Consider the following 70618-nt stretch of genomic DNA (forward strand, 5'->3'; position numbering starts at 1 on the left):
GGGTTACCATATTCCAGTCTCCAACCCGCTGCACGAGCCTGCATGGATGTGCAGCCAATAGGCACAAGCCAGTGTGTGGTGTGCATGAGGCAGACTGTGCCTCCCACACTATTTTTGGCTCAATAAGGAATGAGTGGCAGTGTAATATAACCCATACATTTCTCATGTGTGATGGGTTCACAGCCTGTCTGGGGACATACAGGTGCCAGAATGGCAGCTTCAAAACATAGGTTATATTTGTACTGAGAATAAACTCCCACACAGGAGTGCAAAGTGCAATAAAACAGCTAACTTTCTCCTCTTTCTCCTTCCACACAGTGTAAGGGCAGTAGCCACACATTGCAGCAGAACACATAGCCTGCACACAGCCCTCTAACAGCTTACAGGCAACCTCCCGTTTTCCTTATCCCATCAGATGCTTGCTGCCTATGCACACAGGGAAGCATGTTGTTACAATTGTCAGCCTGGTTTTATGCAGATTTAATTTAGATTTCTGGGATCCATCCGTTCCATCACTTACAATACATAGAAAGCAGCAAGTACTATTCCATGATATGCTGAGTCTTCTTTATCATATCGGCAGATAAACCCAAAAACAGAAAATTCAACTAGAAAAAGAATTAAATTATGTGCAAGCAAAACTAATACACTTGGTGGTATTTGTTATTGTTGTTTGTTGGTGGTTTTTTTATTGTGTTAGGTTTTTCCACCCCAGCCAGGACTAAAAGCCTTGCCTACCAGTTACTGCTGACAGCTGCGGTTCGAGCTCCCTGGCAACACACAGCCCGTAACTCTAGCTCACGTCTCCTCACCTAGGGACCAGACATCTTTCACACGGTGTTAGCCAAGCAGTCAGGAAACTCTCACAGCTCTGTTCAGGTGTCAGCAGGCACACAAATACAAATGCCCACCAGTGACAATTCAGCAGTAGATGTGCTTGCACAGGAGTTGCTCTTTCCACGTCATTCAATAGATCTGTGGAATCTTTTGTAGAAAAAACAAAAACGTGCTTTTCCATGTGACTATTGGTTTGTAACTGCAGGGTTTCCAGACTCAGTGGAGCACAAGCACAAGTTTCACTAAACCTGGGCAGATATAGTCAAAAACACATCGTAACAAGTTTCTTGAAACCCTAATAGCCAGTTACATAATTCATTCTGTAGTTCTATTACTCATCCCACAAGGTTAATCGTTCTGCCATCCCCATAAGATACCTGAATAGTTATGATCTCATCCTAACTGCTGTAGTAACTGCTGCAAAAATCAGGTCACTAGATGTCAAATCAAGAGGTCCTTAATTGAGAGAGATTTTACACTTCCGAAGGTATCACACATTAATACACCTATATCAACAGATCTCTCAAAAATCTCTCCCTGTTCTGTACTAAAAGCCAATTAAGGAAACAACAGGTCTGTTAAGTCATGGGGAGGGGTAAGTATTCATTTAATACCTCCATAACTGCTGCTGCAAGGCAGCCACATGAGGATGTAATAATTAGCAGTATGCTATTTAAGTACATACAAACAGAGTTGGCGGGTACTGATGGGTTACTAGGCAGTAAAGTTAAAAAAAACATGCATGGAAAACAGTCGTTAAGCAAAAAGTTTCAGTGCTGTAAAACCTGACCATCTTCTGAAAACACAGTAAACTTTAAAGGCAGATTTGCCAGCTCTGCTTGTCAAGTGATAGCATTTTCTTCCCTTCAGCAAGTTGCCTTGCTTCTGTTCGGAACTTGAAAATCATTCTAGTGGGAGGTTAGATTGAAACTCCTTTTTTTATAAAAATATCTCCCTTCACAGTCTTTCCTGGTATTTCTCAGTTCTCAATTTAAAAAAGTAATTCTACAACACATTCTCTGAAACACCTAATATAAATATACCAAAGCTCACAGTCTTTAATGAGTGTTACATTAAAAACGAACAAGGACTGTAAAAATCATGTGCCACTACTGTCCTCATTCGGGAGAAATCTGAATCTGACATTCTCTTTCTTGTAAGACCATGGTTTTCCACACAATTACTTTTATCAGTAGTTTTGATATTAACGATTTGAGCATACACACTGTCCTTTACACTTCATTTCAACTTGAAGTATCCTCTCACAACAAGGTAGTTTTCTATTAGATCTCTGAACAAAACAGGGAGGAAAGGCTGCCAGTGCACTAAAACAAAAACAAAGTAAGAAGCCCACAGCATTTGGTTAGACACAAGTGATCACAAGCACCTGACAAAGTGCTGACTCTGTTTATACACAAACGCAAGTACCGTATAAAAAACGGAACGAGAAAAAAAAAATCCAAGCTGAAAACAGCTCAGATTCAGATGACTAAGATTTTTTAAATTAGAGAAAGCAGAGAAGTAGAGGGATAAATTACAAGAAAGAATTGGTTGTCCACAATTTTAAAGAAATTGATGCATCACAAACAATAAAGGGCCAATTCAGTTTACAGGAGCAGAAGAAATCCAATAGACTCAGCCCACTGACACAGTAAAAGCATAATGATCACCAACAGAAACACTGATGAAATACTGCTTTGCTCTCCCCTTTTAAGTGAGAGTAGATGGCAGTGCTATCAAAATCATTTCACATTTTAACCACAAAAAAAAAATCGTGTGTTAAAATTTGATTTATAGAAAAAACAGTTGAAATGACTCAGTTCCACAAAACATACATTTGTATAGAGCATTCCATGGTATGAAGGCGGATTTCTAAGCACTCCTAAACAAGCTGGAGTCATGCTAATATTTAAAGGTGACAAACTAGAAATACAGTGTGGTAAGTCTAAATCAATCCTTGGTAATATCACAAAATATCACATTTTTTCTTATATCAATGCCCTATCCATTCAGGCCACTTCACATGAAAGCCGAGTGAATCATCCCTTTCAGACTGGTAGCCCAGTCTCTAAAACAGGCAGCAGACTGTAAGATTCACAAGCTAAATTTTAAGAGCTTTGTTTTCAGTGCTGCTTTCTATAGAATTCAGCTTTGCCTTAGAACTTGTAAGGGGGAAGGGAACACAGAGAGAAGTCGGTGAGATTGCTCAGACAAATTTTCAATATAAAATAAATAAATAAATAAAATCATTGGTGCATTTTTATCGAGCACAGCCAGCAGCTTTGTCCAGCTGTGAGTGAGTTGCAGGGCACTTACCCCCACTATATAATTACTGACTATTTTTATGGTTATTTGAGCCTGAGCAAAGTAATGTGAAAAAGACCAATGACCAAAAAGCTTTTAATCCCAAATACTGTAATTTAAGACAACTGTGCCAAAAATAAGTAGGAACACATATGGGCTTCTGGGCAGGGTAAGCTTGGCGCTAAGGGGACTGCAGCAAGCTCTTCCCATCACCAATTTTCAGAGGGCCCCTACAACCTGTTTATTTAAAAACAAAACTGAAAAGTAACATACTACCTTTGCCCCCCTCTGGGATCTGCTTTCCAAATGGGCAGCACCACCTGAAGAGCACAACAGGGCTCATGTTTACCTCAGAGACCATGCTGTCACTCCAGCTTTATCTGACATTTTACATTCACACATGAAGAAACGATGACTATTTCTGGACTGCAAAATACCGTCTGAAGGACAGATAGATTATATACCATGCATTCTAAAGTGGCAGGTTGCTATGGTTTCCCACTGCAAGAACAAAATTCTCCTCATTAGGTTATCTAAAGATCTCCTCTACTAAACCAAAATTGTCCGTCAGGGAGGCAGACTGTCCTTTAATCATAGCTCTCTCTTTGTGAAATTCAGTCCATTTGCTCCTAAAACAGCTTTTGAAAAGGATGCATCCCCGCATATGAAGTGAAATATCCTAATGCTTCAGTTACAGGCTGTGTACTAACTGCTGGGCTTCCACAATAGCAGGGACACTGACTTGCAAGCTGCAGCCCTCTAAATCTATGGTAAGTAAAAAGATATTTATCTCTTGCTTGTTAAAACTACTACCTGGACTACTTCATTTGTCTAAACTACTTAATTCACCTAGTTGGTAAAGCACAATGGCAATTACAATCAACTAGTACACCCTCTTAACATGAAAAATCTAATAAATAGGAAGCAAACTGTATTATCTTAAAACCCATGTATCACTGCTTACTAGGGCACATAAAGAGCTAGATATTGTAGTCTTACATGAATCAATCTTCTATATATTCTGATTATTTATGTGCCAATTTGCAGAGTGTGACAGAGCTCCACTTTTGAGAGAAACAGCAGCAAGAATTATTGGAGGATGGGGTTCAGCAAGTTATGAGGCTGGCTTGGAGACTTTCCCTTCCACGAAAAGGCACTCATTGGATCTAACCCTTAAAGATACTGTTTCACTATCACTTGAATCCAAAATGTTAGGAAAAATAATATGTTTGAGTTGAATCTGCTTTCTAAGCTCATTTGCCATGCTGCTGCTAAAGCTAGGCCAAGAAGCCACTCACATGCAACTAGGGACAACAGCCAAAAGATGCGATTGAAAAAGCATGGACAAATACCCCAGTCCTTTAAAGTTAAAGGGAATAAAAAAGAATTCGCATTAGAACTGTTAAACAGTTACGTATCTCAATCAAAAAGCTTAAAATTACTTGCCATGGAGCTCATCATTCACTACTGTATCTTAGTTAACAGCTCTTGAGGTTGGATGGAACTAGAGTCAGAAGGAAATAGCTTAAGCCATAACTATTACTCTGTAGTGAAACCAAGACGTTATTTAGTATAAAAACACTGGCCTAAGGATTAGGTCCTATGAGTGTAGAGAACGGTCCGTTCAGAACCAATGTGAGTGAAATATGGGAAACCTAACCTAGTATTTCAATTTTTCTTTCCCTAATATTTGTGACAAAAAAATAAATGAATTCCACTGAATGATGCTGCCACTGTTGTATTTCTGTGGGGGGATGCCTTCAGTAGGCCACATTTTCAGCCATTTTTACTGTGTACTACATGATCCATCCGTGATTTGCCACTCAAAACCAAGGATACTTATCTACTCTGTCTCTTTGGGTTCATCAACCAAGCATGGAATAAACAATTTCCAGGTACTGTTTTCAGGGAACTCTTTTCAAACATTTTCAGGTCCCTGAGCCATCAATTGGTCTTTCAAGTTACATTCACATAAGGTTTATTTAAAAGCACTTTTTTTTTTTTTTTTTCTAAAGACATTACTGAATTCAATGATGCTGCATCCTAATACTTTTTTCTTAACAAATCAGTTGGACTGAAACATAACTAATGGCTTCAAGGTGGCAGAAAAGGCCAAATCATCTTATATAAGGTTCTGTAGTGCTGGAAGGAAGGAGCACACCACCAAGAGAAGGAAACACTAAACAAGGTTCCTCTTCCCAGCTTGCTGGTGGATATGTGGGCTCAAATCAAAAGGGAGAGGCAGATTTTGGATTCAGTTAATCGGTAATTGTCATTACATCACACTAGAGGGGAGTGTCATTCAGTCCTTAACTGTGTCATTAGCCCTTGCAAGTAACTAGCTGAATTAACACTGCCTACCTTGGTCCCAACACCAGCTCTCCAGTGCATCCCTGGAGTGAAATCTTTTTAGACTTGTAGCGAGCATTCATGTAACCTGAAGCTCTGTTAACTCTTCTCTTGCCTTGCTGACCTATCCCACTGGCACTGGCAGACCCAACAATCCTGTTAAACTGCCTGCTTGTAACCTCTCTGCAATTTAGATAAAACCAAAGTTGACAGCAAATCTCAGCAACCCTGCAAATTTGATAGCTCAGTTTCGCTACTGTGTAATTGATTCGATTTGGACCCAGTTTTGGACAGACAGAAACATTTTATTATCACAATTGCACTACTGACATCCTTCTAAAAAAGTAAAAACAACATCACACAAACTAGGAATAGGCAAAGCCTGGAAAATAGCTTCTACCCTATTTGCCAAGTCTTCTCCTAGTATGAAGAACAGAAAAGGTCAGGCAATTTAAGCTTCTGCATTTTTATCCTAACTTACTTAAACTTTCTTGTAGGAAAAACACAATTATTTCAGAACACACTGCCCAATGTCTCCCTTTAACTGTTAGGAATACTGAAATTCAAATTCATTGCACAATTGACTAAAATTCCTCAAATTTACTTCCTTACTAACAAAGGAAGGTGATGCCTGTCCAGGAAGGTGGTTACAGGTAAGGATGATGGTACCAGCTTTTGGCTGCAATGTGACAGTGGAACACAACAGTTGGCTGTTAAAATAGCCTAAAATAAAATATTTGGTGATTTACCTGCTCTGGAAGCCACGTGAACTCTTCCTTCATTTTCATTTCACTGCTGACTAGTTCTAGCTTTCCCAGAAACTTTAAGAAATTAAACCAATAAGGACATTTGCCAGTTTTGGCGTATTTGGTCTTGAAACTGATTTACGTAATAGACTGCAAAACACAAATAGTAAATTATCAGCTTCCTGAGTTCCTTTAGTCTCAAAAGGAAATGCTGTCTAGTGCTGGCAACTTATTATTCATGTAAATTGATTGTTCAAAAAAGTTTTTTGTATTCAGAGTTTGGTCTGAGACAAGATTTCTGAGTAACGAAAAAAATACATATTCTGTAAAGAAATAAGGACATCAAGAGGGCAAGGAACTATTTTCACATTTCTACTATGATCTCTTGATTCTTTTGTTGTTGTGCTGGTGGTTTTTTTTTGTTTGTTTGTTTTCCCCACTCATGAACCTTAAAGACTGGCAAATTTTCTGCTTTTAACAACATCTGCAGCATTTACTAAGAATCATGCTGGCTTTTTCTGAAAACTGATAGATGTTTGTTATGCATTTTTAGACACATAATGCCAAAAATATATACTTCAGTGTTCAAAGACACAAACAACTCTTGTTCACCCCTCCAGGGTTCTTGGGTTCATCCTATAATATATCTGGAGTGCTTTTATACCTGAGACAAAAAAAAAAAAAAAAAAAAAAAAAAAATCATCAATTACATGTTAGTTCTGAAAGCTTTGTATAAGAGACAAAAATACTCTTCCACTCTTTACAGGAGATATTGGCAGTTAGTTGCATTCACATCCAAACCATTTGCTTCTTTAAACTGGAAATCCTCATAGGCTGCATTGGTACAGCGGTTTTGTTGTTTTGGGGACTTTTTTGGGGTGTGTGTTTGGTTTTGGAGCATGAGCAGATTGCTTATGACTGTTTAACTGTTCTGTTTCCAACAAAAAATAATGGTACTGTATTACCTTCTTACCATAGATACCATTTTAGCAACCTACCACTACTTGAGATTACAAACTAATCAGCATCTCAGTTATAACCCATCATATTTGGAAACCACTATTTAGTTCTGCCACTTGTTGTAAATCCTTCTCTTACTGAGAAGCACTGTGTTTGGCTTTAAAACTATGTAAACCCCAGCAAATGCTGGGCAGGTCAAAAGAAAAGCAATGTGTAAAAATTGTTATTTTGAGAGGTCTTGACTCACAGAGCTAAAAGAAATACTGTAATTTAGCAATTACATGCCAGTTAATGTTGTCAGTAAGAATTTCTGGATTTGAACCAACTAGAGCCATTGGAGATGCTTCAATCTCAGTTAATATCACAAAAATCTCAGTAGAGATATTAGGCCATAAAATACAAGAGCTCTCTGCGGGCCAGTATAAGACAACAAACCACATATTTCTATTATATTAAGATAAAACCAATAGTATCCACAAATTGGTGATCAAGGCTAGTCCAGAACAATTAGCGCGTTACCAGTATGCCTAGATCAAGAGTACAGCATCCACAAAGTTGCTTGAAAGATTTTGTCTGCAAACAAACCAAAAAAAAATCAACGTCATACTGTCTTGTAATGACTAAAATATTCAAATACTTCTCTGTGAACAAAACACACTGTCCATAGACTACTCATCACAGAATGAATAAAAATAAACATGCACACCTTTGCAGCCTTATTAGTAATTACAAGTCCCTAGTCTCAGCTTCCCCAGTCTATTCAAGGAATCACTTTGTGTTCTGAAACCAGCTGATGATGCTCTTCCTAGAGAAGTAATCCTGAATCTTCTCAAATTGAGAGGAAATATCCAGCTAAAAATTAAAGGCAGAGAAGTTGTAACCATGAAGAGCTGAGGACTGCTGGTAGTTACCAATTTCCCACAGAAGCCCACAAAGTTTCATATCCCACACCATTTTCTGCAAGGACAGCTTGTGTATACTACTTCTTCATGATGTCTGTTGAATGTCTTCAGGGCTGGGGAAGAGGAGTGTCAAACAGCAAAGAAAATTTATAAATAATTTTCAACTTAAATACCTTTTGGAGAAAATAAGGTTGTTTTTGTAATTCACTGAATTAAAGTAACTTGCATAGATCACAATAAACATCAGCAAGCACACAAATCAGACACTAGCTAAATGCAAGAGACAGGAGCATTTGGATTACATGATATTCAAATACACTAGTAAAACTAATAGATTGCTATTTTCCCTACTCAAAACTGTTTTGTGCATTATCACTGCAAACAAGGTGGAAAACCATGCAATAGTCTGCTTCACTTGGCAGTTTCACTTAAGTATACAGTAAGAAGTGTTCCAGTTTGAAAATCTATCTATCCTGTTATAACATCTTAAATTCTCTTCATTAACATAAGAGGAAAAGGAATCACAGAATGAACATTTGACTAGGATCAGTATAAGAACATCAAGCAATACTTAATTACAACTTCTATATCCATTATAGGTTTTGGTGTTTATGGGAAGTGTTAAAATGTACATGTTCCATCTGGCCAAGTGACTTTCTCCCTTTTGATTTATAGCAAGGAATAGTGCAGCACATTACCTTTCGTTTTTTGGCTTGCAGAGTTCTGGTTTAAAGGCTGAAGAATGCAATGGAAAGGAAAAGTCACAGGAAACTTTTGAAGTCATTTAATCTATTGCTCAATTTTCAGTGAAATCACACTCCTTAATGTATCAATGTCAGGACTATAGGATGTCACTCTGTGAACCCTATGGCCTTTCTTTTCAAACGAAATTCAGACAAGTAAATCCTTTACATTTAGAGCTAGATATATAAATACCTTTGAGACCTGTATCTATATGAGCTTAAACAAGGCTTTTGAAATTAGAATCACAGTTTTCCCATGGCTATGCTAGACTTAAAGTTATGAAGAGACTTGCCCAGAAGCAGATCCAAATGGCTGAGAAACTTGTCTCTTGAGCCTCCCAGGCCATACGCACAAGCACTCACACTTGAATCCAGCCAAAAGCTTTTTACTCTCTCCTCTGACACGTTTGATATAACAAGCCTCAGTAAAGGAGTCATGCCAGACAAAGTAAGTGTCATATAGGGTTTCACATGTGCTAAGGAGGCTTCACCTCTTCTTTATTTCCCTTTCTTTTCTCATGTGCGCTTGTTTACAACAATGCTAATGAATTAACTCAAAGCAACAGTTATTGCAATGAGCAAACAAGCACACCATAACTGACAATTGTAATCAAAACCCCGATTCTCCTCATGTGTGGGATCTGAACTGTATATGAAACAAAAGAATATAAAGGGGACAATTCCAGGATTTTTAAAGATGTGTATATATATATTTATTAATTTATTAAGATTAAAAAGATGACAGTGATCTTTCTCTTATAGGAATTCCAGCAAAAATAGTTTCAAGAAACCTTGTCCTAATTCTGATGCTATAGTCATAGAGCATCACATGATAAAGAGTGAAAAGCCAGCATTAACTTAAATAATTGTCTTGAGAAGAGGGTGATATTACACACAGAGGTCCATTTCCATAGAGAAAACAAAACATTATTTCCTACTCCCTGTCTTAGATTCCATAGACATTTTTTTTATTTTTTTTTAATTAAGGTGGCAGTGTTGCAGTGTTTCCTGATATTGTTCAGGCAAGTCAGTATCTGTCTGTAACTCAACACAAAATAACTGGTTTTATACTACAGCACAAATACCTCTAGCTGATAGCAACAACAGGTTTATAGACTCCAAAGCACTCGATTGTAGGGTCTGTCCTCTACCTGTTTATTATCAACACTTGATTTTGTCCAGGATGGCTCACAAAAAAAGGAGGCCCAATGTATTTGAGCAAATATATAGGTTTGGGTCTGCTTGTTTCAAACTGCTCCATAAAGAAAAACACATAGGGGAATTGTGAATATCACTTAACATACAGGAGAATGATGAGAGCTGGATGTTAAAAAGTACTAAGAATTTATCACAAAAACCTGTTTTACACAAAAGCTCTTTTGTTTATAAGATGCATAGGACTTTTCCCTTTAATACAAGGTTTTTCTAAACACAGTGAAGTGGAAAGCACACAGGTCTTTTGCTAAAAATCAGACAGAAATTTTAAGGATGAATTCATAAGAATTCACAAACCAGAGGGCAGCCCCACCACACCAGGGAGGACAAGCCAGAAGCTGGGGACAGCCACAGCACAGGCAGTGCAGGGCAGGGCCCCTACTAGTATCACACAGGGAGCAGCATGGGGCTGGTGGCAGCCAAGGGCTCCAATACCAGTCCTGTGGTTAACAGACAGGTGAGAGGTACCAACACAAGCCTAGGGTCAGTGTGGAAACCAAATCACCAGGTCTGCATGACATTAGAGCTTCCTACACTGCAGTTCTGAGCTTAAATGAGGCTCCTGGGCCCATGTGCAGGGAGCTGGGGGGATGGAAATCCCAGGTGAGGATGATCAGCATCATTACAACCTGCTGGTGCTCTCAGGGCCCTGACAGTGGGGATTAAACAGACATTTACACAGACTTCTGAACGACATATAGATGGGTTAAATAGAAGATGGGTGAAGATGTCACTCCCACAAGTACCTGCTCTGCTTCCATGGCAGGCTCCCTGCCTGCCTGGTGGTGGTCCCAGGACCTCTACTCTACCACACTCCTCAGCCTGCGGGAGCTGATGTGCAGGGATGGGCGAGCCTTCAGCCAGCAGAGCCACTGAGGAGAAACCAGGACAGCCTTGCCTCAAGCATGGCAACCACCAAAGACACCTGGAAGAGCAGAAGTACACCCTTAGCTATTCAGTCTTAATCCTCTATAGCACACCTGCCAGAACTAATAGGGAAGAGCTGCAGCACAGAAGCAGTTAGTGGTGCCCTCAAGTTGTGCTGCTACCCTCTTGAAACATCTTCCACCCACCCAGCAGACTGCAGAGCAGGTGGAGAGCGTGCACTTGCTTCAGGTACTTTAGTGTAACAAGTGTGGCACCTTGGAGCAAGCCACTTGTCACAGCTGCTGCCCAAGTAGAAGGGATATTAACAACTTGCACTGATTAAGGCACTTTGGGCTTCTACTTTTTAAGTGTCTAAGTCCTAGGAATGCTTTTAATCAACACCTGTAACATTGCATTTAATGGACATGAACTGGTTTCCCTTAGTGCTGCTTCAGTCCAGAACCATTATCACAAGAACAGTAAATGGGCCAGAGGTTCCAGCTGCTGTCAGTGGCTTCCAATCAGGCCCACAGCCCACTGCTCGTTAGAGTTTTCAGGCTATTTTTAACACCAATTTAAGAAATAAAAGCTATTTAAAACAAGCAGCATAAAAAGAAGTATCATTTGCTTCAGATGATTATTATGTGCATAGTAATGGCAGGAAGACTACTGCAAATGTTTTCCAACTCTTAAAAAGAAGAACACTTCCTTTTCTCAATATGTAATTTTGAATTTTAATTTAGATAACTCAGATTATTTACTGGCAACAAAAAATGCATATTCATGAGGTCTGATTTACTATAATCTTTATTTCTGATGTTCTGCATCTGTGAATACTTGACGTACTTAAGTTTGCATTCATGGGCAATTATACAGGAATATCAGAGTAGCAACAGATTGATTTGTAGTTAAGAGTTTATAGCAGAGGCAGCCAATCTGTTTTCTTTCAGAAGGGCTGTGTCTTGAGATGTGGGACTGATGCTTCCACCTTCATTTTTAAACAAATAACTTTTTCTTTTCTACTCAAGATACAAATCAAGGTCATTATTCATGAGGGTCACACAAAGGATTTTTAGAGTTATTCACTTCACCAGTAGTAAGCAAATGTCTGACGAAAAAAGTTACATATATAGCAAGTGGAAACAGAAAAGCTGGATCCTATATAAGTGAGTAGTGCTTCTGAGGGGATGTTAGACACACTCTTTTGGACATCCTGCCTTTGCACCCAACGACTCTCTCAAGTTCCCTCATGCTGATTTCCACTGAGCCTTCTAGAAATCCAAGCACTTAGTATGCAAAATATGTTTTTTCTTAAACTCTACTTCTCTAACCAAGCTTTTTTTTTCTGGTCTTACCTTTCTTGTTAATCATTGCAGCTTTCTAAAGTACAAAGTTTCTTCTAATAAAACAAACTTTTATTAATTTAATAGGGAGAGTGAAAGAAATCGATAATAAACCAGTGATAGGTACAAAGGGAGGAAACAGGATGAATACAGCTTTTGACAAATATATTTAGTAATTAAGACAAAAGTCATTGATGCACAAACAGTCACTCTCAGTTTTACACTTACACTCCTTCGCATGAAGGAGCACAGCTGCACAGGCAAGCTCTCCCTCCTCTTCCCCTCCTTGTGTGACAACCCAACACTGAGCTCTGGCCATGACAGCAGACAACATACAAAGGGGGAAGGTGCCCAAGCTGCTTTCAATGTCAATTTTGAATCACTGTTTTTAGAGGAACAGAGGCTAACAGCTGCTTCGGTCTTGCTGTCGGCCAGCTGGCTACCCTAACAAGCCCCTGATACTGATACAACCTGCTGTACCTCCTGGAGCGTTTCCTTACCTAGTGAAACAGTGAGTTACTTGGAATACTGCTTCCTCTGTCACACACAGGAATCATCTTCTCCTTGGGCTGGCAAGGACACCTAGTGGTCGTTTAGGATCTCACTGCCACGCTAGATCTGCTAAGAATTAGATGTCAGTTTCTGCTAAAAACCTGACCGTCATTCTTCCTTATTTCTCACTCCATGGCAATACAAGCGTTTACTGACCACCTCCTGCACATAGGTGCAAGCAAAGAAACAGGACGCAGGAAGACGGAAAACATTGGAATGACATGACTCAGATTTTACCTGACCTTGGCTGCCTTGTAGTGACAAGTTAAAAGAAAGCAGACATTCAAGACAGCTGCAGAAATTTTGTGTAGGAAAGCTATGGTGCAACATTTTTTAAAGCTCCTCTTCTGGGTGGATATATTGATATTAGAGAAGAACTACAGCGAGAGCTACAGTGAGAGAGAAAAGTCATGTAAAGGCTTTAAAGCTCAGAAAAGTATAGTTTTGAAACCACATCCTGAAACAGCTGGAAACTGAATGCTTCAGTCTCGCTTCCCTTCACTCCTGGTTGTCTCAGCAGGCAGCCGCAGCAGGAGGCAGGAGAAAGCCCCAGCTCCTGGGCTCATGATGCAAACACCACCAGGCTCAGGCGGCTGCACCTCCCGTCCATGCTCAGGGGCTCTCTGGGGAAGGAGGATCCTTCTCCACTGGTGCTGCAAATGTACCTGCAAGTCTTTTTTAACAAACTTGGCATAAAGGATGTGGACAGACAGATGGTTTTGCTCCGTGGTGTCAATTAATTTCACCTTATTTTCTCAAATATATAGGAAGCAACATAAGATTTTAGCTTTTGTTTGTTTGTTTGCATGTTTCCATGAGCTAAACTGAAAACATCTCTGCATTTAAGCATTAAAAACACTGGTGGAGAAGTAAGTATCTACATGCATTAGATTTTTTCAGGCAACATAAATTGAAAGAAACAAGATTTCTGAACTATAAAGAAATGAGATAAAGGCTTCTCCCTCAAATAAATGCCAAGCAAAGTCAAGTTAGCCAGTGTTGTAAAGACAACCAGCTACAGAGTTCACATAAGCCATTCGCTACACCAGCAACAGTTGAAATAAGTCTCGCTTGAGAATTTTAACTCTGTAGACAGTAGGAAGAAACAATTTTGTGCCCTTGCAGATAGATATTCATGACCTAATTCATATTGTATCTGTGCTGAACTCTTACAGCAGCTCCTAAGCAGAACTGAGAGGCACAGCAGCTTGTTCACCGTGCTGCTGAGAAGGAAGTCCTTGGCCCTTGTATCCAACATTTGTGATGAAGAAAAAAAATTATCAATCTGTAGTGCCTTATGTAGCAATGTACTGACAGCATTTGTTGCCCTCATTTGACAGTTTCAGTCCTGTTTACCAAATTAAAAATAAATAAATATATATACTAAAAAAAAAAGCTTACTTTCAGCATTTAAATATTATTTTGTTGTGTTCACATGGTAAAAACTTGACCAGTTGTCCAACTGCTGCAGAGTTTAGAAGAATTTGCTTCTCCTTAGGGAAAGATAAGGTCTTCAGAGAAGTGACTATGAGAAGCACGTAGATAATGGCACAGTCTGGCACACACAGAACTCCAATGTTTACTTTCATTCTCTCCTGAACATACTGAACCACCTGTGTAAGTCATCTTATCTTCCTGTCACCTCTTATCTGATAAGAAAGTAAAGGAAAGAAAAGCTACCATCTGTAAGGACTCTGAACATAGAACGTAAATGGAAGAAATTCTTGTGACAGAGAAAGACTACTGTAAGACAGGAAGAGTATCAGTGCAGAAAAACGTTAAAGTGCAAGAAAACCCCAGAGATGTGCTGCAGGGTTTGATGGCTAACAACAAGCACTGCCTACACACTGCTCAGACATAGACATGCTGCACCTGGAGCACTGCACAGACACGTTGGGGGAGGCCCGCACTTGGCAGCAGAGCACAGCAAAATGCAGAGCACAGAGGACTAACAACAGCCACCCGGGGGAGGGAAGTCTTTGACGCTTATGTCAGCTTCCAATTTCAAATGATTTGAGAACTAAGGCAAAGCGTCTCTTTTCCATAGCAAAGCAATAAATCATACTGCTTAGCTATATTTAGCAGGATGGCAGTTCATATCATGCAGTCAGATCTGCATCTGCGTGCACTCTGTGTTCACATAAGACTTGCTACTATATCGCTTCCTCTGGAATAAGGATTTTATCAGATCACATAGCCCAGGTTAAAAACCTATTACTTTGCACTTCCAAGTGCAGAATGCCAAAACACCAAGGAAGGAATATAAGTAACTGTATGCCTTAATGTATACAGGCAACAGTAATTGAAGGGAAACAAGACTTCTGAACCAAAAAGCAATGAGAGAGTTGCCCAAAGAACAACATAGAGCATGGTAAGTTCAATGCACACTTAGAAAAATCCCTTGAAGGAGTAGGTTACCTTTTAAAGAAGCATGAGTGGCAGATAGAAAGCATTTGTTAATAAATAAAAAAAAAGTGTTTTGATACAGATGTTACTCAGACGTGCCTAGGTTTTAGAAGCTGTTTTGTTATGTGGGTAAGCAGTTCTGTTGTTGTAACTAACCACGAAGTCCTGCAGATACAGCTTCTGTGGTATGGCATGGCATGTGATGACATGATTTTTAACGGCATTTTTATCTCAGTATGAAGAAGCACTGCAGTTACAGTAGCTGTTCCAAATTCCTCTTCACATGAATTACTTGCATTGTATAACAACAAGGATGCCACCTATCAATTAACAAAGGTTCCAAAGCTTATCTCAGAACAACAGACAGACTAATCTCAGGTTGAAGTAAAAAGTGTGGTTCAACACTCAATTGCAAACATTTTTACTTCAAAGGAGCATGCAAGAAGTATATCAGATCTTCACATGTCCTGAGCAAGAAGGCAGAACCAAGAATCAGCATGTCCCCCTGCCAGGCTTCCCTTCAAACTGTATTCTCTGAAGAGCAATAAAAAGGCTCAAACAAAATAGAAAAAGCACTTATCAGCCCCTGGAACCAAGGAAAGAGACCAACAGCAGCACTAGGTCCTGGGTCCCTTGGCTATCTGACAGGCATATCAAGAGATGAAACTGAAACCTGTATCATTTTAAGCCTTATGACATGTAAGATTTTAGCATAACTTAGATCCATGTTCTAACAAATGGGATCCTGAAGTTAAATAAATTGAATTATACTGTAGTCCCCTCTCAAGTGTCCCAAACTGATAAATGGCCTGCAGAAGTATATAACTTTCCTGAATGAGGAGAGAAAAAAAAAAAAAAAAAAAAGTCTTTGTTGTCATCATTTGGGAAGACTAAATTTGTATTGCACTTCTGGGAAGAATATTGCTTCATCTTTTTCCAAATGTTTCCAAAACAGCCACACACAGTACTCTCATTTGCATTTAGCCAATGTTTCTAAATAGTGAAAAGTAAACATAGCTCTCATTACTGAACAAAAATCTCTTGCAACTAATCTTTTTTTTTTTCCACAGTCTGCGTTAAGGAGAAAGTAATTTCACAGCATTAATCCAAGACGCACAGAGATAATGAAAACAATTGTAATTTCCTGCAGCTGTAATGCAAAGACCTACCTCCCAGAGTAAATCCACATCATTCATTTCAGGTAGCAGGGGCCAGAATTTATACATGCCAGATTGCAGTTCGTCCTTATTGGGATGCAACTGTATAAGGCATGCCCATGACTAACAGAAACACCCTGCTGTGAACAACAGCTGTATTAGTATCACATTGGTCAGCTCATCTGTTTTATGTGAGTAAATGCATTTATTTATTTTTTATGATTGCTAAACAGAAAACATTGAGCTACAGAGGAGGGCAAAGCATTGCCAAGAACAGGTGTTGACTGTTTGAAATTTGCCACAATTAGAAGTGGGGAAAGAAAAAAAAAAAAAAAAGGCAGAAAGCAATTCAGAATAAAAGAAACATCTTTGGAAACAAAAGATGCAGAGAAAGACCCTGATTTGTGTGTTCAGTTGTATCAGGAGGGCTAGCTAGGAGGGGTGGCAGAAAAGCTGACTAAAGGTTAGATTTGTCATTCAGCTTCCTTTTTAAAAAAAATTAAATAACAGACAAGCAGATAGACTTCACTGAAGAAAAGATAGCTACCCTTTTCTCAGGGTAGCTATCGCTAGGCCAGTCACAAGTGGTGTCCCTCAGGGGTCAGTGCTTGGGTCTGGTGCTCTTCAACATCTTTGTCAATGACACAGGTGACAGAATCGAGTGCACCCTCAGCAAGTTTGCAGATGACACCAAGCTGAAAGGTGCAGTCAATGCAATAGAGGAAAGGTATGCCATCCAGAGGGACATGGACAGGCTGGAGAAGTGGGACCGTGAGAACTTAATGAGGTTCAACAAGGCCAAGTGCAAGGTGTTGCACTTGGGCTGGGGCAATCCCAGGTATTTATATAGACTGGGAGAAGAAGAATAGAGCTTTGAGTAGAAGCTCTTCAATATTAAGCAATTCCATTTACTTGTCCTAAAGGCAGTTCTTAAGTGGAGTATGTTCTGCTCTGAATATTGTTAAACAATTTGAGGTGTTTTTCAGCAATAACACGCCTTTTCCAGGTAACACTACCACGTCTTAACAGGGAATTCTAAAAAAAAAAAAAAAAAAAAAAAGTTATGCAAGTTATACAGGACATGACCGGCTACCCACAGCAAGAATTGTATCTTCCACGGGCTCTACTCTCACTTCAACTTCACCTCAGTAATTCCTGGCTGTTCCCTCAGCAGAAAGCCGATGGTTATCCCACTCAACCAGACAAATATAAACAAAGGGAAGGGAGTGGAAGTGTATTTTGAAAGGGACCACCTGAAGCTTGCCACTTCAGGCTGCTTTAAGCAAAAGGCTAAGGGAGTCTGGTCTCTCAGTTAATTTTGACTTATCGCAGAGATGCCAACGTAAATATTTCCACACCACAAACAAAGCGCAGCCGCCTCAGGAACGAGCCGGGACTTGCCGCGGCTCGGGGCGCCCGGCACGGGAAGGCGGCGAGGACGGAGGGAGCGCCGGGCGCCGCCCAGCCCCGCTCGGCGGGGAGCGGGGGCGGTAGCACCTGGGGAGACCCCGCCCTCCATCTTGCGAGGCCTCGCCCGCCATCTTGTGGCACACCACCAGAGGGCGCCGCCCGGCTCAAGAGGCGCCCCGCCCCTCCAGCCGTGCGCGCTCGCTGATTGGGCTGCGTGTCCGGCCCTCCGCGCGCAGCCCCGCCCCCTGCCCGGCGGAGCGCAGCGGGGCGGTGGGCGCAGCCGCATGGCGCGCTGGGGGCCGTGCCTGCGGGTGGGCGCCGCGCCGCGCTGATCCGCGCCGCTCGGGGCGGGCGGCAGCAGCTCGGGCCCTTTCTCTGGCAGACGGGAGCGGCGAGGCGGGGGGCAAGGTAGGGGCGCGGGCTGGGCGCCGGGAGGGCCCTGTGAGGACGGGGGGGACGGGCCCGGGCTTGTCCCGCGGAGCCGGCGCCTGCGCGGTGCGGGCACCCGGCGGCTGCTGCCCCGCTGAGGGGTGCGGGGAGCGCCGGGGGGTCGGGGTCGCAAGACGCCTGTTGGGGGCCGGCAGGGCCCGGGCGGGCTGAGGGGGCCCCCAGCGCCGCGGGGTTAGCTGTTGGACGCGCTGACGGCTGTTTTTCCTCGCAGATGATTGAAACGCTCGTGAGTACCGAAGCGCAGGAGCTGCTGTACCAGCTGACGGCCCTGCTGGAGCAGGAGCTGAGGTGTCAGCCCAAGGCCTCTGGCCTGAGACTCATCGAAGCTGCCCACGATAATGGCCTCCGAATGACTGCCCGCCTGCGAGACTTTGAAGTGAAAGATCTCCTCAGCTTAACTCAGTTCTTCGGTTTCCACGCTGAGACGTTTTCACTAGCTGTGAATTTCTTAGATAGGTTCTTGTCAAAAATGAAGGTATGGTGTTTTAAGGTATAAGCTCCCAGGCATCAGCTTTTGTTTGTTGCAACTTTGCTCCTGGTATAAGTTAGCATGTCTTGCTTTCAGCTGGCTAAAGGTTAAGCTGCTTCCATATATACTGATTGCAGAAGAGATTAAAAAAAATGGCTTTTGCTGTTTAGATTTTAGCAGTAAGAAAGCTGTTTCCTCTGATGAAGAAAAGGAAGAAGGCATCTGTTCCAACTTGAGGATGCCCTTAGGCTTGGAAATGCAGGCGGTGTTAATGGGTTAGATCAAGACAGACTGTCTTGCCTGTTGCACTTATACAAGAACATCTTAAATTACTTTTTATTTTACTGCTGTTAAAACCTACCAGTGAGTCTCATGTATATCAAGAGGCTTGATGCTGTTCAGCATTTATTACTCTGGTAAAATGAGTATTCAGCTAGCACTCCATTCTACTGCATGTATGTGGCATGCTGACAGGTTGTTAATCGTCCAATGAACCAGGATTACTACTGTTGTACTGGGTCAAGAAAAAATGCTTGTTTTACTTGAATGTTAGTACACCTGTTAAAAAAAAAATAGAGCATAATACTTCTGAACTCAAGATCTGTTTAAAAAAATAACTGTAACGAGTTTATGTATATAGAAAAGGATAAAGAAAAATGCTGGGATATACCAATATGTACAACACTGTAGGTCATAAAAGCTTCTGATTAGGCTATTATGGAACCTCATTAAGAAACTAGTTCTCAGTCAAAATATATTTTTCTGCAATGTTGTTCTTCAGATGAATGAAGCAGAATTTGTTGCTTGTAAAGGTCTCTTCATTTGGTTAAAGATTAAAATGTATGTGGATAAAAAAGTCTAATTGCTTAAGCATTTAAAAACACCCATAATATTTTCTTGTTGGTGATTCTACTTTGGTGCTTAGGTGTTGAAATTACTGATCAAAAATGTCCCTCTTTGAAAGTAATGAGTCAAATTGACTTCTCTTTAGGTACAGCCTAAACACGTAGGCTGTGTTGGACTCAGCTGCTTCTACTTGGCTGTGAAAGCAACAGAGGAAGAGAGAAATGTTCCTTTAGCCACTGACTTGATTCGAATAAGCCAGTATAGGTTCACTGTTTCTGATCTGATGAGAATGGAGAAAATCGTATTGGAGAAGCTGTCTTGGAAAGTCAAAGCTACAACGGCCTTTCAGTTTCTACAACTATATCATTCACTCATTCATGAGAATTTAAGCTGTGAAAGGTAAAATAGCTAAAACTTACTTTGCTACGACTGCAGATGATCAGGAAGCCTATGTAGAAGAATAACCAGGGAATATTACTCAAGCAATTGGCCTTTTGATAATTGTAAAAAATAAATAAGTAAACCCAACCCTCTTATTGGTAAATACATGAGTATCTGTGGTGTAATGCTATTTTAACTTTAAATGTTGTGTAAAGTGATGTAAAGAGCGTTGCTCTCTAAGCCCCAAAACAAGCCTGTTCATCAATGATGGTATAAAAAATTTGTACTTACGCTGCACTAAGTAGAGCTTCATTGCAAAGATTTCAAAATCTGATTTCAGAAAGAAGTTCAGTTTAATAGCTAGCCTTAAAAGTCCTTGTTGCCCAGCCTATTTTGATGATAGAATTCTCTCCAGTGTAACACAAGATTTATTTTTGACATTATGACTGCCAAAACTGAGCACCTGTTTGACTGAAACTCTAGATCTTGTGGTACAAAAGAGGCCCTTCTTTATCTAAAGAACGTTCTCACCGCTTCTCAGTTTCCAGAGTGGTACTGTCTTGATCAAGTTTGTGTTCTTGTGCAACACTGACTTACTTGTTTTCCTTATAGGAAAAAATACCTTAATTTTGAGAGACTTGAGACGCAGCTTAAGGCATGTCACTGCAGAATCATGTTTTCTAAAGCCAAGGTAAACGTCTTATAAGCACATAGAAAATAACACTACTGAAGCTTAAAAAAATCACAGTTCAAAAATGTCACATTTCCTCTTCTGTCTTCTTCAGCCTTCTGTCTTGGCATTGTCTATTATGGCACTAGAGATAGAAGAACAAAAACTACTGGAGTTGACAGAGGCATTGGAATTTCTGCAGCTGCATTCCAAGGTATGTATGGATATTGTTTTACAGGATGTAAATGCATGCTGGGGATAACTCACTGACGAAAGGGGAGGTCTGTTGGCATACTGGTTTCTCTCTTTATTCTTTTCTTTCTGCCATCTGGCTTGGAATCTTTTGCTTCCTATCTTAGGTGGAGCAGCTAAAAATGCACATATAAAATAAGGATTTAATGAGTTACTGACATGGGATTCTGTCTTGCTATTTAGATAAACAACAGAGAGCTGACCTTCTGGAAGGAATTGGTGTTAAAGTGCCTTACAGAATATTCCTCGAGCAAGTGTTCGAAACCAAATGTCCAGAAATTAAAATGGATTGTGTCTGGGCGTACAGCACGGCAGCTTAAACATAGCTATTACAGAATAACACACCTTCCTACAATTCCAGAGACCAGCTCATAATAGGTAATTTTTTTTTTATTTATTTAATAAGTAAAATTCCAGCTCATAAATGTAAAATCAGCTTCTGATAATATAGAAGTGCTTAGCTGTTAACTACCTCAAAATTTCCTATTCTGTATAGGTAGGGAAATGTGTAACTGAATCATAGTAGGCCTGTCATGTAGAGGCTTGTCTGTTCTCGTGTTCGTGCTTGAGCCAGTGGTGTACCTTAAGAAGTGGTGACCTCATATATGAATACTGTAGAAAGAATTGATCCTTTGGTGTGCTGTGGGAGCAGAGATGTGTTCTACAAACATTGGGACCTCATTCAAACTAAAATATGGAGTAAAACTGGTAAAAAAGCAGAGCAAAAATTTAGCTTGCTTCTATCATAAAAAGGAATCTGCTAAGAGTAAACAGTTGCCTATTAGAATCTGTCTCTTGCAATAGTTCACTGAAACCAGATAAAATGAGGACAGTTGCATACAGTTTTATTTGTATAACTGTCTGTTTAGTAAAATCTAAAAGCTCTAATTCAGTTATGCATGCCGCAGTTTATTAACTGTGGAAATCATGAACTAATTCCTTATCTAGGCTTTAATTCCAAGGGCTGCATATCTTATTTAACAGCTGTATTGCTGCTGTCTTGCTGTGTTCAAGTCTGATGCTTTATTTGGTTCTTGTAGAGAGTCCTTGAGTTGACTGTCTTTTGTGTTTGTTTGTTTGTACAGGAATACAATAAAACGAGAGAACCATCCTGTGACCTAGTTCACAGGCAGATGAAGATTTGAGAAACCAAGTCTGAAACATGATTTTAATAATGAAGAACCCAACTCATGGAAATACATAACACTTCAGACTAAAAATCCTTGCAGCAAATACGTTTGTTTCCGTTATGATTACAACAATATTCAGTGTCAGTTTTTGGTCTTATTAGACCATTTGCTATCCAAACAGTGAAAAACCACAATACTGATAGAAGGAATTTAACACCTTATAGTTTGTAGAGCAGCTTGTGTAGTCTAACCCTGTTTTACTATAAGTGCAGGTGCCCGGTGGTGTATTAAATTCAAAAAAAAAAAAAAAAATCAATCTGCTTCACTTTCTGAAGATTACAGGACATTAGGAAAACATGTGCAGTGGCACAGTGCTGTAGTCTCAGGCAAACTAAAGACCATCTTGCTCAATATCGATGAGAATAGGAAATGCTTGTCAGTCCACCTGACGTGCTGGTTTGGCTGTCATGTGTCCATGTGTTCCTACAGGGCAGGGTACTGACCTTTAACATAGACAAATTAAAAACAAAGCTCTACAATAACTGCTGAGCTGGTCGAGTACCTGGAGCAGGACAAAGGGGAGAAACTTGATTTCATTGCCTTGTAAAAGATAGTCATTAACACTGCAATGATAGTATCAGTGTTTTGTAAGAGGTGTAGTTTGCTGAGATTATGAAGGATAGAGAGAGCATAGAAACTGAATGGTACGTAAGAAGGCTGGAGAGAAACCACTGAGTTACTTGCCCCCAATCTGCCATTAGTCTTGTGAGGTTTTGCTATACAAGAGGTAAATGCTGATGCTGAACAGATGGATTTTACAGGCACAGTAGGAACAGGGCTGTAGTCCCCTAATGACCTGTAAGTAGGAACAATTAAGGTGAGAAACAACTGAAGATTGTTTCAACTCTCATCTGTTTAACAATTAGCTTTGTGAAACACAGCTGCTCTGGTTTTTTTTTCCTGAAGACCGTGACAGTACTTGAGGCATATCTTGCTTTTGGTGCTAACAAGAAAGTGAATAGTAAGAATGTGTTATTGGATGTAAGATGGATAGAGGTGTTGGGGGAATGTTGCTAATTACCTCTTGAGTTCTGTGTCACTGTGGAGCAGAGGCTGTTAGGGGTAGGCTGGTAATAACTGCCATGTAAACGGTTTTAGGGGAAAATGAGCAGTCTGAATGTTCTGAATATAGTGTGGGCTTAAATGCTAGCCTACCAAATCTGTCCCCTTAATGGTAATAGCTAATGCATAAACCATTTTTAGCATATCTTAAACTAATTAAATTCTTCACAAAATACTTCATACCAAAGCTCTGTACTAGACAAATCAAGCTTTCTCATGAACTCATGGGAATGATTGCACTGCATAGCATTTAATGGAGTTTTCCATCTGCCAGTGCTCTCTGTGCATTGTGCTGGCCTCTGAAAAGCATACATGTGACTCAGATAAAGGGGTGGGCAGCTTACTGGGACAGATGGACAAAGATGCAGTGTGCAATTCTACTGGTATTGTCATGTGTCAAGATATGTACCTTTCAATTAAATGTTGAAATGCAGTTGACCAAGCAACTTTGTTCCAATTTGTTATAAAGCATCATTGTGGGAAGGCTATTAAGTGGCTTATACCTAAATACTACCTGAGAATGTCTGTACAAGAGGTAAGTAAGGATATTTTTAAGAGGTTGAGGCCACAGGGGAAGGGCTAGGGAAGAAACAAGAAAAATCTCAACATCTTTGGTAATGTTACATCAACTTGCTGACGATTGCTTTAACACCTTTGAGACATGAAAGCAGTTACACAAATGAGTTTACAAGTAGTTTACACTGTTCAAATGTGACTTCATCTTTCCTTGTTAAGCTAGTACTGCGTATTGCCTGCTTCTACCTATTGCAGTAAATGCAGCACTTCCTTAAGAGAATGTGGGCTTTCAAAGCCCAAGATTTCATTTCCTGGACTCATCTGAGAATTCCAGTTTGATTAGACATAAGTTTAGCTATACATTTCTGTACCCAACACACTCACGGGGAGTAGCTGTGATAAACAAAGCTAAAGCTCTGGCATTATTCTGTGCTTATCCTTAAAGCAGAGCCATGAAAAAAATAGCTGTAGGCTGTTCTGCTGCACAGTGCTCACTTACGTAACAAGGCAGCACTTCAATGAGTGCACAAGATGATTCCCTAGAGAGTGGGTTTATCTCATTTCTGTATCACACACCCAGATTTACGCATCTGTCATGCCTGTTACTGTGTCTAAGAAGGGATGGAAGTGCCCAGTGAGACTTGACATGAGACACAACCCACCATTTGAAGTCCTGAATGCAGGTTTAGCCATTAGGAAAAGGCCTAAAATAACTTGCCATTTTTTCCTCTTCATCTAGGTGATTCCAAAACTTGCAGTGGACGAGAGAAGTAGCTATCCAGCTAGTTTAAACCTGTCCTCTTAAAATAATTTAAAGCTGTGATGGCTTACTGTGTAAGCCAGTTTAACTGTTGTCACGTGTAATACTTGCACTGGGTAGTACTTTGGCACTTGTAGCAGTTTCATTTGTGCCTGCACCATCCAACTTCTGATCTACAATTGTGGCAAAGATGCACTTAATACCAACCTATACCTACTTTTGTACACTATGGTAAGCTCTCTAAAACCTTACCATGGCATTTGGACCTACACTACTATCCTGGTTTCAGTTAGGACAGAGTTGATTTTCTTCCTAGTAGCTGGTAGGGTGCTATGTTTTGGATTAGGATGAGAAGAGTGCTGATAACCTGCTGGCGTTTTAATTGTTGCAGAGCAGTGCTTACACCAAGCCAAGGATGTTTCAGCTTCTCACTCTGTCCTGCCAACGGGCACGCTGGGGGTGCAGTAAGAGCTGAGAGGGGACAGACCCAGGACAGCTGACCCAAACTAGCCACAGGGGTATTCCATACCATCTGGGGTCATGCTGAAAACTATATAGGGGTGGCTAGCTGGGGTGGGGGAGCCGCCTGCTCGGGGTTAGGCTGGGCATCGGTCAGCAGGTGGTGAGCAATTGCATTGTGCATCACTTGTTTCGTACACAGTAGTAGTAGTAGTACTGTTATTATTATTACCGTTATTTTCCTGTCTTTATCTCAACCCACAAGCTTCACTTTCCCGTTTCTTTCTCCCATCCCAGAGAGGGAGGGGGGATGGTGAGCAAATGGCTGTGTGGTGTTTAGCTGCCAGCCGGGTTAAACCACAACAGTCCCTTTGGTGCCCAACATGGGGCTCAAAGGGTTGAGATAACAACAGATCTGACCAGAGTGTGTTAAACTAAAATTGGTATTAGACCTGCTTAATAGTTGCTAGTCATAATGCTGATTGCTTTAATCTCAAGTCTGCGGCACCTGTTTCATGCATTGAGTATTATAGCACGTTACTTTCCATATGTGCTCTCTATCATGTTGTTTATTCTTTCCGGGCCCTGGTTTAAGATCATTATGGTACTGTGCATTGTAACAGTGGCTTATGAGACAATGAAATTTCTGGTCAAGACTCTAACTTGGTATTTGTACTCAGCACTGTTGTCAACTCTATACTTTGGAAACCGTATCTCAGAAACTATTAGCAATTATACCTATTGCCTTTTTTCATCAGGGAGCCAATCTGTGGAGGGGAAAGAGGAAGATATCTTTTCTTACTTGTTCACTCTCCCTTTCTCCTTCACCACTCTCTTATCCTCCAAGCTTGTTACAATAGTTCTCCAAGATACTGAATATTCTTGGGATACTCAGACCAGCATGTTCTTGTTATGTCTCCTGAATGCGCTTCAGGTTTTGTTTGAAGTTAAACAACTACTTAGGAATCTCATCCAGAGGTCTGTCCGGAGGCAGGAGAGTTGTGAGTGGCAGGGAGTGTGGGAGGATATGGGCAGGTTTCTAGAGCAGTGGGCACCTCCAGTGTTTTGGAAATTCACCCCTGAACAACTGCGAAATCCTAAAAAACTGGTAGGATGCTTGAAAAAAGGGTGTCATGACTCCGGCAGTTCCAAAGAGACACAAATCACTGTAACGTGCTGGGGTCTGGCCCATGGCTATTGAGCTGCAATTGATACTGCTATCAACCTAGTGACAGACCCTGCGGCCACTCCGACCCCTACGGTGGACTCTGCAGCCGTTCCAGCTCCTGCTCCTGCAGCCACTCCAGCTCCTGTGGCTGGGTCAGAGAAATGAGCTGTAGCAGTGCAAGTTGCCCCCACAGAGAAGGTGAAAAAATGGTATAGAGATTCAGGTTGTTCAGAACGCAGAGAGTCTTCTGTTAAGTCTAGGTATAGAGAAGACGATGCTGGGCCATAAGGGTTTCAGGAGGAGGAAGATGAGGATGCCAAAAAATCAACAGTAACTACCTGAAACCTATACCAGCGTGAGCTACGAGATGTGTGAAAAGATTTTGGTTGTTGCATACATGTAGGTGAGCAGCTTGTCACCTGGCTGCTCCAGTGCTGGGACACTGGAGCCAATTGTGTGGAATTAGACGGCAGGGAAGCCAGGCGGCTGGGATCCCTTGTTAGAGATGCAGGCATTGACAAAGCAATTGCAGATGGAGCACAATCTCACAGCCTCTGGAGGCGTCTCCTCTCAGCTGTGAGGGAAAGGTATCCCTTCAAAGAAGAACTTGTAGGTCTAGCAAGCAAGTGAATCACTATGGAGAAGGGAATCCAGTACCTGACGGAATTAGCCGTATGGGAGGTGATTTATGAGGACCCAGACCTCAGACAAACATCCACAGATCCAGATGAAGTCAGGTGTACACGACCCATGTGGCAGAAGTTTGTACGGAGTGCACCATCATCATATGCCAGCTCATTGGCAATAATGGCCTGGAAAGAGGATGAAGAACCCACAGTAGATGAAGTGACTAAACAACTCTGGCAGTACGAAGAAAGTCTCTCCTCTTCCTTACAGGCCTGTGTCTCAGCTGTGGAGAAACTTTCTGAAGAGTTCCACCAACTTAAAGAGAATCTATCTTCCTCCCCACCTGTACAAACTGGTCTCTCAGGTATCAGGGGTAAGTGTTCATCCGCACAAGGAAGATGATATGGTGGGTACACACCCTGTGGTTTTACTTACGAGACCATGGAGAGGACATGAGAAAATGGGATGGAAAATCTACCACGACCCTAGAGGCACAGGTATGTGAGTTGCAAAAGAAAACAATCGGGGAAAAAAGAATTCTCTGAAAAGTTTGCTGCTCCAACTTCCAGCAGACAGTCCTTCAAATACAGAAACGAAGAAGATTCTGACCAGCATTAGGGGGGCCCTGCCTCCAGCCAGGGGGAGGATAGGGACAATCGAGTTTATTGGACTGTGTGGATTTGATGGCCTGGCATGTCAGACATACAGACGTATAAGGTTTTAGTAGACACCAGTGCACAATGTACTGTAATGCCATCAAGCTATAAAGGACCAGAGCCCATCTGTATTTATGGAGTGACAGGGGGATCTCAGCAGTTGACTGTATTGGAGGCTGAAGTGAGTCTGACTGGGAATGAGTGGCAAAAGCACCGCATTGTGACTGGCTCAGATGCTCTGTGTATCCTTGGTATAGACTATCTTAGAAGAGGATATTTCAAGGATCCAAAAGGGTTCCAGTGGGCTTTTGGCATAGCTGCCTTAGAGACAGAGGGCATTAAACAATTGTCTACCTTGCCCGGTCTCTCAGAGGACCCCTCTGTTGTGGGGTTGCTGAGGGTCGAAGAACAGCAAGTGCCAATCGCTACCACAACTGTGCACCGGCGGCAATATCGCACTACCCGAGACTCCCTGATTCCCATCCATAAGCTAATTCGTCAATTGGAGAGCCAAGGAGTGATCAGCAAGACTCATTCACCTTTCAATAGTCCCATATGGCCAGTGCGAAAGTGTAATGGTGAGTGAAGACTAACAGTGGACTATTGTGGCCTGAACAAAGTCATGCCACTACTGAGTGCTGCAGTGCCAGACATGCTGGAACTCCAGTGCAAACTGGAATCGAAGGCAGCCAAGTGGTACGCCACAGTTGATATCGCTAATGCATTTTTCTCCATCCCTCTAGCAGCAGAGTGCAGGCCACAATTTGCCTTCACTTGGAGGGGAGTCCAATATACTTGGAATTGGCTGCCCCAGGGGTGGAAACACAGCCCTACCATTTGCCATGGGCTGATCCAGTCTGTGCTGGAGCAGGGGGAAGCTCCTGAACACCTGCAGTACATCAATGACATTATTGTGTGGGGTGACACAGCAGAGGAAGTTTTCAAGAAAGGGAAGAAAATAGTCCAAATCCTTCTGAAAGCCGGTTTTGCCATAAAACAAAATAAAGTCAAAGGACCTGCACGAGAGATCCAGTTTTTAGGAATAAAATGGCAAGATGGACGTCGTCAAATCCCAATGGATGTGATCAACAAAATAACAGCTATGTCTCCACCAACTAACAAAAAAGAAACACAGACTTTCCTAGGTGTTGTGGGGTTTTGGAGAATGCACATTCCAAATTACAGTCTGACTGTAAACCTGCTCTACCAAGTAACCTGTAAGAAGAATGAGTTTGAATGGGGCCCTGAGCAACGACAAGCCTTTGAACAAATCAAGCAGAAAATAGTTCATGCAGTAGCCCTTGGGCCAGTCCGAACAGGATCAGATGTAAAGAATGTGCTCTACGCCGCAGACAGGGAGAATGGCACCACCTGGAGCCTCTGGCAGAAAGAACCTGGGGAAACTCAAGGTCGACCCCTGGGGTTTTGGAGTCGGGGATACAGAGGATCTGAGGCCCGCTACACTCAAACTGAAAAGAAGATACTGGCAGCATATGAAGGAGTTCGATCTGCTTCGGAGGTGGTCGGTACTGAAGCGCAGCTCCTCCTAGCACCCCGACTGCCGGTACTAGGCTGGATGTTCAAAGGAAGGGTCCCCTCTACGCATCATGCAACCGATGCTACATGGAGCAAGTGGGTTGCACTGATTACTCAGCAGGCTCTAATAGGAAACCCCAGTCACCCAGGAATATTGGAAGTGATTATGGACTGCCCAGAAGGCAAATACTTTGGGATATCATCAGAGGAGGAGGTGGGTCGCGCTGAAGAAGCCCCACTGTACAACCAGTTACCAGAGAATGAAAAGAAATATGCCCTGTTCACTGATGGGTCCTGTCGTATTGTGGGGAAGCATCGGAGATGGAAGGCTGCTGTATGGAGTCCTATGCAACGAGTTGCAGAAGCTGCTGAGGTAGAAGGTGAATCGAGTCAGTTTGCAGAAGTGAAGGCCATTCAGCTGGCTTCAGATATTGCTGAATGAGAAAAGTGGCCAGTTCTCTCTCTATAGTGTTTCATGGGTGGTACCAAATGCCTTGTGGGGATGGTTACAGCAATGGAAGCAAAACAACTGGCATCTGGGCTGCTGCATTGTGGCAAGATATTGCTACTCAGGTGGAGAACCTGGTTGTAAGGGTATGCCACATAGATACTCATGTGCCCAAAAATTGGGCTACTGAAGAACGTCAAAACAACCAGCAGGTGGATCAGGCTGCTAAGATTGAAGTAGCTCAGGTGGACCTGGATTGGCAGCATAAAGGTGAATTATTTATAGCCCGATGGGCCCATGACACCTCAGGCGATCAAGGTAGAGATGCAACATACAGATGGGCTTGAGATCGAGGGGTGGACCTGACCATGGATGCTGTAGCACAGGTTATTCATGACTGTGAAACATGTGCTGCAATCAAGCAAGCCAAACGGTCAAAGCCTCTTCGGTATGGAGGACGATGGCCGAAATATAAATATGGAGAAGCCTGGCAGATTGATTACATCACACTCCCTCAAACTCGCAATGGCAAGCGCCACGTACTTACAATGGTGGAAGCAACCACTGGATGGCTGGAAACATATCCTGTGCCTCATGCCACCGCCCGGAACACTATCCTGGGCCTTGAAAAGCAAGTCCTATGGCGACATGGTACCCCAGAAAGAATAGAGTCAGAAAATGGGACTCGTTTCTGAAACAACCTTATAGACACTTGGGCCAAAGAGCATGGTATTGAGTGGGTGTATCACATCCCCTATCATGCACCAGCCTCCAGGAAAGTTGAACAATACAATGTACTGTTAAAGACTATGCTGAAAGCAATGGGCACTGGGACATTCAAAAATTGGGATACGCATTTGTCAAATGGACTCATCATAGCCTGCTTTACTTATCTTTGTGTTCCATGGGTTCAAACTCATTGGGTACCACCCAAACGTATTTTATCTGCATGTCTAGTCCTCCGCAAAGCTAGCTCTAAAACACCTGGAAGCAGCCTGAAAACGCAATTAAGATCAGAACATCTACTGTTATCCTCATCTCCTCCATTGCCAAGGCTTATTTTATTGGAACACCCATCTCTCCCACCAGAATATTGTGAGAATTGCTTCTCGTGTGGAGCAATGGAGGTACTTCCTACGAGCAGCAAATGCATCCTCTTCTTTCGGAAGATCAGGAAGCAAGGGAGATCTTTGCAGGTCCTGTTGCAGTTTGCTGAATCCATACAGATTAAGCTGACGAATGAAACTTTTCATACTCTCCGTCTCACAAACTCTCGGAGGTCTTGTCCTTCCCAGCACTTCCACTTTAAACATTTCCTCGTCGATCACAATATAGTTTCCAGAGTGACCCCACCAGATGGCCTTAAATTCCTCACTTTCAGCCAGTTGCCAGAGTTTCTTTGGGAAGCTGAGGGATGAGAAGACGTTGCTGTTGCCAGCGTTCTCCTCAGAAGAATCATGAGGAACGTGTTTGGTCTCACGGTCATCAGTGAGAGCTTGGGGATCTTTTTCTCCCCTTGTGGATGCTGCACGAGCATCACAAGCTGCTCCTTCATCCTGTCCCAGGGGCTCAGGAGAAGGGGAGTCCAAAGCCTCAAACAGCTCGTCTGGAGCAAAACCGTATGACGTGTCTTCTGGAAGTGGCTCCTGTTTAATTTCATTGATCTCATTGTCACTCGAGTTTCCATCTGCAGCCATTTCTGCGAACGGCTACTTTTGGTCCTGCCAGTCAGCAAGCGAGGCTCAACGGACTGTCTGGGGGTTCTGGTGGGGGAAGCTCAAACGTCACCATGACGCCCCAGTGTCATCACGATGATATCACAGTGTGGCTCTGGCCGGAGCAGCCGGAGCAGACATGTTGCTGGTCCTGCAACATAGCTATGGCTGTTTTGACTCAAGAGCCAAGAAGCAAGTAAAGCTATTTAAGGGGATCACTCCTCAGCCGGCCCTTGCTTCCCCTTCCCTGTGTGGTCCCCTGAAGAGCCCCCTTCTGGCCTCCTTGATGTCCCTCTGGGTTCTCCAGCTGGGGAGGGACATCAGTCTCCCAGGCAGGCAATGTTAACAGAAGCAAACAGCAATCTCTTCCCAGTTTGTCACCGTTTCTTGCAAATGCTTAGTGACTTCAATAGTGCTGCTTCAGCAAGGTGATGCTCTGCAATGCCAGTGCTCTGCCAGAGGCTGCTCTGTAGGTCCAACTAGAATAAACACTACATAATGCCAGAAACGGAAGATGTGCAACCCCTCGTTTCTTGATTCGCTTCCTATGCTTTGATTTGATTTGATATGTTCGCAATTTCGAAAGCAAGCCAACACCATCAGTGTGTTCTCTTAGCCTTTTAAATCACACCCCTCTCTGCAGAATTCTCTTCATGTACCCTCGCAATGACAGAAAAGACTACAAAAAATGGTTTTCTGCTTGAAAGGTAAAAGCAGTAAGCTATTTCTGTAAAGATTTAATAGAAAGTATAGGCCTTTTCTGAGCCACAACATCAACCAAGAGTTCAATGTCGTACTAATTTCAGAGGCTGATGGGTTCCATCAGTTTAACCGGATAAACTAACCACACCTTTTATCTTATATGAAGATGTTAGTCAACCCACTCAAGTTTTTAGATGCGTGCACAGGTATGTTCTTATCCACTTCCTACAGGCCTGAGCAATAAGCTTCAACAAAAGAAGCCTTCAGTGCCATCCTGTCTGCGTATCACTGAAGTACGCAACACAGATGCCACTTCAAAATCTCTAAGGTCCTGTGCGAACAGCACACCCCGTCTGGAAGAATTTCTAGGGCCTTCTTGCCAACTTTTTTGTATCTTTCACTCACCTGTGCAGCAAACAACAAATATTTCACCTGGCTGTGCATTCGCATTGCTTCTACCTCTTTGTAAAAGGGCCATACAGCATAGACAAACGAAAAAGCTTCCAAGGGAAGCAAACAATCACAAGCTGCAAAAACATACGGTGCTCTTCTCCATACACCTCTGACTAAAAATTCGTTTGGAAGGAAGCAGACTATTCACAGTTCTATGACCAACGGCAGTCTGAACTCAGTCTCCAGAACTGCAGTAACAATAGAGCTTGCATCTGAGACTGATAATCCCAGCCTCAGAAGGTCTTAGGCTAATTCCCAAAGGACTTGATCAAGAAGAAGCAGAAAGTTAGTTCCGTGTCCAGCTTCCTGCTCTTGCATGTGGGAAGCCATCACAAGCATTTTTGCAAGGGTGCTGGACCTTTAAAAGAAGTCACTCATCTTGGTCACTAACATCTCACCTGGATTGTAGCTCCTGGTTTGTCCTGTGCATCCAGTATAAGCTCCCTAATTTAAGATATATCTAAAGATACACTAAATGCATGAAGTAGGAAAAGAAAGCAATACGGATTAACCTAACTGGGTAATTTCTCTAAAAGCCAAAAGTACAAACACCTGTGAAAAAAAAATCACAAAGAACCGATCTCCCATGTTGCACCTCCCATGCAACATTCGTCGGACATCCTTGTTATTGGTTCTGTGCTATTTTTACAGTGTGCAGAGGTTTCACTGTCAGTTCTGCAACATGAGAGAAGCCTGGGTTTAGACCTTTAAGCTGAATTCACATATGTGTATCATACGAACAAGATCTCTACATTACAGTTGAATTCTACTCTTTTATCCACTTAGGGACTACACCGTTCCCACCATTTCCCCCTCTTCCCCCCCCTTTTTTTTTTTCTTTTCCCAGAGTGTAATAGCAATACTCCATTCTTGAAAAGAACTGGAGCAACTGTCACCTTATGGCAGAGAGTAATGTGCATGACTTCATTAGATTAAGCAACTAGTCTTCAGATTTCTATTTTTATTTTTAAATCAGAATGGAGACTTCCATACCAGTCCTACTTAGACTGCATACATTAAGTAAGTACATACATTACTACTGCTTTGAAGATGCTGTCCTACAGGTGGCCTGCTTTCTTTCAGGGTGATCAAATAGTGGAACAGGCTTCCTTGAACTGTGGTTGATGCCCTGTGCCTTCCTGTGTTCCAGAGGCATTTGGGCAACGCCCTCAAGAATATGCTTTAACTTTTGGTTAGCCCTGAAGAGGCCAGACAGTTGGACTCGATCTTTGAAGGTCTCTTCCAACTGCACTATCTTATTCCAGGAAAACTCACTTCCAGCTCTCTCCAGATAGTAGCAGCATCATTTCTAACAAAAAAGCTTGGCCAGATGATTATAACCATTTTGCTCATTGATAAAGGGGAAAAAAAAATCCATTAAGCAACTGTCACTTTGCACAGAAATACTGATTCCATAGGTTTGGGGTTTATCTTACACATTAAAACATTGGCCTTGTTTATAATGTAATTATCTAAAATATTTTTTTGTGAAATAACACTCGGGAGTGTGTTACATTAAGGGAAACTCCTTCATTTCTGAATACGCAGTTTTCTCTTCAGAAATATTGGTACGTAATTTAAATAATCAATACTGAAGATCATGGTTTTGGTGCATGTGTCAGAACGCAGTCTGGTTACATTCAATAGGACTGTCTACCAAGTTATCATCTTTTATTTTCTATAAGTCTTTTCTAGGTCTTTTCTGTAGGTCTTTTTTGTAAGTCTTCCAGAGAGCAGTAAGAGAGCAAAGAGGACACAGTGACTGTACCAGTTAGTACTCCAGTGATTCATCAAGACTTAAAACTTTGTCATTTTTTTTACCATATAGTTCACATCCTCCATGCCATCATCAGGTTGTAGCTACTTCACTCGTGCAGGACATACAGGAGCACTTCTTTTTTTCCAGGTAGGAAGCGGAATGGTTAAATGATGAAATGCTTCCTGAAAATGTTGCACTTGTCAGCCAGGAAGCCCGTGGCTCTTTTCCTGTAGGGTCCTCTCACTTGCCAGCTCTACATCACGCTAGGTGGAATGCCAGGCTGGACTTCAATTACGATGCCCCAAACAGTACCCATTCATATTAAAAACATTTCTGAGCCAATGTATATACTTTGGTGTTACTCTCCTGCTGTGGTTTAACCTGGCAGGCCGCTAAGCACCGCACAGCCATTCGCTCATTCCCCGACCCTCGTGAAAGGATGGGGGAAAAGAACTGGGAAAAAAAAAACAAAAAAACAAAAAAACAACAGAACTTGTGGGTTGAGACACTTGAATTGGACTTGAAAAGGAGCGAAAACAATAACAACATCAACAATAGCAATAAAATATATACAAAATGAATGGTGTACAATGCAATTGCTTACCATCCACCAATTGATACCCAGCCAGGCCCCAAACAACACCTCTCCATCCCTGGCCAAAACCCAAAGTTTTGTTGTTCTGCATGATGCCATATGGAATGGGACATCCCTTGGGCCGGCCTGGGTCTCCTGTTCTGGCTGTGTCCCTTCCCAGCTTTTTTTTTGAGCGTCTGCAGCCTCCTCGCTGGCAGGGCAGCACAAGAAGTTGATGAGCCCTTGGCTCTGTGTAAGCACTGCTCTGTCACAGCTGAAAAACCAGTGTGTTATCAGCAGCATTCTGATCCTAAATCTAGAACACAGAACCACACCAGCTATTTAATTAAATATTTTTCTTGCTTTTCCTGAGAAGGATCTCAAGTATTGTTTATTATTAAAACAATACTTCTTCCATAGTATTCATTTTATTATTAAAACAATACCTCTTTCATAGAAAGTCTAGCAAAGTAAACAGTCTTTCAGATTCCACTACTTTGGACTCCTCACATTTCTATCTACAGGAGTTGTTTATATTTGGGATTTGGAGTTACTTTCCTCCAAAATTAGCAGAAGGAAATTCAGTGGTAATTGCAGGTTTTGTTCCCTTAGTAAGGCTAACTGGAGGTGAAGCCGTAGCAGATGGGAACCCCACTGGAGAAAGTAAAGAAAGTGTGGGAGACAGAGGGATTTGGCCAACCTCTTTTCGGTGGTTTGTGGGGACAGAACAAGGGACAACGGCAACAAAATGGACGACAGGAAGTTCCGCAACAACGTGTGAAAGAACTTCCTCATGGTGAGGGTGACGGAGCGCTGGGACAGGCTGCCTGCGGAGGCTGTGGAGCCTCCTTCTCTGGAGACACTCAAGGCCCGTCTGGACACCTACCTGGGCAACCTGCTCTCGGGAACCTGCTTTGGCAGGGGTTTGGACCCGATGATCTCTTGAGGTCCCTTCCAACCCCCACAATTCTGTGAGTCTGTGACATTCCCTTTCTGAGTCTTCCATAATTCAAGTGGTGTTATTTAATTACTCTCTCCTAACTTTCCGTTAGAAGTCATCATGAGGAAGAGCATCCTCGGTGCATGTGGCATGCAGACATTATCCACTCTTTTGCTCTCTGTGGCTAAGAACCTAGAGAGCTGGTCTGTTGTGGAAAACGATCAAATTGGTGTTGAAACAGTTGCTTCTACTTCCTTTTGAGAGACAAAATACAAATTCAACCCGAGATTTCCCCATTTAAAAATAATACCAAAAAGACAACTGGAACTGGAGAAGTTTTATTATTCAAGCAGGTCAACTCCAGAACAATCAACCTATGAACTAACAGACTGTGAAGCTGTAAGGGGGTGCTGCTATCCCTGCTGTGTCTAGTGGGTCCCATGTGTCTAGTGGGTGCCATTCTGTCGCCTGCAGCTGCCCCGTCTTGGTCGCAGGTGCAGGTCGGGCAGTGTGGGGCTGCCAGGCCCCGCCAGCTGTACGGCTGCAAAATGGCTGCAGCAGAGGCTGCTGCCAGCAAGGCCACTGGAAGGAGTGGGTGACCGAAGGGAGGCAGGGCAGCCGAGGGAGCCTTCGGAGCTCCTGCGTTTGGGCACAGGGCTATCTGGGAAGGTAGGACGTGGTGTGGGGAGGGAGCAGGAGCGGCAGCTGAGGTCTGGCTGCTGCCTGCTAGCAGCAGGGAGGGGTCCAGACGCTGCTGCTTGTCCCTGCCTGCTGCTGCAGCAGGATCTGGCAGGTTGGGAGCAGCTCCCTGCGAGGCTGTAGGGGCACCGCTGGCTTGAGGGGTGGCTTTTGCCCAGTGCCTGGGGACCCCGCGGGTGCCGCTGGCTGTGTGGCTTCTGCTGGAGTTGCCGCTGCCAGCGGGTCCTCCTCATCCATATCGGCATCTCTGCACCCAGGCTGGGCATATAGGCGGCTGCTGGGGCAGCTCTCATCCAGCCCCGCCTGCAGGGCTTTCCTCTTCAGGGCAACTCGTTGCTTGCAGTTCTGGAGCAGGTGGGGAGAATCTCTCTTGAAGCTGGGGTTATAGTAGTAGAGTATCTAAAAAAATGCAAAGGAGAAGTACTTGCTACGTGTTTGGGACTGAGAAACAGCAAGAGACAAGAACTGAGGATTGTAATTGGTAAAGGCAGTCATGGGTTAGAAAGATCTATTGGTCAGTTTAAGCCTAAAGCTTAGGCTGACTAAAGCTTAATGATACAGTCCTGATGATACAGTTCTGGTACGTTGCAAATGCCTTAAAATAAATGGACTCATCATAGCCTGCTTTACTTATCTTTGTGTTCCATGGGTTCAAACTCATTGGGTACCACCCAAACGTATTTTATCTGCATGTCTAGTCCTCCGCAAAGCTAGCTCTAAAACACCTGGAAGCAGCCTGAAAACGCAATTAAGATCAGAACATCTACTGTTATCCTCATCTCCTCCATTGCCAAGGCTTATTTTATTGGAACACCCATCTCTCCCACCAGAATATTGTGAGAATTGGTTCACGTGTGGAGCAATGGAGGTACTTCCTACGAGCAGCAAATGCATCCTCTTCTTTCGGAAGATCAGGAAGCAAGGGAGATCTTTGCAGGTCCTGTTGCAGTTTGCTGAATCCATACAGATTAAGCTGACGAATGAAACTTTTCATACTCTCCGTCTCAAAAACTCTCGGAGGTCTTGTCCTTCCCAGCACTTCCACTTTAAACATTTCCTCGTCGATCACAATATAGTTTCCAGAGTGACCCCACCAGATGGCCTTAAATTCCTCACTTTCAGCCAGTTGCCAGAGTTTCTTTGGGAAGCTGAGGGATGAGAAGACGTTGCTGTTGCCAGCGTTCTCCTCAGAAGAATCATGAGGAACGTGTTTGGTCTCACGGTCATCAGTGAGAGCTTGGGGATCTTTTTCTCCCCTTGTGGATGCTGCACGAGCATCACAAGCTGCTCCTTCATCCTGTCCCAGGGGCTCAGGAGAAGGGGAGTCCAAAGCCTCAAACAGCTCGTCTGGAGCAAAACCGTATGACGTGTCTTCTGGAAGTGGCTCCTGTTTAATTTCATTGATCTCATTGTCACTCGAGTTTCCATCTGCAGCCATTTCTGCGAACGGCTACTTTTGGTCCTGCCAGTCAGCAAGCGAGGCTCAACGGACTGTCTGGGGGTTCTGGTGGGGGAAGCTCAAACGTCACCATGACGCCCCAGTGTCATCACGATGATATCACAGTGTGGCTCTGGCCGGAGCAGCCGGAGCAGACATGTTGCTGGTCCTGCAACATAGCTATGGCTGTTTTGACTCAAGAGCCAAGAAGCAAGTAAAGCTATTTAAGGGGATCACTCCTCAGCCGGCCCTTGCTTCCCCTTCCCTGTGTGGTCCCCTGAAGAGCCCCCTTCTGGCCTCCTTGATGTCCCTCTGGGTTCTCCAGCTGGGGAGGGACATCAGTCTCCCAGGCAGGCAATGTTAACAGAAGCAAACAGCAATCTCTTCCCAGTTTGTCACCGTTTCTTGCAAATGCTTAGTGACTTCAATAGTGCTGCTTCAGCAAGGTGATGCTCTGCAATGCCAGTGCTCTGCCAGAGGCTGCTCTGTAGGTCCAACTAGAATAAACACTACATAATGCCAGAAACGGAAGATGTGCAACCCCTCGTTTCTTGATTCGCTTCCTATGCTTTGATTTGATTTGATATGTTCGCAATTTCGAAAGCAAGCCAACACCATCAGTGTGTTCTCTTAGCCTTTTAAATCACACCCCTCTCTGCAGAATTCTCTTCATGTACCCTCGCAATGACAGAAAAGACTACAAAAAATGGTTTTCTGCTTAAAAGGTAAAAGCAGTAAGCTATTTCTGTGAAGATTTAATAGAAAGTATAGGCCTTTTCTGAGCCACAACATCAACCAAGAGTTCAATGTCGTACTAATTTCAGAGGCTGATGGGTTCCATCAGTTTAACCGGATAAACTAACCACACCTTTTATCTTACATGAAGATGTTAGTCAACCCACTCAAGTTTTTAGATGCGTGCACAGGTATGTTCTTATCCACTTCCTACAGGCCTGAGCAATAAGCTTCAACAAAAGAAGCCTTCAGTGCCATCCTGTCTGCGTATCACTGAAGTACGCAACACAGATGCCACTTCAAAATCTCTAAGGTCCTGTGCGAACAGCACACCCCGTCTGGAAGAATTTCTAGGGCCTTCTTGCCAACTTTTTCGTATCTTTCACTCACCTGTGCAGCAAACAACAAATATTTCACCTGGCTGTGCATTCGCATTGCTTCTACCTCTTTGTAAAAGGGCCATACAGCATAGACAAATGAAAAAGCTTCCAAGGGAAGCAAACAATCACAAGCTGCAAAAACATACGGTGCTCTTCTCCATACACCTCTGACTAAAAATTCGTTTGGAAGGAAGCAGACTATTCACAGTTCTATGACCAACGGCAGTCTGAACTCAGTCTCCAGAACTGCAGTAACAATAGAGCTTGCATCTGAGACTGATAATCCCAGCCTCAGAAGGTCTTAGGCTAATTCCCGAAGGACTTGATCAAGAAGAAGCAGAAAGTTAGTTCTGTGTCCAGCTTCCTGCTCTTGCATGTGGGAAGCCATCACAAGCATTTTTGCAAGGGTGCTGGACCTTTAAAAGAAGTCACTCATCTTGGTCACTAACATCTCACCTGGATTGTAGCTCCTGGTTTGTCCTGTGCATCCAGTATAAGCTCCCTAATTTAAGATATATCTAAAGATACACTAAATGCATGAAGTAGGAAAAGAAAGCAATACGGATTAACCTAACTGGGTAATTTCTCTAAAAGCCAAAAGTACAAACACCTGTGAAAAAAAAATCACAAAGAACCGAACGTCTCCCATGCAACATTCGTCGGACATCCTTGTTACTGGTTCTGTGCTATTTTTACAGTGTGCAGAGGTTTCACTGTCAGTTCTGCAACATGAGAGAAGCCTGGGTTTAGACCTTTAAGCTGAATTCACATATGCGTATGTCCTGGTTTCAGTTGGGACAGAGTTAAGTTTCCTCCTAGTAGCTGGTAGAATGCTGTTTTGGCTTAGGATGAGATGATTGCTGGTAACATGATGATGTGAATAAATGGCTGTGTGTTTTTTTGCTGCCAGCCGCGTTAAACCTCAAGACTTAATACCAACCTGTACCTACTTTTGTACACTATGGCAAGCTCTCTAAAACCTTACCATGGCATTTGAACCTACTATACATTTCTGTAAAGAAGACGGGGGTAGAAAAATCACGCTTTATTATTTCAGGAGTAGTGCTGGTTTGCTTACTGGTGCAAGAAAGCATTGGATGTAATTACAGCGAAAGCATTTGTCAACAACTCTTACTTTATTTTTGCCATATCCCAAATGAAATAATGATGCAATTTTTCTAGTAAGGTTGAACTTAGATGCTGTTGGCAACCTCCGGGGAACTTGTGCTTAGGACCTACTTACAGGCAATAGTTTCAGTGTTCAGAACACAATAGAATTTGGCAATTGTGTTTTCTTCCTACTAGTTTGCCACGCCATTCGTCCCGTGTGATGCAGTTGGACGGTTTCTGAGCTGCATCCTTAGGAACAAGTAGAAAAATCATGATAAGTAATTGGCACATGCAAAATATTAAGTTATGCAGGGGCCAAGGTTACGGTGTGGCTATCAAACTGAAAACTAACTGCAGAAATCTACAGCTGCATGTTCAACTTATATAAGCAGCTTGTACTGTATGGTGGTTGCAAATAGAAGCAAGGTTTTTCTTTCTTAAGGACTTCCTACTCTTTTCAAGAATTACTACATTCTCGTACTTTTTTTAAGTTTTAAATATTTCTACTGAAAGACTTTATGACGTTAACACAGTTATGTATACCCAGACTTTCACTTGACTTGTCCATTTTCCAGTATCACTTACCTGACAGCAAGGAATCACAGAATCATTACGGTTGGAAAAGACCTTCAAAGTCATCTGGTCCAACCATCCCCCTACCACCGTTACCCATTAAACCATGTCCCTAAGCACCAGGTCCAACATTTCCTTGAACACCCCCAGGGACAGTGATGCCACCACTTCCCTGGGCACAGCCTGCACTCACTCCAGCTGTGGGCACACACGCCCGCTGCCCCACAGCCTGGCTGCAGTTGCAGCACTCACAGGCCCATTCCCAGACACGCACACAGAACTGAGAGCCCCTTTTAGTGATATATGGGGCAATGCAGTGGATTGTAAATCCTCAGTTGAGGCAAGATGCAGTAGTTTATTAACCACTATTTTAGAATAAGGTACAAATTCTTATAGGGCTGCTAGAAGTGCAAGTCTGTTTCAGAAGTGCAACTGTAGCCTTCCCAATATCCTTCTAGTTGCAAGTTAAGAAAAAATATTCAGCATCTTACTTACAGGATCCATCTTCAACGGTAAAGATATTCTTACATAAGACAAGTGGTATATTTATAACTGACTAGTTTACTGTTGTATCAGAGAAAGTGTTCTGCTTCAAGATGTTACTTTTTTTTTGTATACATCTTTTCATGCATTTTATCCCTTTAATGCTAGAAAGTTATCGCGGCTTATGAATCAGATGCTGACACTTCGTTCTGCTAGAAGAGACCTCCTTTCTCTTTGCTGAAGTAATTACTTGCCAACAATCCGCTGACTAGATCACTGAAGTCTTCACCAATTACATATTCCTGTCCTCCAGTAAAATGTGTAATTTCTCTCCAGGAACATAGGTTAAAAGAGTTCATTTTTCAAGGCTAAAGAAGTCTGGTCCTCCTTTGCTGTAATTTCCAGAGATTTCTGCACCACTGAAGTCAAATCCAGGGTTCTGATGGAGATAAAAGTTTAGCAGACAGATTTTTCTTGAATAGCAGTGATTTAAACAAAACAAAAAAAACATTTCTGTTAACAGGTTAACACTCTAAGAAGATCATGCAGCTATCAACTTGTTAACCATTTGCCAGAGCACTGACATTCTGCTTGGAGAATGCATCAACAAGTAAACGTTGCATTGCCATAGTTTGGTTGCCCACTACCTAAATTTGTAATGTCATTAACTTGGCAAGCAGTTTTATCTCACAGTGAAGTAGTATTAAGGAAATTAACAAAGTTTTCTGGCTTTTGATATCCCTTGAAATTACAATTTAAAGACTCTAAGTACCTGCCATGCTGGATAAACAAAATCGATAAAAATAGTATTTGTTGCAGCATGTAATGTGCTGATTCAGCTGTCAGGTAATAAGTTGTAGTTGTACAACCTGCTGACATGAGTAAGAACAGCTGAGTGCTAAAATTATACCGAAACAATTTAAGCAATTTTAGTTGAAGTCAAAGGAAAATATTTTCCAGCTAACTATTCTCCATCATCTGACATTACATGCAAACATCTTCAGTAGAGTATGATGTTATGTTGTAGATATAGGTATGTTGTAATTCTAGATAATAGAAATTATACGTGGCCTAACTTAAATAAAAATTTGTTAGTTACATATCAAAACCGTAAAATCAGTATCACTCTGGCACTCACCTTAACTTTTCACTTAACTTTCAGACAGACTACAGACAGAACAACCTCTTAAAAATACATTGATACAGAATGTTCACAGGTCTTTATTGACCTACAGTATACGTTTCCACGGCACAAGACAGCAGACGTTTTACCCAGCTTTCACGCCCATAACCTACATGTGCAAACAAAATATAAGCAGTAATCAGGGACCTTTGACTTGCCTCTCTTTGGAATCGTTCCAGTGTAAGTTTCCTTTGCATCTGGTCTTGTACCCAAGGATCAGCAGCATAATCATTTTCTAACAGAGACGTCCAACAATTTCCAGCATCTCGATTCGTCTTCATCAGAACAATGCGGATCAGTTTTCTGTCTTCTATTGAATGAAGAGACAAAACACACCTATTAGACTCTGTCCTTCGTGCAAGCTTTTTTGCTGTATTCACTGTTAACATGTCAAAGCATGGGATTTCTTGAAGTAATTTCAATTCTTAATGCCAATGGAGTTATTAATAAATAAAACCATTACCAAGAAACACAACCTGAGACAAAGCAAGCCTATGCAGCCCACACTTTCAGGCCTGTAAAATACTAAAGCTGTTTTGAGGAATTAAAACACCGTTCATAAATACTTCTATTCCAATGTAAAGTAACCTTCTAGAGAGGTTCACAACAGAGATTTAACCTATTAGTATATACAGATCAGCTATGGTAATAACAAAGTATTTCAGGTCAGGCTTCACAGGGAGGTTATTACCAATAAAACCAGAACTAAGTTTAAGCAACATGGAATTATCATCAATTGCTATTGAACACAGGCAGTGTGAAGTATCATGAAGGTATTAGAAGTGCATCTCAAAGGTAACATCTACATGTTTAGTTCAACTTAATTGAGGAAGTGCAACATTATAAAGTGTATTTTGAAGACTGTTTGCATGCTAGAAAAGAGTAGGCTTCACTTTGCAATGTTTATTTACACTTCTGATTTTAATGATTAAGTTACCAAACTACCAATCGATGTTTATTCTTAATGGAAAATAAAACCCGTTATAGGAAAGCATCAATAGGCACGGTCCACAAATGTGTTTTTCAAAAACTACTCTGAACACCACAATATTTACAAAGCAACAATCAGAGAAGTGTTTTGCTCCTTTAAGTACCTTAGCCCAATTGTTAGATTGCTTTTTGATTCTCTTGGACATAACTGTACCAGTGCAGTTTTAATAAGGGTTTGCAAAAATCTTCTTACTACTAATTTCCTAAAAAGTAAATGTTAGTTCTAAGGAAGTGTTCCTAATTGATTGAATACTACCTTCCCAGACGTGGCACTTCTCCCCTAGTCCTTAATACCTTAGGGCTTTTGTACTACCTTAGTTCCTTAGTCTGGCAATAACAATTATCATTTTTCACAGAGAATCATAACTTGATCAGAATCAGAAGAAAGCATTTCCCATAACAAAAAACATGGGTCAACTCTTCCACAGCATATTTTGGCAAGTTCTATTATACTCCAAAATGTCATTTGAGAGACAGGTTATTACCTAATGTCCATGTTCCTTCATCAGCTATCGTAGAGTCAAAAAGTTTACCCTGCAAAAGACATGACCAAGATTACTTAACAGGAAAACCTGCTCAGTGACCAGCCCACATTGCATAGCTTTGCTCATAACTTACCCACCTCCCTGCGTTCAGAATTCCTTCGCAAGGAGTAGCACAATCAGGCCTGACTAGCACAGGTTTGTACATGGCCTATCAAAGTGTTGTGTCTTTTTAATCAGGTATTTAACATGAAAAACATACGTTTAGTTTCAGCGTCCTAACTCATAGGAAGGCCCGTATTTCTCAGTGGGTAACAGGACTTTGAATTCATTCGCCATCCAAATTCCCGTGTGCCCACTGAGGGTGCCACACCTACGGCGTAACACACGGATGTCACCGCACCGAGAATCGCTTTTCACCCCAGAGAAAGACAATCCCCGCTTCTCTTGCTGCGTTCAGCAGCGAAGTTACGCCCGCAGGCGGTGCCCGGCCGCTCACGGAGCAGAGCGCAGCGGGGTTGCCCGGCAGCCCGCGGGCACCGCCCGCACCCCCCGGCCGCTACCTGCAGCAGCTGCCGGCCCCCCACGGCCAGCGCCAGGTGTCGGCTCTGCAGGCTGCAGCTCACGTCCTTGGCCCGGGTGCCGGGCGGGACGTGCACCTCCACGAACACCTCCTCCAGCGTCTGGTACCAGCGGCCCCAGGCCGTGCGGCAGGGCACCACGCCGCTGCGCTCCTCGAAGGGCGCCGCCATCGAGCCCCCGCCGCCGGGGCCGCCCCTCCGCCCGCGACCCGGGGCACGGCGCACGCGCGCCGCCCGCCTCGCCCCGCGGCGGGTGACGCGCCCGTTCCGCTCGGAGCGCGCCGATTGGCCGCCGGCGCCGGCAGCGGGGGGAGGCGATTGGCTCCCCGCGGCGCGCGGCCGTTGGCCCCATTCGAATCGCGGCGCGGCCGGCGGCTGCCGCCATGGCCTCGCGTGGAGCGGCCCCGCGGCGCGGCGGTTGCGGTACGGGGCGGGGGGGAGGGGGGGCTCTGAGGGGAAACCGCGGCCTTCGCCTCTCTGCCTGGGCACGGGGAGGGCGAGGGGGGGCGGGAGCTTGACCGAGGTGGGGCTGGGGGTTACCGGCCTCAGCCGTTCCCCTCGTGACCCGTGGCTGTTGTGTGCGCGGCAGCTCCAGCTCGCGGCCCGCAGCCGGGATCCTGTGGCGAGGCCTCAGCGGCGGCGGGGCGTGCGCTGTCCTCCGAAATGCATCGCCGGGCTGGGAGGCAGGAGGGTGAGTAGTCCCTAAGGCCGTGCGGAGCGGGTGGCATAGCGCCTCTGACAGCTGCGTTTGTTCGTGCTGCCACGCTGTTCCTGCTTTGTGCTTTTTTAAAACAATATTACTTGCTTTGCTTTGGTAATGGGGCTCGTTGCCTATCCTGCATCTCAACTAGAGCGGCAACAACATGTCTATTGGAGTTTTTTTTTTTCTATAACAATTTTATATGTAATTTCTGTTAATCAGGAGTTCAAACGTATGATTCAAGTACTTCATGAGCTTTGTGTTGTGGTTTAACTCGGCCGGCAGCTAAACACCACACAGCCGTTTGCTCACCCTCCCCCCTCCCTCTCTGGGAGAGAAACGGGAAAGTGAAGCCCGTGAGTTGAGATAAAAACGGTTTATTAAGACAGGAAAATAATAATAATAATGTGTAAGAAACAAGTGATGCACGATGCAATTGCTCACCACCCACTGACTGATGCCCAGCCTAACCCCGAGCAGCCCAGCCCCCCCCACCCCAGCCAGCCACCCCTATATACTGTTCAGCATGACCCCAGATGGGATGGAATACCCCTGTGGCCAGTTTGGGTCACCTGTCCTGAGTCTGTCCCCTCCCAGCTCTTGCTGCATCCCCAGCCTGCCCGTTGGCAGGACAGAGTGAGAAGCTGAAACATCCTTGGCTTGGTGCAAGCACTGCTCTGCAACAACTAAAATATCAGCAGGTTATCAGCACTCTTCTCATCCTAATCCAAAACATAATACTAATCCAAAACACCCTAATAGCTACTAGGAGGAAAATTAACTCTATCCTAGCTGAAACCAGGACACTTTGCTTTTAGTGACGTTCTCATGGTTTGTTAAGATGTAAGATACTCCTGAACTGAAAACTGGCAGCATGAATCTGGATGGTGGTGGAGAACTTGGCAGAAGCTGAATTCTCAAAACAGGCTGTCATCAGGTAGTCTGCCTCTGAACCTTGTCAAGTGCCCCGCTGACTAATACTGAATTGCTTGATGACAGTAGGAAAATAGCTGGCCTTAAGTTGTTAGGCAAGTAGTTTTATAAGCAGATAGCGTTCTGTCCTTTGTATAGAAAATCAGTTGACTTTGTCTAGCTTGGTGAAACTTCTCTCACCATGTGCACGCCCAACGCTTTCCTTCACTGTTCTTTTCTACATCCTTCTGCAGGTGAGACAAATCAGAACAGCGAGAAGAATGCACCTACCTCTGTAACTGGAGGGGGATGTGGATCTTTTGGATCAATGGTAAGACTCTTCTGTGGTATCTGTAGCGCTATGAGTTCTGGTTCAACATCCCTGCAACTAGTTAAATCACCTAGTCCCTTTGTACAATTGCCATTAACCTATCCTGGTGAACTATGTATGGAACACGTGATTTTGTGTGGATTCCTTAGTCGCAAAGAAGGGAAATGGATTAACTTTCTTTGGGATCATATGATGATTACTGGGGACTACTGAGTGGTGTGTTGGGTGGCTTTACGAAGCTTGCTTTAATGTAGGTTGCTATGGGTTTGTGGTTTGGGGGTTATTTTTTTTTCTCTTACCTTGTAATTGTGGTGCAGATGCTTCTATGTGAGATCTTGTTTCTGTTGCTTTTCTATGGTGTACAGGCCAGAGCATAAACACAGTGCTAAAAGAAACAAGGAGGGGACAACACTGTATATACAGGTTCTCAGTGCAATATGCAAGGAAATAAATGGGTTAATGAGTTGAATGGTAACCCTGACTTAGTAATTGAGTTTACTAGTACTCATGATATAGGAGGAAGTTAGGCAAACAAAGCAGAACTTTAAGGTTAGGCTGAACTTAAGAGGTTAAAGTGTTTTTATTGAATTCAGGGGATGTGTATGTCTCAGGTTTTCTCAGTCTCCTTCCTGTCACAAAGGCCTTGAGCTGTCCGTTCCTGGTAATGTTTACACAACAGTACAGTGGTAAAACTGACTCTAATCTGGCTGATCTGCAGGAGAGAGACATTTGTTTTTGATTATTGTGTGTGTCTTTAACAGTGTTGCCTACTGTTATGCTGAACTCTAATGTTAAATTAATATGCAGCGAGAAATCAGTTAAATATTTCTAATAAGTTTGTTTTAAAAAGCCGGTTAGTGGGAGTCTGAAGCCTAGAAAAGATCTCATACTCATGAAAGAGAAGAAGAAACAGAAGACACTGGAGAAGGAGGTATGAATACATTGTGTGTGTGCAATTCTGGAATATGTTTACTGCTTCCCATAATCAAAACAATAAGCTTACTACTAATCTATGTTCCGTTTGTCTCAGATAGCACACTATGCCTTTCTATTCCACAGCCAAGGAGGAGAGTTTTCTTCTCTCACAAATTAAAGCAAAGCCTATTCTAACTTTTTACTGAAATATATTTGGCTCAGTAGCGCAAAATAATTCAGTTGAGATTTAGGACTGCAAATCTATGGCATTTAACAATATGGAATTGTGATTGTCTCATGTCCTTTTCTGTGAATGACAAACTTTAAGATGCGTGTTCTGAATGGAAGTCAATACAGTTTAGATACTCAGCCTTTCTAGGAAAACAAAAGGCATGGCTTAGTGATTATTTAATGAAAGTTATATCATTAAATAAAAAAGAATACCTGTTATGTTGTAGATTCGTGCATTAGTGAGAGAGCGTGGAGAGCAGGATAAAAAACTTCGGGCTCTGGATGAGGATTTTGTTAAGATTGAAGCTAAGCTGAGTGCTGCAGTTCAGGAGAAAACATCTCTTTTGGCAAATGTTGCTTGCCTGAAAAAACAGCTTCTGGAACTAACAAGAACCAATGAACTACTAAAATCTAAGGTATTCAAATGAATATATCACTTATTTGCTTTGACTTTGATGTTGCTGAGTTCCCTGGTGAAGAGGGAACTTGCCTGTTGATACATTCCCTGTGCCCCTTCATGGCCACAGGTATAGAACACATCTTGAGGTACTGCGTGTTTATCTAAAGACAGAGCTGGACTGGCTAACATTGCTGTCCGGGACAGACAGAGATCATCAGAGGTGTGGGTGGTAGGGGGATGCTCTTTTGACAGCCTGAAGAATGATCGATATGAAACTGTTATGCTTATTGATTTGCTGTTTATTTCTAATAAGCTGTGTGAAGATGGTGTGCAGAAGAAAATGAGCAGCCTGTGTATGGAGTTAATGAAGCTCAGAAACAAGAGGGATGCTAAGGAAAAAGTAAGCTGCCTTGCACTGCATGGGATAATAACTGAGCTGTTCAGGAACTTTTCAATGAAGGGCTTGCAGCGTTCCCACAGATCATGCTCAGTTTCGATCCTCAATTCTGTAGTTTCTTCTACTTTTTGCTCAGTGGAATTATGAAAGAAAGATCAAACAACAAATCTTGTTTTTGCTGTTGATGTAAAGTATCTCTGAGTAAGTAAGACTGAGGAAGGAAGCCTAGAAATACTTCTGTAACAGTATCAGTCTGTTGGTCAGACTGTTAATATCATTGAAAACCAGTGGTTGGAAATGTGGTTTGAAGCTTAGACATGGTTTATTTGGGTGGTTATTGTCTGTAATTTTAACAAATGTTAATATCTTTGCAGGTGGATAATTTGAATATAGGAGTCACATTTAGCGTAGTAGCAAGTACTGTAATTAAACCCTGGTTATGAATTAATTTCAGTTCATCTTTGTCTTAGACAATGGACTTATTTTTGGTTTTGTTTGTTTTTTTTAGACTGCACTTGCAAAACAGGAAGACATGGAAATGAAACTGCAGGAGGTGCAAAGGAATCTAGAGCATTCAAAAGGAAAAGTAGCAGAGTTAAAAGAAAAACTGTAAGTGGTAATGTAGGAAATGCACTTAGACGGCAATGTATCTGGGCTTAGCTGCATATACTCCCAGCAAGCATATGGTTTTGGGGGAGATAAAGGCCTGGAATGAACTTGATGGAAAGAAGCTCAGCACTGGCAAGTTTTCCTTACACTCAAGGGCCTTCTGCTCTTACCTAAAATCCTAGTACTTGAATATGAGTCGATGTTTTACATTAAGTTGAAATACACAAAGCTAATAACACAGGTACTGCAGTTCACAGTGGGAAGCAATGATGATTTGTCTAGCTCATGCAGCCCCTCTAGTATATTTGCTCATGGTGGAAGGTAGTTCACAATATCTTTAGTGCAAATGAGAAGACCATATGGAATAAAGAGCAGAAGATCATAGAATCACCTCTTAGAGTCAATATGAGTTTGTCAGCCACACTGGATTACAGAAAGAATATGTTACTCTTAAGTTGTGGTCAAACAATTTGTTTGTACTTGCTTATCTGTAAACAAATAGCTTATAAATAGCTCTGAAGTGTTTCAATACATCCATCATGAAAGCTTCTTGATTTTTAGATCTGCTACGGAGAGAGAGAAAGCTGAAGACAAGTTTGACACTGAAAAACTCTTGGAATATATCACAGAGCTCAGGTAAAAACAAATTGTTCTTAGATTGGACTGGGTAAGTTAAGAGGGCAGTAAAACTAAGCCTTGTTCTTGCTGGATGAAGTAGAAGCTTGGCAACAATTATGTTTAATAGTATTGAAATGAATGGGTGGGAAGGGGAATCTGACCTTTTTCCAGATAATAGGAAGGAGTCAGAAGGTAATATTTTAATTACCTTTCTAAGTGACTGCACTTTTGTGGGCTAAGCAGTATTATGGACAAGTTTTGTATCAGTCCTGAAATCAGTTTTCTAACATGATTTATTTAAACTCATAAATCAAGCTAGACTTGTTTTCCTCTAAATTACTGGCAGTAATGCCTTTGAGCACTCACTTGTAAAAACAGTTTTAACCTCCAGTGGACTTTGTAATATTCTGGTTTTCGTTCAAGAGTTGATCCGTGTTGCTTTCGCTTGAGAAGAGCATAGTCTGATAGTAAAAATTATCAGTCCAGTGCTTTGTAACAGATAGAAACACTAACCAGTTTTGATAGTCAAGTGTACCTAGTTCAGGATGTGGTGAAAATACAAAACCATTTTAGTTTGTGTGACCATCTAGGTTTTTCTTAAAACATCCATTTTGAAATCAATTGCGTTTGATTTTAAGTAACCTGTCTTAGTGCGCAAAAACTTATCTGGAACACTAGCTGAAGGCTGCTTTTCTGTCGAAAACCACCTGTACTAAGTATTTGAAGAATTTCTCCTTTGTGCTGAAGTGTAAGCTTAAAAATGAAACTTAGTGTTAACAAATACCTGAATTTTCTTCTACAGTAGTATTGCAGAAACTGTAGAGAAATACAAACTAGATGCTGCCCAGATGAAAGAGACATTGATAAAGAAAGACCAAGACATCAAGATCCTGACTGATACACTCAAAACAAAAGAGGACGAATCATGTATGCTGATCAGAGAACTTAATGAAAGGTGTGAGTTGCTTGAACAAGAAAAAGGTAATCGCTAGTGCCTTTTTGCTGTTCACATAGTTGGGCTCACTTATACATCCTAAAGCATCTCTAATGGGTTTGTTTAAAATGTCTGTGTGGGTTCAAAACTAAGTCAGCTCTCTAAGCTCCAACTGAGAACAGCTTGCCAATAATTACATGTATATGGGAAAACTCCTTGGAAACACCTCTGTCCAGTCTCAATTTATATTTCCATGGAGGTATACTAAGGTAGGCACTACAGAATTCAAAGTTGTTTGCATGCTAGGCTTTAATCTGAAAGTTGAACACAAATGACTTGTTCCATAATCTTCCTTGAGAATCAGTGCTATATTGCTGTAATACATTGTTAGAGGTTTATGCACTAGTTCATTGAAGTACTGTGCGTCCAGGAAACCTTCAGCCCTGCCCTATTCTCCCCTTCCCCTCTCCTATCTCCACCAGCCCATCTTTGAGGGAATCATTCAGAAGCTTTTCCTCAGCCATAGCTGTCCCCATTCCTAGCTGTTTTGATAAAAGCTAATTCATTGAACCAAAGATAAAATATCACTTCCCTTAAAAGTCCTATCCCTTAAAACATTATTTGAAGTGGGATTCTTGGTGAGTTCCTGGGCAAGTAAAAGATGAGGGTTTTTGTTTTCCTATGTCTAACTTTAAAGTTAGGATGAATTAGAATTAAAGTACTATGAAGAAAAGGTGCTGTATTTCTTTGAAGGTAGAGAAGGCACTACCTGTTATACTGACAATTGCTCTATGCAGAAAAAGAGTCTTCTGAGAGCAGGGGAAAAATCCTGAGTATGAATGCTGAAATAGAAGATCTGAAAAAAAAAATCAGCTTAGAAGAACAAGAACACCAAAAACTGCTTGAGAAGCAGGAGGAGATTCTCTCTCAGCTGCAGCAAGAGAAGGTAAATACAGACTTAAAATTAGTCTAAAAATATTCTAATCCCAATGCCTGGGACTGAATGTTCTGATTTTGGTTAAACATAGAGTTGCTATACTAATAATGGTCTAATCTGTGGGATGTAGAAATGGATGCTGGCCAGCAAAAACTGTGTGATACCATGTCTTATAAGAATCAAAGTGGCATGATAGTAGTTCTGCTTCTTCCATAAATTTGCTCTTACTGTGGTGCTATAAGGTTTGAGCATTGCAAAGTAGCCTTCAATATCTAGAAAACTTCTGGTAATTTTAAAATCAGTTATATTCCGGCCCACAGGAGCTGTCTGCATCTATCCAGCAGAGGTTACTAGATTTTCAAGATGAGGTAACAAGTGAGAGACACCTCTTGGAAGAAGAGATGAAGGTTGCAATGAATGAGCTGGATAAATTGCATGCTAAGGAGAAGAAAGCTGAGAAGTTGGTGAAGTGGTTGGAACAAGAAACCAAATCTAAAACTCTTGAACTTGCACAGATGGAAGTAAAGTTGAAAGGGTTAGTGAAGTAATCTCAGTTTACAGTTTTGGAAGGAAAACATGTTAAATCAGCAGCATAAGCAAAGCTTTTAAGTCTAATTCAGGTTTTAAAGAAACCTGAACACATCGGAATGTATTTCTTGCTGGGTTTTGGTTAATGGCAGCAGTTAGAAGCAATCTAGCTGAATGATTTAAATAACTTTTAAATTATGTTATTTAAAGCTGTTTAATTAGTATGCTGAGAGTTGTCTGACATGCCAGTACTGTAGTAATGTGAAGTTATTGGGAAGAATAAGCTGCATGGATTTCTTTTATTGGTATTTATGTTCTGGAGAAGGCAATCCCTAGGATAGGTTTTTCAAGCAAGTTGTTTTTAACTTTCATGTATTGAAATCTTACTAGCAACTATTAAATCTATTCCACACATAAGATAACTTGGAAATTAAGGGGTGGGTGAAGTCTTTGTTTGCTATGAAGATGGTGCTTTAATACATGAAAAGTTGTGGCAGTGACGTTACTGATTTGTCAGTATGCAAGTATTGCTGCTGCTGCTACCAGCCTTCTGTAACAGGTAACACATTCAGGCATGGAGTGTTGCATTTTTATTTTAGGAAGAATGCTGAGTTGGAGCAAATCAACGAAATGCACAGCAGTGCGGTTCGGCAAATCCAGGAAGAGCATAGCAACACATTGTGTAAACTTGGAAAGACTCTTGCTGAGTTTGAAAGGTATTTAAGTTCCATTAAGATGTCTGGCAGCAATGATCTCTGAAACTATAACAACATATGCTCTTTATTCTTCTGCCTTAGTACTTCACATTGTATATGACAGCTGGTGTGATATTACAGCGTTTTTGTGTGTTTTTTTTTTTTGATAGCATTAAGAAATGTTATTTATTCCTTTTGAGTATTAGTCAAATGTAATGACAAACTATGTAATCTTGCTGAGGAAGCTGTGGATGTTTCTTCTAAAATGCAACCAAGTGGAATACCCAAGTGCTCTTGATACTCAATGAGAGTTGTAACTAGTAAAGATGGTCTCTGTACATTAAAATATCTTGCAGTAAGTCCTGCTGTTCAGGCTCAAAACTGATGATTGTCCTACAGTTCTTGCGGATCTTTGTTGTCACAATATTCAAATTGTAGTATATTAATATTGATACTGTTATTTTTAAGAATGTAAGGCAAATCTGAAGTATCGGGCATCCTTCAGATATAGTTGTTTTTATAGGAAGTGTTTTCGTATCTAGGTAGAAATGTTAAACGTATCACAGAATATGCCATAGTTTTGCTGCGTATGGCTTAATGGATTAGAAAATCTTTTATGCCTTTGCAGCTTGAGTTTGGATTGCTCTCATGGGGCCTGAACTGGTTAATCTGAATTCTTTTAAAGTAACAAGTATTTTCTTATTTGCACTATCATACTAGCTACAAGAAGACAATAGCTGAAGAAATATGCAGCCTTAAAGTGGAGAATACATCTCTGCAAGAACAAATTGCTGAACTAAAAAAAACAAGCCAAGATAATCTACAGCTGCTTCAGGAAGCAGAGTATGCTAAAGACAAAGCAAAAGAAGAATATGCAAGGTATTGGGCTGACAAACTTTTCCTTAAGCCAGCTGAAGCTTACCTTCTTAACTAGAACTTAGCATGGTGCTCTATCAAATAATATTAGCATTTGATGTAACTGTACATATCTTCCTTTTTCCCTATGCAGAAGGTTGAAAATGTTGATAGACGAAATACGTTAGGATTGTATGTATTAGAAAACTAATCGATTCAATTAATTGCTTGCAAATTTTCCTTTAGGTGGAACGCAGGTAAAGGAAAATCTTTACCGAATTCTGTTGGAATATTGTTTTTATGAGACATATTAGTTATAATGACTGTTCCATGAACTAGTAAGATCCACAGGGGCATACAAACATATTTAATTCAGATCTAACCATCTGCCACTCTCCTGAATAATGTCTGTTATCTCAAGTTCTGCTCACAAGCAGATGCTGATTAACAGTCCTCAAATTAACGCACTGCAGTGAAGTAAACAAAAATCTGCCCTCTTCCTAATATGCAACATCACAGTGCAGCTGAAAAGTAGTAGAGCCAGCAGTTGTCTTTGGGCAGTATTGTGGATATGTTTCTCTGAGCAGGTAACAGCAGCTTAGTGGTGCATGTTCTCCTTTGAGCTCAGTGTGGCAGACCATGTGCAAGCTCCCTGTTGTGGGCAAGTGATGGGAGGAAATGAGGGAATTGGGTCATAAATGGTCCCAGTGTACAACTGCCATTATCAAGCAACTGAGGCAACTGCCTGTACACGTGCTGCATTATGGAGTATATTGTGTGTCCACTAAATTTCCTTCCCTGCTTCTCTGAGTGTCATCACTAGCTAGCTTCCAAAGCTGAAGTTGGTTTTAAGTCTGCAACTATGCTCTAATGTTTTCAGCAGTTGAATGTGTCAACCATTCACATGCAACTGCATTAAAACCCTTTTTTTGGCCAAACTAAGTTGAGCCATTTCTGATCTCCCCATCTGTCATAACGCTTTGCTGACTTAGAAAATGTCTCTGTAATGCTTCTGCTGTTTCATTCACCTATAGCCAGGATGTTAAGACAGTCCAAAAAAGAATTACAGCTTACTGCAGCTTATTTTAAAGCACCTTTGGTTTTAAGATGATGTCCTTTATTTTCTCCTTGCTTGTTTGATATTTCTTCCAGTTTCTATTACAGTTGTTAAAAGAAAAGCAGCTAAGAGCTATTTTCTGTTTTTAGATGCCTACTGTAGAGTGTGGCAGGGGGATGGATTTAGTCTCCACCTAGATGATAAAAATAAATAGCTTAGGTAAGAGAGGGAAGTCAACATTTTAGATGTAAAATTTGTGAACCCTTGAGGTCATCCACACTGAATGATCTTGGCTAGCTTCTGCTTGAGCAAACTTCTGCATGAAAAGCCTACTGGAGTACCTTCCATTAAGAGCTGCTAGTATTAAACAGCCGCAAATAAGAAACACAAGACTTCCTTACTTTGAAAGCACTGCTTCTTCATAGAAGTTAAACCACATCTTGAACTTGATTGTTTTCTGTACTATGTTGTTTTCTTACGGTACTGTTAGCACAAACCTTCATTTCAGTTCAAGTAACAGATTTTCAAACATGGTTACTCATATTTTAATATTAATTACTAGTGTAAATAATAAAATAAAAAAAGTTAGGGATGGTTCATTATGGATGGTTGATGTTTTCCTCAGGATGCTTTTAGAAGCCCAGACAAAGCTTGCACTGAAAGAAGCAGAAGCAGAGAGAACAAGAGAATCTTGCCTTGCACAAATTACTAAGCTTCAGGAAAAACTGAAAGAGCAAACTGAAGATCTACAAAAAAAACTTGAAGCAGATCAAAGATCAAGGTGACTTTTCAGAAATTAAACTTGGGTGGGTATTGTAGCACACCCGTTTTATTGTGAAGAAATGCTGAGAGCTGAAATTCTATTTTTTGCTTCTTAGGAAAACCGTAAGTGAAGATATGACCTCTAGCTTAAAAGAAGAGATAAAGACTTGGCGTAATCTATATGAAGAGTTGCATAACAAAACTAAGCCTTTTCAGGTATGTGAAGAAATAGATGTTTATTACGGTGTTGACTTCAGACTTTATTAGCACATTGACTCAAGTTTTTCTCTTGAGAAATAAACATGCTATCTCCCATTCTACAGCATTCACCTTGTTATCATTTCCTAAGTTACCGTCCCTTCATCCAGCTATGTCACTTCCCAAAACAATCGTTCTCTGTAGATCTCAGTCAGCTTTAAAAAAAAAAAAAGTTAGACTTAAAAAGAAAAATAAAAAATGTACTATGTATTTCAGCGCCAGCTAGATGCGTTTGAAGCAGAGAAGAATGCTCTCTTAAGTGAGCATGGTGCAACCCAAGAAGAACTGAATAAACTAAGTGATGCATATGCGAAACTACTTGGCCACCAGAACCAGAAACAAAAAATCAAGCATGTTATGAAGTTGAAGGAGGAGAACACCCACTTGAAACAGGTTTGTCTAATTGTAATGTTAGAAATTGGAAATTCATTTACTTAATTCTTTTTATTTGCTGAGTTCTGTAACTACTTACAGACTAACTCTGCAAGCTACTTGTTTTCTGTGGTTCTTAAATTCCTTGTGTGTGCTAGGCTAGAATGAACCACCAGTTCCAGAACAGCAAGATAATCTGTTTTAGTGAGGATTAGATACGTGGTATACAGGGTGATCTTTTCTCTTGTTCTTAATCTAACTTCTAAGGATTGTTTTCCTTAGGATGTCTCCAAACTGCGTGCACTGCTAGCAAAACAAAAGCAAGCAAACAGGGATCTTCAGGAGCAACTCTGTGCAATTCAGGGCATTAGGCGGTTTGATCCTTCCAAAGCTTTCCAGCATGGCAGCAAGGAAAATATTTCTCCAAGAACTCCTTTGAAAGAAGGTAAGCATGGACATTCATCTGTGTCCTTGTATCTCTTTAACTTATCCAAAGAACATACGGCAGTCTTGCATAGTCTGCTTCACTTAGGGAAGGAAGGAGATAGCATCTCCTGTGTTTTACAGCATGTGTTGGGAGGCTACAGCTGTGGGGTATTTCCAGTGTACTTTTGGCCATTGCATTTCCCAGCCCTGTTTTAATGCTAGCTGAGACGGCTGTTTGTTGGGTCAGACAACAGAAAGTGTGTTTAATGTGGAGGAGTGGGTTATGGACCCAACTGTTTTGCATGAGATTGTAAGATGTGAACCTTGTTTTGTGGCTGTGTATCACCCACTGATTTCTCATACAGTTTACCTGTTGTAGCTAATCTAGTGGTAGTCAGTATCTCCTGCAACGGCAATAAGGGTAAAGGTGACTTAGAGGATTGAGCCCTGTTTTTTTAGTTGGTACTTGCAGGACCTTACACTGCTGTAGGTATACAGGTAGGAAGCAAAAAGCCTGCTGCAGGTGAATGTGGAAGATTCCACATGGAGATGGGGAAGGATACAGATCTTGAGCAGACCTTTGCTTCAGAATGTATTCCAGTGTCTGAAGTTCTGGTCTTGCCTGTTATGTGCAATCTAATGCCTTCCTTTCCCCCAGCACACAAATAGTTGTTAAATGCGAGGGAGCAGTAGTGCAAAATCCAAACTTAGTAATGTTTTTGCATTGCAGGTAATAGAAAACAAGAGTAATCTTTTCTTGCTATGAAGAAAAACATTTTACATCATCAATAAACTTAAGTAATACGGAAGATTTCAACAGACTATTTGTTCAAGGTAAAATTGGGTGCTGTATGTTATACATATTAGCATGATTACTTGAGAAGTGATAAAGAACAGCCTATTTTTAGAAAAACTACACTTGGTTATCCTCAAATTGGAGGCCACAGAGGGCTGCATGTTCTAGACTCCCAGTAACATCCTCACAATCTTGGACTCAGAAGCTGCTTAGTTTGTTTTTCTAACAGCGCAACTTAAGTTCAGAAAAGGTGAATAATAATTAGGCGAAAAGGATAACAAAACCTGCATTCATGTATGATGTTATTTTGTACCTAATTTTTTCAGTTCCATGTTAAATTAATTTTGCTGATTATAGTTGCTTTGATAGCAATGACAGGAGCACTTTCCAGAGACTCTCTCCTTTGTGGCCTACGTAATACAGGTCAGATGTAAAAAGTTATATTGTATGGTTGGTTTGGATTATTTTTTTTTTTTAATTTGTATTCAGGACATGCTGATTTCTTTCCTGGGGCTAGATAATGCAACTATTGATCTCCAGAAGAGGATTTCCAGGTCAGACTTGGTCTGCCTTGTCTATGTGAATCTCTTTGCATCCCATAGCTAAGATCAAGGTCTTAAGGGAAATCTGTTTTACCAATGTTGTGCTCACTGGATTCTTAAATAGTCATAGCTGTTGCAGCCAGCTGTCTTACCTGATCAATGTTATGTGGACAGGAATATCAACAGAACCTTTTTTTTAATTGGGTGGGAGGATGCCCACTACGCATTCATTTTTATAGACTTGGGTTTTGACAAGATGGAAGGAATCTGTTGAACTGCATCTAAAATTAAGAATGTTTTAGCAGAATAAACATTTTAAATGAATTTAAATTTCCTTAAACCAGTGGTTCAGAAAAGCAACATAAAATTACCCTCTAAGCGACCTAGTGTTCTAATCTTAAATCTTCACAACAAAACTTAATATCAGGCTTGTCTGAAAGACAATGTAATTCTTGAACTGTACAGAAGAAATGATTTATCTGAACTGTACAATATATACAGCTTGCAATTCTTTTACTCTGTTATTTCTGGTGAATTTCTGTTAATAAAAAATAAATACTGGAACTCAAGTGAAACATGAGCTGTGTTTTTACTAATTGCATATACTAATATTTTGTATACATGTGCTGCAAAGAGAAAATATACAAAGCTTAGCATGTCACTTACAGTAATACTGGAGAAATGAAATACTGAAAATGCTTTCTAAGTCTGAAGAAATAAATTGGTGGTTCTTGTACATTAATGCCATCTTTGTGTGTTTACTTGTGCTTCTGAAGATGAGCTGTTTGATTTGAGAAATACTTAGTGTTCAATTTATGGGGTTGGCTGAAGTAGAGAGAGGCATTTTAATGAGGAACTTACTGTAATAATTTAAGAAGACTAGAGTTCTCTCTCCATATGGAGAAAATGATAAAGTTAGCTGGTTTAGTTGTCTGAAAGATGCAAGTGGGATGAAAGACAACTATGCAAGAAAGAGAGCTTAGTCTTACTGACTCATTTGATGAGAACCTGGTCTTTGTGGAAAGCCTAATGTTACACGGTCATTTACATCCAGCAGCCAGTGGTTGTAAAATGAACAGTTGGTTAGACCAAACTTGACTGAGTGAACAACAGAGCAAAGAGTAACAAGGCAAGGGGAAAAATCCATACTAACAACAACAACAACAAAACTTGTGGTCTTGTATTTTCACTTGTAACACTTGACTGCTATTATACTGGTGTTTTTGTCTCAAGATTGCATGCTCTTAAGCAAGGTTGCTGACAGTTGAACGCTTGCATTGGTGTTCTTCTCCTAAGGGTGTTTATAAGGAAAAAAACACTGTTCATAAATCAGAATGCAAAAAATCTGATGAAACACCTTTTTGACCAAAAAAAGACATTAAGAGTTCCAGGTGTTTTTAAATGTGTAAACTAATCTTGTATTACATGAAAGATTAAGAACGAATGTTAAACAAAGGCTCTCCAAAGCTCAAACATACATGATGGCACTGAATTCATGTACACTTTCAACTGAACCTTACTGATGCAGAACATGTCAAATAGCAGAAAGTTAGCAAGAGTTGGGCAATGGGTGAAAGAACACTAAGTGAAGCAAAATACTGCAAGTATCACAGAAGTATGCTTTTATGCCTGTCTACATACTTCTTTCACACAGCCTTAATGATTAGAACTTTCTACCTTAATTGGGAGTTTTGCTAAAGTCCATTTTAAATCCTTCTTAATGTTTTACACTAATAAAAATAATAGGGCAACTCAGAAATAATTACACCATCCTTACAGCATTGTCAGATTTTGCTTTAATGTTAGAATATGAATAAATAGCATAGAGCAGGTTTGTGAGAGATGGTGGGGGGAAAGCTGAAAAGCTTTGTTAGCTTCCCTGGTTTTGTTTTGTTTTTGTTTTTTAAAAGAAGCTTTTTCTGGAAAGCTTTGTCAGCTTCAGTTAAAGGGGTATTGCTTGTTTCATGCACGTGCAATATATTTGTGATCAACCACCCATTTTCCAGTTGTTTAACTGACTTGAGCTGTCGCTGTAAGAATTCATTAATTTCATGTTGTGGCATATACCTTATTCTGTTTTGTACTGAAAGCAATGTGTAACAAGAACTTATTCTCTGATCGTGTCTCTCAGTATTGTAGCAAGATTTGGGTTCAACTTTGCCTACATTTAAGATGAAGAGCACCAGAATCCTCAGTCTGGCTGACCTCATTAGAGCCCACCTCCTGTTTCCCATACAAAGAAAATGGCATGAGGCTCAGTGCCAGTGCTTGGAATAAATTTATGCACACAATGGTTGCACTTGCTCATGCCGGCTACTATGAAGTCAAAATTGAAGTTCATATTGCACCTTTCAAATGGTACCACTGGGAATAAAACCAAGCTTAACGGGATTCAGAACCACACGTGATCTAGGGCTCGGATTAGCATTTGGGTTTCAAAGGTCATCTGAGCTACAGCTTCTTTCAGTCCACGTGCTCTCTGCAGGCAAAAGCAGACAAAGGCACGAATGAACTGTTGAACAGGCATTGATTGCCTAGACTAGAAATTCCTCCTACAGTTTGAGGCAATGCCTGAAATGCTGGTGGAAATGGATCAGGTAAGAATCTGGAGATTTACATTAGAAGTTTGCTGCCACACTTTGGTTACAAAATCTAGGCAGAATGAGGGAAAATTAGTTGTTTTTCCTGCAATTACAGCCTGAAATGTTAAATTATGAATGGTACATTCCAGTTATCCAGGGATGCGTTATGCTGGTATGACTGATACGGACTATTGGCAATTTTTGATTCCACTACTCCAAGGAAGTCGTTTTCCACAAAATAAATATATCTATAATTAAAACTAATAAAATAAACTAGAAAAAATAGTGAATACAGTGCAAATTAAGGTTATTTATAACAAAATATAGTTTACAAATTGCATATAGTTTTTGTAGCAGGTATAGTGGTGACAAAGCTGAAGGTATTTTACTGACGAATTTATAGCAATAGCTTGAGACTTAGGGGCTTAATATGTTTTCCTATTTTCATCTCGATCTAAGTCTGGAAAGTAGAATTCATTTCTACTTTTTTCGAAAACGCGAAGTATGGCAGTGTTTATAGGGCGGAAGGGGTGTGGTTCAGATGTTTCCTTGGCATTGCTGTACAATTTGGCATTTCACATCCCTTCTGCATTTCAAGTTGTGAATGAGTGATACTGTGAATGAAATTTTGAGATAGCCGAAAGGGAATAAATATCTATTTACAGTTCATTACAAGGGAAAAAAATCTCTCCCCTTCAAGAAGGGAGGAATCAGCCGAAGCGTTGTTATAGCTCTGCTGTTCTCCTGTAGTTGTTGGTTTGCTGTACGTCATGATCGTTCATGTAGGATTCACGTTTAATCATCTGATATTTTTAATAACTTAATTGCTGTGGTAGAAGCTGTTTATGAACTCCTGAACCGCCCCCCGCTGCTTTTAATCCCGTCGGCCGGGCCCGCGTTCAGCAGGTACCGCGGCGGGGGCGGCCCGAGCCCGCCCGGCCCCTCCCGCGCCCCTTCCGCCGCCCGCTCCCTTGGGGCCGCTCGGGGCCGGGCGGCGCATGCGCGGGGCGGCCCCTCGGGGCGTGCTGCGGGGCGGCGACAGGAGCAGGCCCGGGCCGGGGCCGCGCCGGGCCCCGCCATGGTGGGCGGCGAGAAGGAGCTGCGGATCCGCTTCGTGCCCGGCTGCTGCCAGCTGGTGGAGGTGCGCGGGGCCGGGGGGGGCTCGGCGGGGCGCTCCCTGCCCCGGGAGGTGCCGGGCGGCGGGGCGCGGCCTCCTGCCGCCGGCTGGGCCGGGCCGGGCTCCTCGCGGCGCGGGGCGGTGTCCTGCGAGCAGCGCCGGGGGCCGGGGCTGTCCCAGCACTCGTGAGGCTGCCACCGGCTGCTCCCGGAGAGCCGCGGCTCGGCTGTGGGCACCGATCCTGCCTGGAGCCGTCCTGGCGATTAAACCAGGGTGCGCGTCGCCTTTCCGCCGCCGGCCTTTGGTTACTGGGGGCAGGCGCTGCCCGTGCCAGGTGCCGGTGGTCTGTCCTGCCAGGCTCGGAGGTGCGAAACGCAGCCGGGAATCGGGGCCCTCCTGCGCTCACCCGGTGCAGACCGACGCGGGCAGCTTTAAGGAACAATCACGCAACTGGCATCGTGAGGCTGAATTCACTGTAAACATAAAAGTGATTTTTTAAACAGGGTTTTCTGTAGTTTGTCCCTTTCAGGAAACAGTCCACATAAAAGTTACTAATTTTACATGTAACTTGCGGGAATAAGTCATCCTTTGTCCACAGCCTTAAAGAAAATACATGTGATGTGCTGTCAGCAGTTGCTTTGGACTAGGCCCAGCTCCGTAGCACACCTCTGCATTGGCCTTGGTGGAGCAAAAGTGTTCAAACGTGCAGGGCCGAGGGCAGGAGCCCCGTGCCGTGACCAGCAGGCAGTGGTGGGTTACGGTGCTGGAAATGTGAGAGGGCTCAGAAGGGGCTGAAATGTTACAGCTGCGTAGTAAGACAGTGTTTACAAAAATATCATCAGTTATCACAAGCTGTCTGCATATAACGTGCTTGGAAGATCCAAGATGTAGAAGTTCTGTACACCTGCAGCTTTCTTCAGTATTGACATATAAGCACATTTTTATTGTTGTTGGCAGGCTCTTGTTCAATGACTAATGCAGAAGTAAAACGTGGAAGTAAAGGTTGCACAGACCGCTGGGAATCTGGTGTTTGTTTTCTTGAGAGCTTGAGGATCGAGTGAGTGGTGGTGGAGAGGAATGAACTTTGCAGATTCATGTGTGCACCCATCTCAAGCACTGAAACGTGCTGTGGCTGAAGCGAAGCTTGAGTTAGCAGTATGGATGGAGAGTTGAAACGATCACATCATTTCCACAAGCATGTAGTAAAACAAAGATTAGAGAGCTGTATTTTTGTTTGGATATTAAACCAGTGTGTCGATTGCTGATGAATTAGTGCTGCATTTAATATTAAAATATGTCTTCAAATGTGTAGGCCCACGGTGCAGTGTATTGTTGGGGCTTTTTACAGGCACAGTCCAAAATAATTTACTGTAGGATGTGGACCCTAAATCTGAAAGATTCAGGTCCATGTTCAAAAGAAGTTCTCTCTTCTATTTCAAGTTTAATAACGTTATCAGATTCTGAGTGAAATTTAAATTCTGCCCTTTGAGTTTGTCTGTGTTGGTTGTTTGGTTTGTTTCCCCCACTTCTTGTGGAAGAAGTTTCCTATTTGAATTTTATTTTCAGCATCTTCAAGACTATGTGTAAGTACTTGTCTCAGTACGGTATCAGTGCTCCCGGATGGTTGTGTTCCATGAGACGCTCCAGTCAAAACACTTGCATCACAAGGAAAGCTAATGAATACAGTAGCACTTGGTGCAATCTTGCTAACTTTATAAGAAAGGCGACAGAAAACAAGCAAAACGACTAAATAACATTAGAAGGCAACCTTGTCCTGTTCTCATTTCCCTAGGAAGATGTCGATATTCCCAGTAGACGAGTTTTAATTACTGGTGCTACGGGACTTCTCGGCAGAGCAGTGTTTAAAGAATTCAATCAAAATAATTGGAATGCAGTTGGCTGTGGATACAGAAGAGCTCAGCCTAAATTTGAACAGATTAATCTTCTCGACTCTGTCGCAGTTCATGAGATTATCCGTGATTTTCAGGTGAGTTTTGGGAGCAGGTACAAATATGAGCAGTACTTGATATGTCTAGCAGTGAGCTGGCAGTGCTGTTGTGATACTCGGGTCATGTGGCTTTGGTGGAACTAATGCATTAGCAGAGCCCTGAAATAGGATACAGCTGTCATGCCTGACCTATCTGGAGCAGGGTTTGCTCTGTAGGTGCAAACAGTTCCGAACTTCTCTGCAGTCACCACAGAGAGAATGCAGGTGACAGATGTATGTGTCAGTACACTCACGTGGGTGGTTTAAAGGAAAAGATAAACATGAGTTGTTAACCCAGTAACACGAAGTAGTTCTTTTGAAGTTGAAGAACACTAGAATACAGCAGCTGTGGCTTGTTGAGCGTGCAGTAGGGCAAGGAGTGCACTGTCCTTTCACTCCAACTTGCAACAGGAATATATAAAACCTGAAGAGCATGATGTAGGGTGCCACTCTAAAAAATATCTTGTTAATAGTTTTGGTATGTCAAATAATCCATGGGTAAATAGTTTATCCAAAAAGACTTAACCCAACTATTTTAATTACACACGTGAGGTGTTGCATTTTCCCCTATTTTATGTTATTACACTGTTGAAGAAAAAAATAAGACAGCCTTGGTATTCTGTAAGATAGAAGATACTGAAGGTCGTGGTTGCAAAATTAATGGTCAAAGCTTTGGTATTCTGATGTGAAACCTTGAAGCAGCTTGGTGGTTTTGCTTCCTAAGGAAAACATGCTCCTCAGATTGCAATGATTAAAAACAATACAACTTTTATTACTTCTTACAGCTTAGTAAAATGCCTTTTTGCCTGAGGGAGTGGATCTCTCCAGTTAGGATGGAACTGCAGCTTCTTGAGGATGTTTGTTCAAAATTTTTCTTTGATTTCCAGCCTCATGTTATAGTGCATTGTGCTGCTGAGAGACGGCCAGATGTTGTAGAAAGCCAACCAGATGCTGCTTCTCAGCTCAATGTGGCTGCTTCAGGGAACCTAGCAAAAGAAGCAGGTAAGGAGACTGTCTCATGGATTTGTTTTCTTGTTAGACTACTGCATTTATTTATGCTGATGCACAAATGAATAAGTTGCTTGAAGTTCTGAAGCAGTTGTTTCTGCTACCAGTGTCAGTCGCACTTTCCATAAGACTGGCTTATGTGATCTTAGGTGAAGAATCCGTGAAAAGACAAACAGAGGCAATGAATGGGGCTAGGAGATGAGGTCTTCTGGAGATTTGCTTAAACTTCAATTAAGACTTCAAGGAAGGCGTGCATTAAAATAATGCTTACAAATGTTTTCCTTCTAGCTGGAATTGGAGCATTTCTCATCTACATTAGTACAGACTACGTATTTGATGGAACAAACCCTCCTTATAAAGAGACTGATATACCAAATCCCCTGAATTTGTATGGTAAAACCAAACTGGAGGGTGAAAAGGCAGTCCTGGAGAATAATGATGGTAAGAATACACTTGTTCATTTTTCATGATTTCTATTTTTACTTAGGAGTTGATTAAGCTAACATACAACTTCGTCAGTGATGAAGTTGTGAAACTGTTGACAACAGAGTTGGAAAGCAGTGTGACAAGGAGTCAGTCTCCTTGCTCATCAGGCATTTCTGCTACTTACAGGTTGACTAACTCTTTATTTTGTACTTGTGCTGTTCTCCTTTGTCTTCCTTGTCTCTGCTGATGGACATCCACCAGAGTTTGTGTGATGTGAATCAACTATTTCTAAATAAAACATATCAAGAATATGTTGTAATAGCAGAAACGTTGCCATACTTGACTCATAGCTGCTGTTACTGAGGGGGGAAGCATTGCAATTGTTCTGAATGTGTGCTCACTTCAAAGGGAAAAACAGACTTTTCATAAAACAATAATACAGACAAAATCAACATATGCTTTTGCTTTTACATGTACTCTTCTGTTTTTCTTGCCAATTTCCTGTTGTGCTTTCTTTACATAAGACTTTCCGTTTTATTTCTACGCACCACATGCATTGCTTGCCACATGCATTAGATTCCTAGTATTACAACTTTCTAAAGGGTTAGTAACTTCGATTTTAAGCAACATCTTGGATTATTTTTGATATAAATCTTAATGAAAACTAACACTCAAAATGCAGAAACATACTTTTTAAAGTTCTGCTTCATCAAGGAAGAAATCTTAGGACTGAACATATTCCCTTGTATGTAAAATTTAGCTCTTGTAAGAGAGGCTTGACTGTTTTTAGATAGTATGTTGTCAGTTTACACTCCTGTTTCCTCAGGAAATTTGAAGATGTCAATGCATCTGTAAAAGAGGCTTCTGATAAGTGAATGTGGTACTGTCATTCTGAGTCTGCCCTATTTAACCACAAGATTGACCAATTGATAAATTAGCATGACAGTCTTTCAATAAGTAAATATAATCTGAGTTTGACTATGATGCTGTTTGCTCCCTCTTCTAGATTGGTAATGAAGATAAGATGCAACAAATTCAAGTACGTGTGGGTTTCTTGCTAGATCCTTTCCCCCAGTTCAACGTTGCAATTTTGTTTCATAACCTTTTTGAGCGTGAACGATCGAGCATTAGTGGGTAGCAGCAGTGGTATTAGCAGAAAGCATTTTGAGATGGTGCCTAGTAAGATGCTTGGAAACCCCAATTATGTTTCATAAACACCTACTTTACACATAATAGTTTTCTAGCCACTAAGTTGATATTACTGTACTGATAGCTTCCAGTCTATCAAATGTCTGTGGTTGTATGAAGATGTTTATTTCCCTATTCATTTCTGTTGTGTAATATAGTGATCCCCACTAGTTATTTAAGTTTAATTAGTTGGGTTTTGTGTATCTTTTTAAACATGTTTTAGTTTGCTTAGGAGGGGAAATAAGTTACATTCAGTATTCATGCATATAAAACTAAAAAGGTCCAGTAGGTTTATAGAACTATGGGTAATGAAGCTGATGTTTGTTTCAAGCCTCTAGCTGAGAACAAAAGGAAGGTCTTTTACTTAGCTAATGAACACTGCTTGACAATTCTCTTTTCAAATATCTTCAGTAGTATTTAAAGTAAGGAAGAACACTGTTATTCACTCAACAAGTATTTCTAGAGCAGCAGGAAATCAATGTCATGTTTTTTTTATTGTATTTGTTTTTGTTTTCTAAGTTCTTTACTTTTATGTGACTCACAGAGAGTGTGTGCTGTGTTATTTTTGTTTGTTTGTTTGTTTTAACAACAAAAAAAAAATGTGCATTACTATTAATCCATGTCTTACCCTTCTGGAAATTTTTGCCAAAAGATCTTTCTAGTGTTATTAACACAACTGTATGATGCTTTCCATCATTAGGTGTCCATCCCTTAGCACTTGTTTACACTTACTTTAATTTCTCAATTCACTGTCTTGGCATCTAATATTACTTACTGAGCTATTCTGTGCATTTGCCCTTTATGTGTGATGTTTCTTATTGCTTTCAAGGTTCCTATCTTTTTCTGCTGTATAATAGCCTGAGTATCCTCCTTTATGCAAGTGGTTTCTGCATGCCAGGTGACATGGATTTGTCTGATGCCTGAATACTGTAGATGGTGGGAATTTTTGTTCCTGCTTTTACTAAGAGAAGATGGGGAATGTTGGAGTAACTGCATAGTTCCACTTTGTTTTTCCCTAACTCAAACAGGCTTGCAGTGTTAAGTAAAGCTTGTTAACACTGTGAAAATCAATGGCATAAATGACAATGAGCATATGTGAACTTAGTGTTTGTAAAGAAGTGTTTTAACTGAGCTAAATTCAAAATCATATTCAGAGGACAAATGTTAAGCACATACAAATTAAAAGGAAAAAGCAATTAATATCACCAACACGATTCTTGAGGCTTCCAAAGCATCTTTCAGGTTTTGCTAGAGCATTTATACCTTTCCTAAGCATTGTTAATACTCTTTTTTTAGGTGCTGCAGTACTTAGGATTCCTGTCCTGTATGGAGAGGTAGAAAGACTGGAGGAAAGCGCTGTGACTGTTATGTTTGATAAAGTGCAGTTCAGTAATAAATCTGCCAACATGGATCATTGGCAACAAAGATTTCCTACTAACGTTAAGGATGTAGCAACTGTTTGCAGACAACTAGCAGAGAAAAGAATGCTGGTAAGAATTTAAATAAACAAGCCTCTTCAGTGTAAAACCAGTTCCAGTTCTTTCTGAAAAACTGAGACCTGCATCTAACCTGCCTTATTCTTTGTAGTTCTGAAACACTGGGAGGGAGGAAAGAACTGTCTGTCTGTCTGTAATATTGCAGTATGTTTTTGTTACGTGACAGTGTGTGCAGGTGCTCTGATACTTGGAACAAAAGTGGATGAAATAACAGAACAGATTGTTCTCAAAACTGTCACATCTCTTCAAGTATACAGGAGAGAAATATATTCACTGCCTTCTACAAATTATCCCTTTTGATCAAAAAAAATCACGGAGGTTGAAAGTACTTTCAAAGATTCTACTGATTACTGTATTAAGAACATTGAAACGACAGAAGATAGACCACTGGACTTAAATACTTCATTGCATTTATTCAGCACCGCATCTTAAGGCTGCCATCTTTGCAAAATAATAAAAATGAAAAAAACACATTGTGGATGTGGTGCTGTCAATCTCTCTGACAGGACTGTTACGTAGTTTCAAGTTTAACATGCAGAATGTGAGTGGTGTCTTCTGCATTTTTTCTTGAATTAAGTGAACAGTATACAACAGCAGAGTTCTTCGTCAGCAGTTTAACTTTGGTTGGTTGGCTCCTTTCCTTTATGTTAATTCTACCAAATATAAACTGTCTTCGAAAAGTCCGGCCAAATAAATGTAACACATTTTCAGGCTCAATCCCTAGACAGGTGTGCTTGAAGGTGAGTTGTCCCCAGAAAAGTGCAGTGCTGTGAAGTGCCTCTCAGGATGGGCTCCTGCTGGAAGCTTATTCTGCACAGGAATTAGTCTGGAGGGTAGCTGCATTTTTTCACCTGTGCTTACTGTTTCCTCCTAGGACCCATCTGTAAAAGGAACATTTCACTGGTCTGGCAATGAACAGATGACCAAGTATGAAATGGCATGCGCAATTGCAGACGCTTTCAACCTTCCCAGCAGCCACTTAAGACCGGTAAGTGATGTGTTGTTGAACCTGTAGAAAGAGGGATGTGCTTTATCGTTTCAAGTAGTAGGTTAACAGTCTCACAGTGGTTCTGCAAGTAAACTTCTGTGGGACAATCTAGATGAGTGTGTTTAGCATAGCAGATTTATTGCTGAGGATGCTACTTTAACTTGCTGGATTATGAAAATTACCTAGCTGGTGAGCTGTATGCAGTGTGATAGTGTTTCTGCAGAATAGTTCTATAGTTGTCCTTAGTAATGAGTAAAGCCTTTTTTTTTTTTTTTAAGCACATTTTTTTTTTTTACCTTGTAACTACAGTCACAAAAAAATGAGCACATAGCATTGTTGAAGGGAGCAGAGGAAATGACCCATATAGAAAGCTATGAATGAAACGTCTAAATGAACATATAAAATAATACATTTTTTTCATTTCTGTTTTGTGATGTGTTTTTTATTTATTTTTTAGATTACTGATTGTCCAGTTATGGGAGCCCTCCGTCCAAGGAATGCTCAGCTAGACTGCTCCAAGCTGGAGATGCTGGGGATTGGTCAGAGAACACCATTTCGAGCTGGAATCAAGGAATCACTTTGGCCGTTCCTTGTTGACAAGAGATGGAGGCAGACAGTCTTCCATTAGTTTGTATTTTTTTTAGTAAAAGTATGGTATGTGGCACTTTTTTAAAAGAAAAAAATAGTTTTGTATGAGTGTTCTTAAATTGTGACACTTATGCGTTTCATTTAATCAGGTAAACGTACGGTCTTGCACTAGTGAAGTTGTTAGCCTAAAAAAAGTTCAGTGACAAAAACTGAGCCTGTACAATGTTGTGGATCTCTCCTTCCATTCATCCCAGTGTATCTTAATGTCTATTCCTAGCAGATTATGGTTCTTAGTAATCAGTACTCTTTGATGCTAAGAACTACTCAGATGACTTGTGAACTTCTTTTTGGCTGACATAAGTTGTTGATGCTTAAGGTCTGTGCCATTGTTGTATATACCATTTCACGTCATTAAAAGGTATGGTCAGTTACTTTATCACCAAAAATCTGAGTTACTTGTTTTTAATTTCTGAAGGTGGCGTTACTCTGAAAGTAAACTGAAGCAGGAATTGTTAAATGTTTGTTTTGCTAGAGCTTGGATCAAAATGTTTTTTAAAAAAAAGTGAGACTTTATTTTTGCAGTTATCAAGTGTAGTTTTTATGCTTGAAATATTTTCCAAGTGTTCTGTTATTACAATGCCTGCAGCTTCATATTTCTACAGCAAGTTGAATGCACTAGTTCTAATGGTGATTTAAAAAAGCTAGAAGAGGATTGGGAGGGTGGGGAAGAAATAGCTCTGACCTTTGTTTTGGGGATGGGTATTAAAGGAGGATTTTTTTTTTTGGGGGGGGGGTATTTGCTTTTTGTATAAAAGCATGAAATATCTTCATCTTTCTCTTATTTCAATAGTATATGGGATTGGTGAAATTTAGCTGGAGGAAGATGTTGCTAGTCAATACATGTGAGAGAAGAGAGGAAAGGTATTTTCAAGAGTTTATAGCACTGCAGCTTCTTTTGCACAGACTCTCAGATCTTGCACTGATGCAGCTCATTCTGGAACAGCCAAGTGCATATGTTGAATGTTTGCACTGCAATGATAAAACTACAGTAGTCTAATATAACCAAATCTTGGATCTGCTTAAATTTAGTCCTTTAAGTTGGACACAGTAGCTACTTAAAGTGGAGGAAGAACATAGTTTGTAAAGGTTAGCTTCCTTCTGAAGGTGTTAAAATCAACAATATAAATGTTCTGAGGTGGCCAGCAGATCATTAGTTCATTAGTAAAACTGGGAAAAGTTGCATTTTGATGATCATTTATTTTTCTGAGATTGTAATGGAGAGGGGGTGGGGGTGTTCAGCTTAAAAAAAAGGCGGGAGGGGGGCAAAAATAGACCAAGTTCAGGTTTTCTAAAAGTCAGCTTTACATTTAGTCCTTCAATTTTCAACTGGCATATATTAAGAGGTCATTATCCTGATGTGTTTTTACTCTGAAGTCCTGATATACACATGGTAACCTGTTTTCAAAATGACAGTAAATAAATATTGCCAGCATGAGAAACAGTTGTTGGTTCTTTATTTCCTATCAAGATTTGTTTATTCCAAGTCATAAATATTTCCAGGTCTTGAAATGTCCATGTGCCCTTTCTGTAATTATAATTTAATGAGTTATTTCCAGGTGTAGATTAGGTTAGATAAGTGTTTCTCTGTCACTGTGCCACTGTCTTGGGAACTTAATGTACACATACATTACAGACAGTTTTGAAAATACAAGTCTGAAAAAGAATGTGATTCAGTGCTTGATTATGGAGGTTCAGAGTACACCCTCTCCACTTGTGGGCAACTAATGTATATTTGAGGTAATATATATTTTTTTCCTTTAAATCACAACATATTAACAATATTAAACATGGAAGCAGTTAATAAATGAAAAAGTATGGACTCATG

The 70618-nt window shown here is 41.5% G+C and overlaps 5 protein-coding genes across 5 annotated transcripts in view; 3 read left to right on the plus strand and 2 right to left on the minus strand.

Annotated features, from left to right (window-relative positions):
• Positions 1 to 18027: 18027 nt before the first annotated feature.
• Positions 18028 to 23553, plus strand: CCNG1 (cyclin G1). The gene is made up of 7 exons (XM_084295182.1): positions 18028 to 18199; positions 18453 to 18716; positions 19702 to 19955; positions 20550 to 20628; positions 20723 to 20821; positions 21043 to 21237; positions 21945 to 23553. Exons 2-6 carry the CDS (start codon positions 18453 to 18455, stop codon positions 21232 to 21234), a joined length of 888 nt encoding a protein of 295 aa, XP_084151308.1. The 5' UTR covers positions 18028 to 18199; the 3' UTR covers positions 21235 to 21237; positions 21945 to 23553.
• A 13226-nt stretch (positions 23554 to 36779) lies between these two features.
• On the minus strand, positions 36780 to 38186 carry LOC311214501 (uncharacterized protein). The gene has a single exon (XM_084295098.1). The coding sequence runs from the start codon at positions 37559 to 37561 to the stop codon at positions 36926 to 36928; it is 636 nt and encodes a 211-aa protein (XP_084151224.1). The 5' UTR covers positions 37562 to 38186; the 3' UTR covers positions 36780 to 36925.
• Positions 38187 to 40678: 2492 nt separating this feature from the next.
• Positions 40679 to 44288, minus strand: NUDCD2 (NudC domain containing 2). The gene is made up of 4 exons (XM_084295565.1): positions 44061 to 44288; positions 43501 to 43549; positions 42184 to 42335; positions 40679 to 41281 (listed from the first exon to the last, which is right to left on the minus strand). The coding sequence occupies exons 1-4, from the start codon at positions 44247 to 44249 to the stop codon at positions 41198 to 41200; spliced, it is 474 nt and encodes a 157-aa protein (XP_084151691.1). The 5' UTR covers positions 44250 to 44288; the 3' UTR covers positions 40679 to 41197.
• A 2625-nt stretch (positions 44289 to 46913) lies between these two features.
• On the plus strand, positions 46914 to 56459 carry HMMR (hyaluronan mediated motility receptor; the record flags this gene model as incomplete). Its single annotated transcript, XM_084295411.1, has 15 exons — positions 46914 to 46952; positions 47395 to 47583; positions 47881 to 47967; positions 48473 to 48573; positions 49135 to 49209; positions 49994 to 50172; positions 50923 to 51071; positions 51383 to 51597; positions 52190 to 52306; positions 53006 to 53164; positions 54823 to 54978; positions 55076 to 55175; positions 55434 to 55610; positions 55872 to 56034; positions 56395 to 56459. 15 exons carry the CDS (start codon positions 46914 to 46916, stop codon positions 56457 to 56459), a joined length of 1971 nt encoding a protein of 656 aa, XP_084151537.1.
• Positions 56460 to 60947: 4488 nt separating this feature from the next.
• The window catches only part of MAT2B (methionine adenosyltransferase 2 non-catalytic beta subunit), a 10072-nt gene continuing 401 nt past the window's right edge, over positions 60948 to 70618 (plus strand). Inside the window, exons 1-7 of the mRNA XM_084295576.1 lie at positions 60948 to 61076; positions 62845 to 63039; positions 63927 to 64041; positions 64336 to 64488; positions 66958 to 67151; positions 68032 to 68145; positions 68603 to 70618. The exon at positions 68603 to 70618 is cut by the window's right edge and continues 401 nt beyond it. Of these exons, the coding sequence (XP_084151702.1) occupies positions 61014 to 61076; positions 62845 to 63039; positions 63927 to 64041; positions 64336 to 64488; positions 66958 to 67151; positions 68032 to 68145; positions 68603 to 68773 (1005 nt within the window). The 5' untranslated portion in view covers positions 60948 to 61013 and the 3' untranslated portion in view covers positions 68774 to 70618. The remainder of the gene's footprint in view (positions 61077 to 62844; positions 63040 to 63926; positions 64042 to 64335; positions 64489 to 66957; positions 67152 to 68031; positions 68146 to 68602) is intronic.

Source organism: Netta rufina, assembly GCF_964035555.1.
Source record: "Netta rufina genome assembly, chromosome: 14".
NCBI classification, from domain to species: Eukaryota; Metazoa; Chordata; class Aves; order Anseriformes; family Anatidae; genus Netta; species Netta rufina.

What these genes read in the sequence shown, in the direction of transcription:
- CCNG1 (XM_084295182.1), top strand. Translation starts at nt 18,453, where the DNA reads ATGATTGAAACGCTCGTGAGTACCGAAGCGCAGGAGCTGCTGTACCAG. An exon ending in GGTTCTTGTCAAAAATGAAG is followed by an intron (nt 18,717 to 19,701) that starts GTATGGTGTTTT and finishes ACTTCTCTTTAG; the next exon opens with GTACAGCCTAAACACGTAGG. An exon ending in TTCTGCAGCTGCATTCCAAG is followed by an intron (nt 20,822 to 21,042) that starts GTATGTATGGAT and finishes CTTGCTATTTAG; the next exon opens with ATAAACAACAGAGAGCTGAC.
- LOC311214501 (XM_084295098.1), bottom strand. Translation starts at nt 37,561, where the DNA reads ATGGCTGCAGATGGAAACTCGAGTGACAATGAGATCAATGAAATTAAA.
- NUDCD2 (XM_084295565.1), bottom strand. Translation starts at nt 44,249, where the DNA reads ATGGCGGCGCCCTTCGAGGAGCGCAGCGGCGTGGTGCCCTGCCGCACG. An exon ending in GGGGCCGGCAGCTGCTGCAG is followed by an intron (nt 43,550 to 44,060) that starts GTAGCGGCCGGG and finishes TGTCTTTTGCAG; the next exon opens with GGTAAACTTTTTGACTCTAC. An exon ending in TGAAGGAACATGGACATTAG is followed by an intron (nt 42,336 to 43,500) that starts GTAATAACCTGT and finishes TTCATTCAATAG; the next exon opens with AAGACAGAAAACTGATCCGC.